Source organism: Pelobates fuscus, chromosome 4, assembly GCF_036172605.1.
Source record: "Pelobates fuscus isolate aPelFus1 chromosome 4, aPelFus1.pri, whole genome shotgun sequence".
In the NCBI taxonomy this organism is placed as follows: domain Eukaryota; kingdom Metazoa; phylum Chordata; class Amphibia; order Anura; family Pelobatidae; genus Pelobates; species Pelobates fuscus.
In genome coordinates this window covers 230,741,640-230,813,728 of record NC_086320.1, presented here as the reverse complement: position 1 = coordinate 230,813,728, position 72,089 = coordinate 230,741,640, and the positions used below count along the sequence as shown (strand labels likewise).

Sequence of the window (72,089 nt, the reverse complement as noted above, 5' to 3'; positions counted from 1 at the left end):
ATAGTGAGCAGCCTGTGGCTGAAGATTTTAGAAGAAAGAAAACATTGAATGGTAATTTTTTTTGTTTTTTTTTTACAGGGACTTAGTTGAAGGTCCCCCCTCATTAGTTTTTAGGGTGAGGGGGGTAGGTAGGGAGATAATTTTTATTGGGGGGGGAGGGGGTGACTAAGGGATTGGGGACCCCTAGTCACCTGGGGGGGACATTTTTTTAGGGCCCCCACCCACCGCTCTGGGGTGGGGGCCAGGGCTGAGGACATTAGGTACCCCCCCTTTATTCTTGTTTAGGGCAAAATTTACTAATACTTAGTAATTTTTAATTAGTATTAGTAAATTTGACTGAAAGACCAATTTAGGGCTTTCAGCCTTTTGGTAGATAACTCCCTAATACCGTGGGAATTAGGGAGTTATCTACCAAGCGGCTGCAAGAGAAGTCCCGAGGTGCCGAAGTCCCGAATTTACAAAATGCCGAAATTCCGAAGTGCTGAAGTTCCGATGTCTTGAAGTGCCGAATTGCCTAAGTCCCGAATTACGAAAATCCCGAATTTCGGAATGCCGAACCGAACCGAAAATTTTCCCCATGGACATGCCTCGTATAGATCGAGAACAGTGGAGGACCAAGGACTGAACCTTGGGGGATGCCAACCGAGAGAGGTTGGGAGAGAGAGGCAGAGCCAGAGAAAGAAACCCTAAAAGAGCTCTGGATGAGGTAGGAGGAGCACCAGGAGAGAGCAATATCTCGTAGACCGAGATTACGGAGGATGAGAAGAAGCTGTTGATGATCAACAGTATCAAAAGCAGCGGAAAGGTCAATGGGAATTAGGATAGAGTAGTGACCATGAGATATTGCAGCGAGTAGATAGTTTGATACTTTGGTCAGAGCCGTTTCCACACAGTGCTGAGCATGGAAACCAGACTGAAGTGGGTTGAGCAGAGAAATGGACTCAAGGAAGTCTGTCAATCTCACATACACAAGTCTTTCAAGTAACTTGTACGCAAAAGTCCATGGCGAGATAGGGCAGTAGTTGGACGGGTAGTTAGGGTCAAGGTTGAGCTTTTTTAGAATTTGGGTTACAGTTGCATGTTTGAAGCGTAAAGGAAATATGCCAGAGGAGAGGGAGAGATTAAGAATTTTAGTGAGAGGCAAAGCAAGAGAGGGAGACAGAGTATGGATGAGATGCGAGGGAATAGGATCAAGGGACCAGGTGGTAGGGCGGGAGGACCTAAGCAGAGCCCTCTTCCGCTGTTGCAAATGAACAAAGAACAGCAGAGGGAGTGAGGTTGTTGGAAGTACAGTAAGGGGAAGGAGAGAGATCAGAGATCTCTTTCCTGATTGTAGAGATCTTGTCAGTGAAGTGAGTTGCAAAGTTTGTGGCGGTTAAGTTGGGAGGAGGAGGAGCAACAGGGCAAAGAAGAGAGTTTAAAGTGTAAAATAGTTGTTTGGGTTCGCGGGAGTGTGTGGTTGAGGGTATTGAAGTAATTTACTTTTGCAGAGGAAAGAGCTCAGCTGTAAGAGCGCAGCTAAAAATTTATAGTGGAGAAAATCAGATGCGGAGTGAGACTTTCTCCAGCAGCGTTCAGCGGTTCGGGAGCATTTTTGGAGGTATCAAGTCAGCTTGGTGTGCCATGGTTGGGGGCGCTTTCTGAGTTTAAGTGTACAAGGTGCCACGATGTCTAGTTATTTATTTATAAAATATTTTACCAGGAAAGATACATTGAGATTTATCTTGTTTTCAAGTATGTCCTGGGTCCACAAAACATTGAATTGATACAATAGGGTACAATAAAATACAGAAACAATATTAACAAACAATATATACAAAATGTAACATAGAACAAGTAGGTAATATATAATCAACCATGACACGTGTATTCTGTTTTGAGGTATGTAGAGAGGGATCTCTTAAAGGACTTTAGGCTTGGGGAAGATTTGAAAGTGTGCGGGAGGTCGTTCCATAATTGCGGTGCTCAGTAGGAAAAAGAGAATCAGACTGCTTTCTTTTTGTATTGAGATAGACTAAATAAAGTGCTGGTACTGGATCGGAGGTTATAGGTGGAACAGCTGGGGAGAGCATTCTGCTCAGGTTGGGTGGGAGCTTACCAGAAAAGCTCTTAAACACAAGGCTTGAAAGATGAAGGGTGCGTCTTGATTCCAGCGACAACCAGTTTAAAGAACAAGGGGATAATAGGCGCTCGCTATAGCAGATAGTGAACAGGCAATAGTGTACAAAACAAGGATTCCCAAAACCTTGTATGTGGATAGAAATAGGAAAAACAGAGTGTATACCGCGCCTAGTGGTATTTATATAAAAAAGTATACATACATATATTTGATGGATATTTCCAACAGTGGATGGTAACCTCAAGATATAAATAAAAAATAATAATAGTGCAGTACAGCAAATCAGTACAAAAAGATATCACATAAAGCTATACACAGTCCACTCACATTTAGATGAGCTATAACAGAGCTCGGCTGTGATGCGCTTGGACGGTACAATCCCCGTCTTGGGATATGTGGTGATGGTGGCTCCAGGGGTTTTCAAAGGTGCAGTGGTATATAGATAATAAAAGGGAAATATAGCAGCAAATGGTGAAGTAAGTACTGTTGATATAATAAAAAATAAATAGTAATGTACTTACAATTGCTAGAGCATAAAACCTGCTCTAGTGTAAACGGCCTAGGTGGTATAATCCCCACCAAGGATATGCAGGATCCAGGGAGTAGATAAAAATAATTGAAATATAAAAAAGTATACCATAAAAAGTACTTTAATATATAACAAACAAGTATAATAACAAATATAAAAATATAAAATATTTGTTATTATACTTGTTTGTTATATATATTAAAGTACTTTTTATAGTATACTTTTTTATATTTCAATTATTTTTATCTACTCCCTGGATCCTGCATATCCTTGGTGGGGATTATACCACCTAGGCCGTTTACACTAGAGCAGGTTTTATGCTCTAGCAATTGTAAGTACTGTCAGGGTATTTATATCGGCAGACATTTGTGCTATGATAGAAATACAAAGTGTATATTCTGAAGTCATTGCTAAACAGACCAGACTCCATTTTGTTATTCTCAAGTTAACAAAGACACAACATTTCTTTCCTTTCTCTATTGCTGACCGCTTAGCCAGAGCTGAATGGAATGTGTATATAAACAAACCAAATAGATAAGACATTGAGAATGGGGGTAGACAGACTGTCTAATTACTAATGGAATATAATAAATTCTATTCCCAGACTTAGGTGACAGAGGATTAAATAATTAAATTTTACTTTCGATATTGTACAACGTCCCATTATAGTTTAAGGTGAAACTTAGTTCACAAACTATCAATTTTAGGAAATATAGCAGAATTTGCAGACGCATAGTCTGAAGAAATTCTCTTGATCTGACAGATAAAATAAGTTATTGGATACATAAAGATAACGTAAATGACGTCAAAAATAGCCACCAGGAAAAGTTAACTCTTTCCTGGATAGGTATGTGTAGTGGAACAAGGCTGCCCTCTTGAGTTCGAATATTAAAATGATTACCTAGAAGGCAACCACACCCCACATTTGTGATTGGCTATCACTTAGAGGAATTTCCCCTTTAAAAAGTTAAGACAAGGGAAGAGAGATTGGGAGATTCAAAGATTGAAGAGAGAGACATTACGACACTCTGGGGATTCAGAGAGATCCAGGCAGAATCGGGCGACCAGAGTAACCAAGAAACTCTCACACTCCATGCAGAGAAAGAGATCTATGACATTTAGCTACCTGAGGATATCTGATGAGAAAATATCTACTTAACTGGTAAATATACAGACATTTAATTAATTAATTAAAATTAATTAAAATTAATAGCATGATATATGACTGGATAAATCATGTTTGATTTCATATTTAGAAATCTTAATTATTAAAGAATATATATATGGTTATAGCATCCCATCTGCAGTTGGGATTAATATAGCCATTAATGTATTTGTGTGATTAATATCACGTTAGCATATCATGACCATTTATCCAGCTGTATTGATTGGCTCTAAAATAAGATAAAATATCTGTTTAGACAAATTAATTAAAATATCAGCTTATAGAACATAGTAGATTTTCTCATTGGATGCAAGGAAACGTTGAAATGGTTGATGACTGGTTAAATGTTATTTATTAATATTACATAGGAGTAGATCTTAAATCCCTAGAAGAGGTCTAGCCAGCATTGAAAGGGTTATTTCTAACTGCTAGCTAAGTTCTATTGCCCTACACTGTAGCTCTGTGTGTGAAACATCACATTCCTTCTGTGAAGCCCATCGTAAATCAATCTTGACACCTAATGCTTTAGACTTAAACTACGTCTTAGTCATTAGGAAATGTTGTTTTAAATTACCATATTGTATTACATATTCATGTTATACTGAAAATTCCATTGATTATTATCATGCATGTTACTTATATTATTATCATTTGAATATAAAAATAAATATCTATTTTTTTTTAACAAATTTGTAATTTTAATTACCGGTATATGGTTATACATTTCACTTATAACGATAAACGTTCTTAGGGATCTGAGAATTGAAATCGTGGGCAATTCTCATCTGTTTACATTATTATCCCATAAATATCCCCACAAATTGGAGGCACTGTCGCTGAGATCGTTTAAGTTGAAATTATATTCCATATACAATAATATTTGTGTAATTCATGCAATTAATCTTAATATAGAAAATAGTTTTGTATTGAGATTAAATCATTGTATAAAATATGGCCAGCGATACATCTGTAACAGATAATACTGAAATAATTGAAGACTTAAGAAAAAATGCTTTAATCAATATTCATAAACATATGAAAAATGATTTAAGCTATGACGTTTGGTTAAAGAGCGTAGAATGGGATGCTAAACGGACGCTTATGACTGATGAACACATACTGAAACAACTTAAAGTAATTGCTGAACAAAAGAACATAGAGAAAAAGATGGGGTACATAATACACTCCTGGCCTTTCTTTATGACAGCACTTCTTAAGGCGTTAGATGAAAACAAGGTATTGAATACCAAACTGGACACGTACAGTGAACAATTTGGCATTCAAGATGGGAAATACCAAGATTTACTTGCTGAGCATAAAACTCGTCAGGCTGATCATGAAAAAGAAATGACAGCTTTGATGGATAAATATGCACAGGAAATAAATCAGCTCAAAATGCAATTGGATAAATATGAAGAGGAGAGTCTGAAATCAGGCAGTGAGGTTCAGTGCCGGTGCAAGGATTTTTGCCGCCCTAGGCAACAATCCATTTTGCCGCCCCCCCATGAATGCAACTACATTCCCTTTAGATGTTTATTCTCTAAACTCTGAATTACAGTGAAGAGACATTTAGGGAAAGAGACGCACTGAGTAGGCATTAAAGGGAAACTATAGTGCCAGGAAAAAAACTTGTTATCCTGGCACTATAGCTTCCCCCTCTGTCAAACACACCCCCCTTGTGGTGCAGAAGGGGTTAAAACCCCTTCTGTCACTTACCTGGGTCCAGCACCAATGTCTTTCGTGCTGGCTTGGGTCCGCCTTCGCTCCTTAATGGCCGCGCTCGCAGTGGTATTTCCAAGACACTAGGTTTTGCGTGACGCTGGACGTCTCAATGCATAGCCACTAGAGGAGTTAACGTTAACCCAGGACAGTAATTATTTAAGTTTCTTAAAAATTGCAATAATTACCTTTGCAGTGTCACACAATCTCACTAATACACACACTCTCTCACTGGCATACACACTTACACATTCTAACTAACTGACACACTCTAACACATACACATTCTCACTGACCTACACATTGTCACTTGCACACTCTCACTGACATACACAGTGTCACTTACACACTCTCACTAACACACACACACACACTCTCTCACTGGCATACACAATGTCACTTACACACTCTCACTGACATACACAGTGTCACTTACACACTCTCACTAACACACACACACACACACACACTCTCACTGACATACACACTCTCACTGACATACAGTGTCGCTTACACACTCTCACTAACACACACACACTCTCACTGACATACACAATGTCACTTACACACTCTCACTAACACACACACTCTCTTACTGACATACAGTGTCACCTACACACTCTCACCAACACACATTGCCAGTTACACACTCTTACTAACACAACACAGTGTCACTTGCACACTCTCACACACACACAGTGTCACTTGCACACTCTCACACACACAGAGTCTCTTGCACACTCTCCCTAACACAGAGTCTCTTGCACACTCTCCCTAACACAGAGTCTCTTGCACATTCTCTCTCACACACACAGTGCCATTTGCACATAGTAACACACAGTTTCTTGCACACTCTCCCTAGCACACAGAGTCTCTTGCACACACACACACAGAGTCTCTTGCACACTCTCACACACACAGTCTCTTGCACACTCTCACACACACACAGTCTCTTGCACACTCTCACACACACAGAGTCTCTTGCACACTCTCACACACACAGTCTCTTGCACACTCTCACACACACAGAGTCTCTTGCACACTCTCACACACACAGTCTCTTGCACACTCTCCCTAACAAAGTCTCTTGCACACTCTCTCACACACACACAGTGTCATTTGCACATACTAACACACAGTTTCTTGCACACTCTCCCTAGCACACAGAGTCTCTTGCACACACACACACACACACACACACACAGTGTCACTTGCACACTCTCATTAACACACACACACTGTAAGTCAAACACAAAATCACACCACTCTACATATAGTCACACTTTAATTACACACACAAACACAGTAATTTAACACACACACACATCAATTTACAAACATTCATACTATAAAGAATCCCCCATGCCATACCTGGGTGCTGTGAAGAGTTCCAGGCAGCAGGATCCAGGATGTTGTTTTTCTTGCTGCTGGGGGAGCAGGGGAGCCGTGCACTGTGAGCACAGGCTGCTTCCTGTTCCCCTCCGAGTGCTTCCTGTGTTCACAGACAGGGGGCAGCCGGGATACCAGTTTACCTCCCGGCTTCCCCCAGCCTGCAGGAAGCACATTGCTCTGCTCGGGGGATGGGGTTACAGTAAACCCCACTCCCTGTGCAGGTAATCGGCTGCAGACAGCCCAGCAGCTGAATGCCTGCGCTGGGGGGTGGCTAAGGAGCCGCTCACCCAGACAGCAGCAGGACAGCCCACCGGGAAACCTCCCAGTGGGCACCCCCCAGAGGCCGGCGCCCCAGGCGAATGCCTTATTCGCCTTAATGGTAGCGCCGGCCCTGGTGAGGTTAGTAGTCATCATTCTGTGCCAAAAAGTTGCACAAAAATGAAAGAAAATACTATCTATAAATCCCCTCCTTGTCATGATTTTCCCACACCAAACCAGGTTTTCATAAAACAGTCTGTAAGGAATGAGGTGAGTAATTCAGGAATATCACCTGTGAAACAGAATTCTCCATCTCCTGGCATTGCCAAACAACCTTGGCAATCTTGGGCAGAACAGTTTGAAAAAGCTGTCTTGGCCAAACTTGAGAGGGAGAGTCCAGTTCAAGGTGATAGGAATGAAAACAGACATGGTTCTGTACACTGGCAGGATTCTGATGCTGATCAGAATTGTGACAGTGAACAAGAAGCTCAGAGTGATGGGAGTGAAAGTGATTGCACTGTCCACTCTGAAGGCCATGTGACTGATATGCCATCTGCACTGTTGTACGGGTCTAATTCCTCTTCGGCAGACAGATCGCATAGACGTTTACCCAAAAACAGAAACAGAAGTCGTAAATCAACGACGCCTGTTTATGAATCGCCAAAGGTTGTTAAGTTCCTTAGAGAGACTGTCCCACAATTTTCTAGAGGTTCAGGAAACATATCTGAACATCTGGAAAATTATGATAGAGCAATGAATTCATTGGGCATGTATGATGACATTCAAAAGAAATGGTTCATTACATGGACCTTTGATTCAATGTGCCGTGTTTATCTTGAAAGTCTTCAAGCTATGCAGTTAATGTCCTGGTCCAAGATGAAATATGAAATAATCATGGAATATGGTAAGTATAAAACTGTTGCTTCTGCAAAGAAGGCGCTTTATAACTTAAAGTGCCACCCAGATCAAAGCCCCAGAGAATTTTTAGTAATTCTTTTTTTTTTTTTTTTTTTGTAAATTTGATTTTTATTAACGTGTTTGCACTGTCATTCCAACAGGAGATAGGCACAAGGTAACAGGACTCGCAGGTCCCTAGTAATATTGACAAGTATCGGTTGCAGCCAGGCTCGCAGGCCCCAATAAAATCATATGGACTCGCAGGTCCCGCTTTTCCTCATTGACAATTTGGTTCTCATATATTCATTATTAGTGTTAGTCATTCAATTGAGACTCGCAGGTCTCCTTGTTTCTTAAGGGTTCGTGGATGCGCAGATCCAATTGTTGTCTATTACGACTCCATATATGTACCATGGTCGTGAGCCGTATGGCTCTCTACTACTGTCGTATGGGTTCACATTTAAATTTCAATTTCAATTGTAGGTCTGAGTATCATGAAATTCTAATATTCTGCCCCCTCTGTCCTCGACAGTAGGATAGTGAGTTAGGTAGGTCACGTCCCCACTGGTCGGATTGGGTGGGTTCCACCCTATGTCCTACTCTTAACTGTCCAGGGGTGTGGTCTCTAATTGTCTATGGCTTTCAAGTGGCCACTAGGGTGTCTTCTTTTGCGGGCAGCTTTGACCTACTTTAGGTTTATACAGTCGAGTGGGGTCTGTCGGTGTGTTCTCCTTGGGAATTGGGGAAGGGTAGGCAGGAGGGGGTGGGGCGGTCAGGTTGGTCGTCTGTCAGTGGTCCTCTGTCGTCTTGGGTGTTCGGTTTCCGAGTTCTATCGAGTGGTCGGGGGGAGGGCGTCAGTGAATGTCCTAAGGTCTAGTTGGAATTGTGGTTTTGCTGTCTCTAGGATCCAGTATGTCCATAGTTCTGTGTATGTCGTCGGGGTAGTGTTTGTCGTCATTGTTAGTTCCTCTATTGTCCTTAGTTCCTCCATCTGGTTGAACCAGGCCAGCATTGATGGTGTTATTGGTTTCTTCCAGAATTGAGGAAGTACTCGTTTGGCTACGTTCAATATTCTGATAGTCATAGATTTTTTATATTTGGAGTGGGGGGCCGGTGTGTGGTGTAAGAGCATCGCTGCCGGTTCCAGGGGGGGTGGGCGTTCTGTAAACTTCCCTAACATTTTGTGTATACCCCTCCAGTACGGGGTGACCAGTGCGCAGTCCCACCAGATATGTTTCAATGTGCCTTCCTCCTGTCCGCATCTCCAGCACAGACTAGATATGCTTGGGTTCATTTGGTGTAGGAGGTGTGGTGTCTTGTACCAGTGCGTCAGGAGTTTGTAGGCCGTTTCCTGCGTTTTACTGTGTGTGGAGCAGTGGTGTGTGAGGTAGCATATTGATTCCCATTCCCCTTCTGTGAGTGTGATACCTAGGGTTGCTTCCCATTTTCCCATGAAACGGGGCGGTTCAGTCGGGAGTATAAGAAGGATATCCCGTGAGGGAGTGGGTCTGGGTGCGCGCTGATCTTTTCCATTGTGGTATATTCCCTTGCGAGCGCTGGACCCTGTGGTAGGGTGTGTATGAAGTTTATAAGTTGGGCATAACGAAAACGGTGCATGAATGTGGGGGGTGTTTCCTCTAGCATATCTGTTAGCTGTCTGCAGGCCCCTCCCTGGAGAATGTGATGTAAACGTGGGGATGCGTTCGGGACGATGTCCCTGAGGGCTCGTGGGTCTAGTCCTGGGGGAAAGTCCTCGTTTTGTGTTAGTGGCATAAGGGGGGAGGGGTAGGGTGACAAGTTTCCCTGTCGTTGGGCCTTCTGCCATACTCCCAGTGTGTTTTTCGTGTATATGGACATGTCATGTCCTTCCGTCGAGCCGCGACTCCATGGGAGTCCTGCGATCGGTCTACCTGCCTCCGTTTCTTCTACTGTTTTCCACAGTTTGTGTACCCCGTTCTTAGACCATTCTACAACCCTCTGTAGGTGTGTGGCCACATAGTATAGCTGAAAGTCCGGGAGGGCTAATCCCCCTTTGTCCTTGGGTCTGGTCAGTGTGGAGAATTTTATTCTAGGTTTCCCCCCTCCCCATATGTATCTGGTCATCTCTTTCCTGAGTGTTACGAAGAAGGGTCTCGGAATTACAATGGGGATGGCCTGTAGAAGGTACAGGAGGCGCGGGAGGAAGTTCATTTTTATGACCTGCACTCTCCCTAGCCACGAGATATGGGGATACGACCATTCCCTCATGTCCCTCTGGAACGTCTGTAGGATGACCGTGAAGTTGTCCCTATACAAGTCTCCCGTGTGTTTGGTCAGCCAGATTCCTAGATATTTAATTTTGTTTTCGGCCCATTGAAAGGGGAAGCTGTGTCTCAGGGATTCCGCTCTTGCTTGGGGTACGCTGACGTTTAGGATGTGTGATTTTCCGTAATTAATTTTCATATTAGATATGTCCCCAAATGTTTGTAGTTCTTTCATTATATTCGGTAGGGTAATTACTGGGTTGGTCACCATAAACAGCAGGTCGTCGGCGTATGCCGCTACCTTATGATGTACTGGGCCTGTCATTAGGCCTGTGACGTCTGCATTGTGTCTGATATGTGTGAGGAACGGCTCCAAGGCCAGAGCGAATAGGAGCGGCGACAGGGGGCACCCCTGCCTGGTGCCATTGTGGATGGTGAAGGCACTCGTCAGCGCCCCATTAACCAGTACCTGGGCAGTAGGTTCTCGATAAAGTGCCTCTATCCATTGTCTTAGGTGGGGGCCCAGACCCATGTGGGCTAGTGTTTCAAAGAGGTACTCCCACCCCACCCTGTCGAAGGCCTTCTCCGCGTCCGTGGACAGCAGGAGAAGGCCTCCGGCAGTCCTCCCGTTGCCGTGCATAAGGGTAAGTGCCCTGATGGTGTTGTCGCGGGCCTCGCGCCCCGTCACAAACCCCACCTGATCAGGGTGGATCAGAGATGGGATGTGCTTCGTGAGGCGCGCGGCCAGGACCTTAGCTAAGAGTTTGACGTCGCAGTTTATCAGCGAGATTGGTCTGTAGTTCCCACAGAATTCTCTGTCTTTGCCATCTTTGGGTATGACAGTTATGTGGGCCGTCAGGGCTTGCTTGGGGATACATTCCCCTTCCCTCACTGCGTTGAACGCTTCCACCATTGGTGGTAGCAGCTCCTCCGCGTACGTCTTGTAATATTTCACCGGCAGGCCGTCCGGCCCTGGGCTTTTACCGGGTTTGGTGCTCTTAACAGCTGCCGATAGCTCTTCTATTGTGATGGGTTCATCGAGCACGTCGGCGGTTTCGGCGTCTAGGGTCGGCATTGGGTACTTTGCCAAATATGTTTGGATCGAGTGGCGAAGGCGGGCCTTCGCTGGTTCTGTCTGTGGCTGCGGGAGTGTGTAAAGATCCGTGTAGTATGCGCGGATCGCTGTCATGATGTCCGATGGGATGCGGTGTATGGTCCCTCCTTTGTCCCTGATCTTGTCAATATATGTGTGTTGCCTTCGTTTCCTTAGCATAGCCGCCAGAAGCTTGCCGCTCTTGTTCCCGTGTAGGGTGAAGAAGGCTTTATGTCTGGCGGCGTCTCTGTGGTGTTTAGAGTGGATTAACGTGGCTAAATCCCTCCTCAATTGTAGGAGGCGGGATTGGAGCGTGTGGTTCGGGTCGAGTTTGTTTTGGTCGTCTGTTTGGTGTATTTCCTCTAGGAGGCTTGCTAGTCTTAGTGCTGTTTGTTTCTTTATGAGCGCCCCTTGTTGAATGTAGTGTCCCCTTATTACTGATTTGTGCGCTTCCCATCGTACTGTCGGGGACGTATGTTCGGCTGTGTTGAGGGATAGGTAGTCTCTGATTTTGTCGCCTATCAGGGTTACGACCTCTGGGTTAGTTAGAAGATATTCGTTTAATCTCCATTTCGGGGTGGTGGGGCGAAAGAGTGGCGATTTTAGTTTGATGGTGACTGGCGCGTGGTCTGACCACGTCGTCGTTCCAATCGTGGCTTCAGTGACCAGTGAGAGGTCGTAGTGTGTAGTGTATATGTGGTCTATGCGAGAGTACGAGTTGTGCGGGTGGGAAAAGAAGGTGTAGTCTCTTGTATCTGGGTGGTGGGCTCTCCAGCAGTCGACCAGACGGTGGCTGCGGAGTAGTGATTTAACGGTTTGCCGTTGTTGCGTGGAAATGTGGGAGGTGCCTGACGATGTGTCCCATATTGGGTCCAATGTCATGTTGAAGTCCCCCCCTAGTATGAGGGTTCCCTCCCTAAACTCCATGAGTCTGCGGAGTGTTTGCTTGAGGAAGCTGTAGTGCCGTGTGTTGGGGGCATATACTGTCGCGAACGTGTATGGGCGCTCTGCTATTTTCCCTTTGAAGAATAGGTATCTGCCTTCGTCATCTGTCGTGCATTCTCCCCCCTGGAACGGCACGCTCTTGTGTAGTAGTATCGCTGTTCCCCTGGCCTTTCCCCCGTGATAGTCACTGTAGTAGCCTTGCGTGTAGCGGTGATCAGTCAGTTTGGGTCTAGCCCCTTTCTTAAAATGCGTTTCTTGTATCATAACTACTGAGGCCCTCCGCTCGTGAAAGTCCCTCAGTGCCCCGGATCTTTTCTCCGGTTTGTTAAGTCCCTTTGCGTTAATAGTGACTACATGTAGGGGAGCGGGTGTCAGGGCCATGTCTTTCTTCTTGTGTCTTGGGTGGGTGTCACTTCCAGTTCCTAGTCCCTGTTATATGGGCGGTTCTAAAGTAGGTCTGGCGTCTCAGTCAGTGGGGCCGTCCGGTGTCCAGTAAGGGTGGTAGTAGGGTATGCAAGGGGGGGGGGGGGGGGTAGGGTAACGTGTAGTCTGTGTCTCGGTCTCTCGACCGTTAGGTGTAGACGTCGGGGAGTCACAGTCCTCGGCACCACCTGTGGTGCACGTGGGTTGCTCACCGTTTGGTCGGCGTCTCTCCTGTTAGGCGTTGGTCGGGTGTCCGGGCGTCTGTGTCGGCGTCTTAGTGACATGTCACCAGGTGTCCCTGTGCGGCTCTTAAGTGGTGGTATAAAGGGGTTTGTTCGTCTTCCCCGTCTCATTGTGTTTCTTTTCATGGGTTTGTGTGTGTTGATGGTCTCGCGTGTGTATCATGTCCGGTCGCTACTGTGAGGTGTAGCATAAACAACAGTATTAACAGTGAATTAATCATCTCAACAAGTATATACAATTAACTGGCAATTCAAACATTTTTTAAAGAAAAACATTAAGCGTATCTCTGTCCCCCTCCCCCCTGGTCCCCCCGGCTAAGCTAGCTGGAGTGTAGTGACTAGGTCCCCTTTCCTTTGGGCTGCGTGGATGTATCTAGTTTTAGTGCTGGCGCCCACGAGGCCGGGGCCAGGTCTGGTTCAATCCTATTCCCCTTGAAGCTGTTAGACCTCACTGCTGGTGTTTTGGGCGTAACCAGGACAGCGGACCCCCCAGGGCCCAGGCTCCCGCCTCCCCTGAGCCCCGTGGCGTCCACCGCGCCGGCGACCCCGGGCCGGGTAGCCTCTACCTGACTACTGCCTCTCAGGCACCCCTGTCGGTTGTGGCCCCCGCCCCAGGTGGGCCCCGCCGGCGCCACCGCCCGCCTGCTCCCCGAAGTTCATCACAGGGCAGGTGGGTGACAGCAGCCGGGCCCAGCCAGCGCGAAGGGCCCCCCTCAGTTCACATTACACAGCACATTCGATATAGTGATAAATAACAGCGGTCACGTTCCCGTCCCGCTACCCCTCTCCCTCCAAGCGAGAACCTCATCAGTGCGGGGGCCCCCCTCAGGTTATAATAAACAGCTTATTTGATATAATAAAAGTGAATAGCATTGAGTACGTTCCCATCCCACTACCCCCCACCCCCCAGGTGGGAACCCCTTCAGTGCCCATTCAGTCTGATAGGTTACCCTACTCCACTGAATTGTGGAGCTCACGTTGTGCACTCGGTCTCCGTTATTCTTTTGTCATCGTAGGGGATCTCGTCTCTCTGTGGCGTGGTGTGTTGCATCATTGCGGAGTCCATTTGGTGTGTCCATAGTCTCTGGTTTCTCGGGGCTGAGATGGGATCGGCTGTTTAGTTCGTCAGTGGGGGACCACGGGTTGGGGGGGTTCTAGGAGCTCGGTTGTTTACATGTTGGCGCCCGAGGGGCGCGTGGTTTGTTGTCTCGGTCTCCGAGGCCTCGATGGTTGCTGCGGTCTGTTCTGTGTCTCAGGTGAAAAGGTGTAAAAGGCCATCGGGTCAGGCCAGGGCAGATGTATCTGAGGCAGTTGGAGTTCCCGTGTAATGTCTCTAAGGTCTTCTTCGCTCCTCACCATAAAGGGGCCTGTACTCGTGGTGATTTGTAATCCATTAGGGAAGCTCCAGTGGTACCTAATTTTGTTGGTCTGTAGCACTCTCGTGAGGGGGCGCATGGCCCTGCGGTATGCCAGGGTCGCCGGGGATAAATCTGGGTAGAGTTGTAGTTCTGCACCCTTGTGTAGGATTTGGCGTCGGTCTCTGGCACTTTTCAAGACGTCTTCCTTAACCTGGAAGTGTGTTAAGCAACAGATGACGTCCCGTGGTGGGGACTCCGGCGGGCCCCTGGGCCTGAGTGCCCTGTGTGCCCTGACAAACTCAACGGGCGAGTCGGGCGGTTTCTGCAGGAGGGCATTAAATATTTCCGTGAGTGTGTCACGGATCGGTGTGGTCTGGTCCAGATCTTCCGGTATACCTCGGATCCTGAGGTTCTGTCGTCGCCCCCTGTTATCCAGGTCTTCCATGTGGAGGGCCATTTGGCGTAGCTGTGTTTCTTGTCGTTTTATAATGCTTACTGTTGCGTTCTGCGCCGTCGTGACATGGTCGCAGTCAGCTTCTAGTTGAGCCAGTTTGTTATGGATCCCCTGCATATCCTCCCTCAGGGCATGTAATTCTCCAGTTATGGACTTGTGGAGGGCATCGTTGGCCTCTTTGAGGTCGGATTTCGTGGGCAGGTTGCTCAGTATAGTCGCCCAGTCCAGCTGGGAAGGGGGCAGATCGGGTGGTGTCAGTACCTGCTCATAGTGTCCACCGCATGGCAAGGCCGCGTGGGTAGTGCCTGAGGCTTCCGTTTCCCCGGAGGCCTGATCGGCCTGGTCTGCTTGGGTTGTGAGGAATTTGCGCATGTTAGTCGCCTGTGACCCCCTCGGGGTGTCGGTGGTCGTGGTAGCGTGTTGGGACCGGTTATTTCTCCCCATTGTCGGCGGGCTAAGGCTAGTGAGACGGGTTTTTTATTTCAGCCTGCAGGGAGCTCCTGGTTCACGTCGCCATTCCGCTCGGCGCTCAAGCCACGCCCTCCTCAATTTTTAGTAATTCTTAAAAATGCATACTCCGTGGCCCAAAGAAAACCCAGGTATGAAAGCACAGACTTCAAAGATCTGTATTTTCATGCCATGCCTGTAAGTATACAAATGAATCTCGCAAGAGATTATGATTGCAAGTTACCAGTAGAATGGCTAGTCAGTCAGTGCATGAAATTGTATACTATACACCATGCACATGACGAAAATCAGCCAAAGGTTAAGAAACCTGGTGATAAAATGGTGTCAGAGACTAAAATTCAGTTAGGTTTAGAAACCCAACAGAAAAAGAGGACCTATTCTGAAGTTTTGAAAACACCAAAGCCCCAGAAACAGGAAAATACCAGAAACAATTCTGCAAACTCCTCTGACAATAACTCTGAAAAATCCAATGCCAATGGGAATAAACGCCCCTGGGTTAATAAAAACCAAGGCAATTCCCAATGGAGAAGGAATTCTCAGGGAAATAGGAGATATGGAAACAGAAACAACCAATCTGCTTCCAATAACTCCCAGCAGTCTCAGCCATCCCAGCCAAACTCTAATGGTCAAAGACAAAACGGCAATGGGGGAAATAATTTGCGTCATCAGGTTGGTCAATTGACAGATCAGATGGGCAAATTAATGGAGCAAATGACAAAAATCAACCAAGTCTTTGCTATCAATCCTTTTTTAGGAACAGCTCAAATTGCAGAGACACCTGTGCAACAACAACAACAAGTGCCGCAGCAAATATAGCTACAGTGACTAAACAGGATAGGTTGTCAGTAGATGTAATGCCTAACCCTGTTTCCTTTCCAGGTACTAACAGTCAAATAAACAATAGTTGTGTTAGGAAACCTATTGCCAATTCCGTCACTTCACTTCCGGGTGAAGGAGGCGCAACGTGTTCCTCTGTTTTTTCATTTCAGCCAAAGGCTAAAATAGCCCCAGCAACCACTAGTTTCCAGGATCCAGCCCTGAAAGGGTTAACTGATGAGATGCCGACCACTAGTTCCCGCTTGACAGTTCAAGATAATCCTAAAAAGGATGGGCCTGTGGGTAAGACTGAGCATTCCTCAGTACAGGTAGAAACTACTGCTGTGACCGGTAATGTATGGAAAACAAGTAATATGTTGACACATTCTAAATTCTTATGTGAATTAGAAGAACATGAAGGAAGGTACTACATGTCTGTAGAAATACAGGATTCGCTACCCCAGCCTTTCAAAGGGTTAATAGATACTGGTTCACAAGCCACTATCTTATCCAATACCTACTTCCAGCAGGTAATGGACTTAGCAACGGATAAGCCGAAGCTAAGAGATTTCCCCAATGCTCTGTTGAGTGTTGGAGGAAATGCACTTCATGTTATTGGAAATACCTGGTTAAAGTTTAAAATAGTTAACAAAACCTTTAGACACCCGGTGATTGTGGTAGATCTCCCCTATAACCGACTGATTCTAGGTATAGATATACTCAGAAGACTTAACACAATTATTGACTGTGTAAATGGAATTGTATGGTCGCAAGCTAAGTTTCCTATAACCTATGAGAAATCACATGTACAATCTGATCGTAACTGCCATGTGATAGAAGAAAGACCTGACTCAATAGAGGTACATTTTAGGAATAGTCAGTCACCTGACGTGACTATCCTGCAGGTGAATGATGCAATCGCACCTGTAGATGAGCATTCCGTAAGAATTGCTCCAGAGAGGATCCAGAATGTCTCTCTGGAAGGTGATGTTTTAACCATTTCTTTCCACAGGGACTATGTTGAATCTGTAGATCTGGCAGGTCATGCTCAATTCCTTGCCCGAATTGAAAGGGTTAATAACAACTTATTCTTTCCTATTCAGATAAATGACTTAGGAAGAAATAGGAATGCAAAGCTGGACTTAAAGAGTGAGAACAGCTATATTAGCAGAAGTCTGTTAAAGCAGATCGCTAATCCTAAAATAATCAGGTACGCTTCCCCACATGACAGGTGGATCCAGAACCTGGATGGCGAATCAGAGAGTCACAATGTGATAGCAAAATGTTTACTATCTATTTCCATTGGAAATAAGACAGTTAAACATTTATTCCTAGTGATAGACGAACCTCGCTATCAGGTTTACATTGGCAATGATATCATACATCGCTTTGCCATACACCTTGACCTGATTAATTCCAACTTGTGGACAAGGTTAAAAGGTAATCCTTGTGGTTACCTACACGAGGAAAACGCCCTGAAATCAGGACAAATACTCCCATATGCGGTAAGTATCCAAGTTCCTGGTGACATAACCATTCTACAAGGGACAAGTAACTTTCTTTTACCCCTACAGGTCAAGGAGGGTCAGAGATTAGAAAACCCTGATGCCCTAATCTGTTTATCCAACAGGATACAACAATTAGGGATGGTGGTAACGCATACACCAATGGTAAGTATTGGTAAGAATCCCACCTGTATAATGGTCAACAATGTTACACCCAATAGTGTTACTTTACCAAAAGGAACATTATTAGGTCTAGCATTGGATGCTGAGTACTATACATTTGGTTTCCAAAACCAAATTATAGGCCTCATCCCTGAAGAATACTTAACTGAGGACGAAATTGTCGATCAAATATTCCATTCCTCCCCAGAAGGATTATTCACTATCCTATCTGCATATCCCTTCAACGTCGAAGACGGCTCGTGTAAAATCGAAGAAGCATCAATCACCTTCGATCATCCGCTCAATGAGCAGGAATCACAAGAGTATCACGACCAAAGAGAAAAGGTAAGTCAACACCGAACTGACCTAACTTCTAGGCTTGAAGAAGCTTATGAGATAGGCCAGCCTGAAATCTTTCCAGGATTTCAGGAAAGGCTAGAAGAGCAAATATCTTTAGCTGACGGTTGCTCCAACGATGTTGAGCGGCAACAGCTAAAGGAAATCCTTTTGGAATTCCAAGATATTTTTGCCAAAGATTCCTACGACTGTGGGTTAACTAACCTCCACGTAGCCAGAATACAAACTGACCCAAATTTACCACCTGTATTTATCAAACAATATAGACTCCCATTAGCGTCATACGATGGTCTACAAGACATCATTCAGAACTTAAAGGAAAGGGGTATTATACGTCCAGTGCACAGTTCGTATAATAATCCGATCTTGGGGATTCTGAAACCTAATGGACAATGGCGTTTATGCGCTGACTTACGACAGCTAAATAAACGCGTCTATATGTCTGGTTGGCCAGTGCCATACATAGACCAATGTTTGGTACAAATGCAGGGATCCAAAATATTCACTGCCATTGACTGTGCGCAGGGATATTGGACTGTACCAGTCCATAATGAAGACCAATACAAATTGGCCTTCACATTTGGAAAGCAGCAGTATACCTGGACCCGCATGCCTTTCGGTTACATAAACTCTGGTCATGAATTCGCTGTGTTCATGCATAAAGCTATGCCTGATGCACTCGAGAGAGGAACGTTATCATATGTCGACGATGTCTTGCTGAAGAGCACTTCCTTTGATAAGCATATCATAGAGATTAGACATGTTCTCACTCAGTTAAGAGAGGCAGGGATTAAACTGTCTTTACAAAAGGCGCAATGGTGTCGCACTCATGTCAATTTCCCCGGACATGAGGTAACCTCTGAAGGATTAAATCCCCAGAGGAAGAAGGTTGAAGCCGTACTGAAGGCTAAAACACCTTCAAACATCAGGGAATTAAGATCATTCCTTGGTATGACTAATTACTCCCGTAAGTTTATAGATAACTATGCAGAAATAACGAAACCACTCTTACACCTGCTTAAAAAGGAAACTACCTGGAACTGGGGGGAGCCTCAGGACCTAGCGGTAAGTGAACTGAGGAGGAAGCTCACTCAGGCACCCTGTTTAGCATACCCAGAGGGGGGTAAACCCTTCTATCTGGAGACAGGTTATACCGATTTAAGCAACAGTGCTGTTATGTATCAGAAGCAGGACAGTTTAAACAAAGTTATTGCATATGCTAGCAAGACTTTGTCACCTGTTGAAGTTAAATTCCACACGTGTGAGATGGCGTTATTGTCGACTGTCTGGGCACTACAAAATTTTCGTAGCTATATCCAAGGTGAGAAAATAATTGTAGAAACAGCTCACCAACCTCTACAGTATCTGCAGAGTGAAAGAATTAGAGACGGTAATCTCTCTAACAGTCGAATTACTGCATGGACTCTATCCTTACAGGGATGGCCGTTAGAAGTCCGTTATAAACATAATAAGAGAAGCCCAGTTGCCCAAGGTTTAGCAGAATTACATGATTGTACTGCTCCATCTCTGGATGATAATGACACCGGAGATGACTTCCTAGAAGAGCAATTGCTTTCCCCTTATAAAGTTTATGATGAGGAATACTGTCGACCACTACCGTGGGTATACATTGATGGTTGTTCATATCACCACGTCGCTGGTGCTGAACGGAAGTTAGTTGCAGGTATCGGAATCGCCTGGATAGGTGATTATCCCAATGTATCTATAGGATACAATATTGGTCCAAAAAGCAGTCAGATAGCCGAACTCTGTGCAGTATATAAGACCATTCAAATGGCAATAGAATATAGTATCACAGAATTTGTTATCATAACTGATTCCAACTATGTTCGTAACAGTTTCGTTAAATATCTGCCTAGCTGGAAACGTAACCAAATGCTGAAAAGCAATAACAAACCTGTTAAACATGGGAAATTGTTTTGCAAAATCGATGAGTTGGTTAAGGAACATGGTTTAACCATATATTGGAAGAAAACCAAAGGCCATTCTAAGATAGAAGGTATTGACAAGGATGGTAATGACTTAGCCGATTCACTGGCAAAACAAGCAGCCATCAATGGTGAAACCCTACACATTGATGATCTTATGGGTTCAATTCACGTTGAAGCCATAACTAGACGACAGGCTAGAGATACTGCCGACTTAAATGTCGTGCAATGGAGTCAAGAAGCTCCTAGTGAGGACCTGATTACCAGTCAGAAGAACGATCCTGTCATAGGTATATTCTATAAACATATAGAAGACCCTATTGTCAATCCCATCACAGATGAGGATTGCAAAAATAATGAAGATTTACGAATCTTGATGAGATATAAAGTCCAATTTAGTATCATGGATGGGTTGCTGGTCAGAACTTCTAAACATGGTATTCAACAATGGGTAGTCCCAACTGTATACCGAGGGTTAATGCTCCAACACGCACATGATGCACCTACATCTGGGCATCGTGGTGATAAGATCACATATGAGATATTGCGTGATTATGCATATTGGCCACACATGTTAAGAGATGTTAAGACATACTGTCAGGGATGCTTGATTTGTCCGCAATATCAACCCCATGGTCCAACCCATCGTGCACCACTTCAGAAGAGGGGGGTGTCATTACCCTGGTCTGATATTCAAATTGACTTCATAGGTCCTGTAACAAGATCTTCAAGAGGTAACAAATACATGTTAACCGTTACATGTATGTACACAAAGTGGATAGAATGTTTGCCTTGTAAAGAGAACACGAGTACCGTGTGCGCCACTTTGTTGATTAACCATGTCTTTTCCAGGTTCGGTCTGCCTCAAAGAATTGAGTCAGACAGAGGTAGTCACTTTACCAGCGAAGTAATGGCTAAGATGTGGAATATTCTAGGTGTTAAACGAAAGCTACATATTGCATACCGCGCTGCGTCTAGCGGGGGGGTAGAGCGATATAACCAGTCTATCGTTAATATTCTGAAGAAGTATGTTAAGGAGTCTGGTAAAGACTGGGACATTAAATTGCCCCTAGTTTTAATGGCGATTAGAGCTACACCTAGCACTGCTACCAAATTGTCACCTTTTGAATTGATGACAGGAAGAAAGATGGTTTTACCACAGCATTTACTATATCGTACTTCGGATCATAATTTGATCAATGCTGCCACTACGCATCAGTATATCGAAGATTTGCGCAAGCATTTACAACATGCGTTTGCTTTTGCCCAAAAGAATCTAGAGAAAGCAGCAACAGGGGTTAAAGCCTATTACGATTTAAAAACCACGAAAAAGGAATATGAAATAACAGATCAAGTCTATCTGTATAATTTTGCGCGAAATCAAGTCAAGGAAAAGAAATTTTTACCTTCTTGGAAAGGGCCATATGTCATCATTGACAAAATTTCCCCAGTAGCGTACAAAATAAAAATTCCTAAGGATGGTGATTTTATTGAAAAGTGGGTTCACATTAACCAGTTGCGTGCTTGTCATCCTAAATCTCAATTAAGGATTATAGGTGTGGATTCAGATGCAGAAGGGTGAACGACTAACCTGGATGAATGCTTGATTCACGTGGTATCGTATGATGTGAAATGTTGTGATGTGTCATGATCTCATGTATGTTCATGTCATTAACCATTTCCTTGCCATCCAATAACTACATTTTCTAAGCAGGTTACTAGCTAGTTTAGTTGCTATAGGCATATTGCTGAAGAGTCAGTAATAAATGTAGTGAGGGATGAAATTATAAAAATAGAATTAGAGAGAATACATATGTTGATGAATCGTAATAATGCGTTGTCCTAGGCCAAGTGATGTCATACTGTTATAAGTTTGTATACTTAACAAACCTTGAATCATTAGTAGATAAGTCTGAAACGAGTTCCTGATCCGTGACTGTCGAAAGATGTCCAAGAAGGATGTGGCGTGTTTCTGGATCGTACTGCTCCTGTGCCAAGAGCTACGGACCGACCCGATCGCAGAGATGGGACCATCCTCCGGCATCCTGATTCAAGAGACACCAGGGTTCATCTTAACAGAGAAGAGGATCCTTACCCGACGTGTGTTCGTCAGCTTGGACCCCAAGATTTCCATCGAGAAGGCGTACAACATTTCATCGATGCAGCTTCCTGAGTTACAGACTTGGTACCAGATGCACCTCCAAAGAGCACAGGACCGTGTGCGAAACATCTTGGAGCAAGCCCGGAAACCATTTGTATCCAGTTCTATTTCGATGAGTAACCGACCTAAAAGGTTCCTCACCGCTATAATTGTTGCATTAGTTTGTGCCACTGTTGGTGCAGTTGTCGCAACTGGAATGTCTGCAGCCAACTCTATTACTGTCCAAAAGCTGGATATGGAAATCTATGCGCTAAAGCAACACATTAACGACATTCATCAGGTGATAAAAGAGCAAAGAACACTTCTCCAAGACGTGTTAACTATTGTGGAAGACACAGTTGTTACAACAAATTTGCATTCTGAGTTAATTGCCAAATCCACTGAGTTGCACCAAAGTCATGACTTATTTAAGCGTGAACTTCTATTTCTGCATGACCCAATATTGTTCCACACACTTGCTTTTCTCGACGAAGTGCAAACTGGAATGATCGAATTGGCAGGGGGACGCATACCTCTTTATTTTGTATCCAAGTATATTGTTCATGCGATGCTTGCCAATGTGGATGGAGAAACAATTGAGCCCATGCAATTAAATCTGGCCTTTGAGATGGGGAGCGCTATACCTCTCTTAATTGATCCGGAACGTATGGAGATTTGCTTTTTATTGGCCATACCGTATGTAACTCCCAAAAACATTTTTCAAATGAAAACAATTTACAATGTTGGTACATGGAAGGACAATATCCATATAAAAGTCCAAACCCCAGATGTTTTGGCTTTTCAACCGTGGATACCAGATTGGTATTCAATACCCGTTTTGAATGACTGTGAAAAATTCAAAGACAATAATTTCCAATGTGATGGAAAACCTTTTGTGTACGATTCTACCAATGCTTTGTGTGGGATCGAGTACCTTAAACATGGCTCTGAAACATGTCAAGTGACTATGTCAAAAACCGACAGTAATGCGTTAGTACATGCTATCTTAGTAAAAGATAAATGGTTGGTAAGCACGTGTCTTAAAAACATGAGTGTTTTTCGCAGGGACCAGGTGACGAATAAAGTAATTGCCTTACCAGCACCTGTATCATTGATCAAGGTACCCCACGACTCTCGTATCACCATCGGTGACGTTACGCTATACCCAGTGTACACTGACGTCCTCGAAAGTGCTATTGAGATGGTGGATCCCTTCCAGAATCTAGATATCCCTCTAGATCCTAATCTAAAGTTCTTGCTGGACCATAAGCCCAACCACACTATCCAAATGTCAATCAAGAAAGATAACATTTCTGTGGACACATTTAAATACTCTGAGTTAGATACTGACCTTATTGATCGTGTTGACTGGTTCATCCATGTTAAGATTGTTATTGGGTGTGTTATGATAATAATGATATTATGGTTGATTGTACTAAGCATAAAGTTCAAAACACTTACAGGTACAAAAATATACAAAGATGTTCATTCCACGCATGAGCCTATGTTAGAAATGATGTGATTGCACAATATGTCTTGTGACTTCCATAGTGCCTACTCATAAGCTAAATTACTTGGCTATGATATCCACTAAAGGGGGGTTATGTCAGGGTATTTATATCGGCAGACATTTGTGCTATGATAGAAATACAAAGTGTATATTCTGAAGTCATTGCTAAACAGACCAGACTCCATTTTGTTATTCTCAAGTTAACAAAGACACAACATTTCTTTCCTTTCTCTATTGCTGACCGCTTAGCCAGAGCTGAATGGAATGTGTATATAAACAAACCAAATAGATAAGACATTGAGAATGGGGGTAGACAGACTGTCTAATTACTAATGGAATATAATAAATTCTATTCCCAGACTTAGGTGACAGAGGATTAAATAATTAAATTTTACTTTCGATATTGTACAACGTCCCATTATAGTTTAAGGTGAAACTTAGTTCACAAACTATCAATTTTAGGAAATATAGCAGAATTTGCAGACGCATAGTCTGAAGAAATTCTCTTGATCTGACAGATAAAATAAGTTATTGGATACATAAAGATAACGTAAATGACGTCAAAAATAGCCACCAGGAAAAGTTAACTCTTTCCTGGATAGGTATGTGTAGTGGAACAAGGCTGCCCTCTTGAGTTCGAATATTAAAATGATTACCTAGAAGGCAACCACACCCCACATTTGTGATTGGCTATCACTTAGAGGAATTTCCCCTTTAAAAAGTTAAGACAAGGGAAGAGAGATTGGGAGATTCAAAGATTGAAGAGAGAGACATTACGACACTCTGGGGATTCAGAGAGATCCAGGCAGAATCGGGCGACCAGAGTAACCAAGAAACTCTCACACTCCATGCAGAGAAAGAGATCTATGACATTTAGCTACCTGAGGATATCTGATGAGAAAATATCTACTTAACTGGTAAATATACAGACATTTAATTAATTAATTAAAATTAATTAAAATTAATAGCATGATATATGACTGGATAAATCATGTTTGATTTCATATTTAGAAATCTTAATTATTAAAGAATATATATATGGTTATAGCATCCCATCTGCAGCTGGGATTAATATAGCCATTAATGTATTTGTGTGATTAATATCACGTTAGCATAAAATATCTGTTTAGACAAATTAATTAAAATATCAGCTTATAGAACATAGTAGATTTTCTCATTGGATGCAAGGAAACGTTGAAATGGTTGATGACTGGTTAAATGTTATTTATTAATATTACATAGGAGTAGATCTTAAATCCCTAGAAGAGGTCTAGCCAGCATTGAAAGGGTTATTTCTAACTGCTAGCTAAGTTCTATTGCCCTACACTGTAGCTCTGTGTGTGAAACATCACATTCCTTCTGTGAAGCCCATCGTAAATCAATCTTGACACCTAATGCTTTAGACTTAAACTACGTCTTAGTCATTAGGAAATGTTGTTTTAAATTACCATATTGTATTACATATTCATGTTATACTGAAAATTCCATTGATTATTATCATGCATGTTACTTATATTATTATCATTTGAATATAAAAATAAATATCTATTTTTTTTTAACAAATTTGTAATTTTAATTACCGGTATATGGTTATACATTTCACGATAAACGTTCTTAGGGATCTGAGAATTGAAATCGTGGGCAATTCTCATCTGTTTACATTATTATCCCATAAATATCCCCACAGTACATTACTATTTATTTTTTATTATATCAACAGTACTTACTTCACCATTTGCTGCTATATTTCCCTTTTATTATCTATATACCACTGCACCTTTGAAAACCCCTGGAGCCACCATCACCACATATCCCAAGACGGGGATTGTACCGTCCAAGCGCATCACAGCCGAGCTCTGTTATAGCTCATCTAAATGTGAGTGGACTGTGTATAGCTTTATGTGATATCTTTTTGTACTGATTTACTGTACTGCACTATTAGTATTTTTTATTTATATCTTGAGGTTACCATCCACTGTTGGAAATATCCATCAAATATATGTATGTATACTTTTTTATATAAATACCTCTAGGCGCGGTATACACTCTGTTTTTCCTATGACAACCAGTTTAGTTCTTTTAGCATGTAACAATGGTGGGTCCTGTAATTGCATTGTATCACAAATCGGCAGATACAATGTACTGAGTTTATTAAGGTGGGTTTGCGGTGCAGATTCATATACTACGTCCCCATAAACAATGATTGGCATTAGCATTTGCTGTACAATCTTTTCCTTTACTGTAGGGCTTAGGCAGGATTCGTTTCTGTTCAGGGCACCTAGTTTTGGATAAAGTTTAGATGCAAGTTTTTCTATGTGGAGGCCAAAAGATAGATTGTGGTCTAACAACATACCCAAGTATTTTAAAGAGTGGACTGCGGTCAGTGTGCTATTGATTTTGTTTTGAGGGATAGGTGGGAATTGTGTAGTTTGTGTAATTTAGGTACTGTTCCAAAGATCATTGTGACAGTTTTGTCAGTGTTTAGGAAGAGTTTGTTTTTTGCGATCCAGTTTTCTACCTCTGTAAATTGGTCTTGGAGCACAGCCTCAAGTTGTGGTAGATTGGATTTGCTTACATAGATTACTGTGTTGTCTGCGTACATGTGTACATTTTGAGGATTTGCAGACATAAGGCAGATCATTTAAATAATTTGAACAGTAGGGGAACGAGAATGGAACCTTGGGGAACACCACACGTGACTGGGAAAGGGAGGGAGTCACTGTCAGAAATGGACACACATTGTGAGCGATCAGAAACTTATGATCGAAACCAGGTTAGCGGACAATCACCAATACCAGAGTTTTTGCGTTGCTGCAGTAGAATGTTGTGGTCTACTGTGTCAAAGGCCTTTGCAAAATCAAGGAAAATAGCTCCAGTTTGGTCTACTTGATCCTTGCCAGTTTGGATGCCATTGCAAACTTTTAAGAGGGCATTGTAGTGGAGTGATTCGGGCGAAAACCCAATTGATCAGGGGTCAGATAGTTAGTTAGATTGTTGGGAATACTCACATAGTTGCGTATAGATGCATTTTTCTAAGATTTTTGATAATACTGGGAGCAATGATGTTGGACGATAGTTAGAAATCAATGTAGTGTCACCACTTTTATGGATAGGCACTACTCTTGCAGTCTTCCAAAGTTTGGGTATGTATCCAGACACCAAGGATTCGTTAATTAGGGTTGTGATTGGTTTAGCAATTGCCGGCGCACTGAGCTTCAACAGCATTGCTGGGATTTTTTATCAGGTCGAGACTGGTTTGTCATTTTTAGATTATTAAGGTGTTTTTTTTTTAATGACACTAATAGGTACAGGTCTAAAAATTAACTTGTCTATATTGGTTATTTCCAAATTTAGTTGGGCCTGATCCACATTTGTATTTTCAGGTGTGTTATTTATTAGCTTGGTAATCAGGGTAGTGGAGCAACCGATTAACCGATTAATTGTTAAAGGCATTTGCTATATCTAAGGGAAGTTGCAGGGTTTGGTTATCCACTTTAACAGTGGAGGGTTGGGAGTGGATTGGGGGAGTTTGTAATTTATTTATGACTTTCCAAAAGTTTCTAGGGTTTGATAGGTTATTCCGATTTTCATAGAAATATTGGGCCTTGACCAATTTTGTTTGTTTTGTGCATATATTTCACCATTGTCTATAAGCACAGTGATCGTTCATAGAGCCAGTATGCTTAAACTTTGACCACAATGAATCCCGAAACTGGTACATTTGGATGAGGTCAACTGTGATCCAGTTCACATGTGATCCTTTTACTCTAACCTTATGCAGCGGGGCATGCAAATTCCAAACTTGTAGGAGTTCAGACTGAAAGAATTCAACTGCACAGTTTAGAGCTGGGATAATGTTTAATCTGTGCCTCTTGAGATGTTAAGGGTGGAATTGTAGAAGGAGATTGCAGAGCTCGGGCAGGTGATGGGTAAAAGAAGATTTTGGAGGTTATTGGAGAAATGCTCTAGGTCAAGTCATTGGCGTTTTCTGTAATATTGATGTGCCGAGGGTGGTGTCAGTTGGGTCCTGGGTGTGCTGATGTCAAAAGTCAGCAGATGGTGGTCAGATAGAGGAAAAGTAATATTGGAGGGATTATAGGCGGTACAGAGGTTGGTGAAGGCGAGATCAAGAGTGTTTCCCGCTGTATGGGTTGCTGAATTAGACCATTGCGTGAGGCCAAAGGAGGAGGTTACAGAGAGCAGACAAGAGGCATCAGTGGAGGGGGGGGGGGGGATTGGGGAGATTGGTTCAAAGGTACATTGAGGGGAGAAAAGGATGCCTACACCACCTCCTTTACAGTTGTTCGGTTTGTGAGTGTGAGAGAATTGTAGCCCACCAAAACATAAAGAGGCAGGAGTAGCACTATCAGAAGGGGAAAGACAGGTCTCTGTGAGTGTTAGTAGTGTGAGTGAGCTTGAGATGAAAAGGTCCTGTATGGCTGTTGATTTCAGATTGCTGCAAACAGTGCAGGTGTTCCAGAGTGCACACTGAATGTTGGCAAATGAGGGTAAAAGTAAGGTTTGTGTGGTTTCTGGTTGTCTTAGTGTGTGCAGAGGAGGTGAAGGGCCCTGGGGTGGGCGAGACATCACCTGCTGCTAGAAGGAGGAGGAGAGATAGTGACACGAGGTGTGAGTGGGTTTTATGTGCATGGGGTCACTGTGCCTGTCCCCTTAAACCTGCAACGTAAAACATTACAGTTTTAGAGAATCTACAATGTTTTTATTGTTTTATTGCAGGGTTAAGACTCCCTCTAGTGGCTGTCTACCAGACAGCCACAAGAGGCTCTTCCTGCTGTTTCACAGAGTGAAACTATGCTGGACATCCTCACACTATGCAATAGGACGTCCAGTGTTTTCCAGATCCCCACAGGAAATCATTGATTCAATGCTTTCCTATAGGGAAGGTCTAATGCGTGTGCGGCACTTGCACTGACGTCAAAGGAGGCAGAGACGGATCCAGCGCCAAGGGACCTTAATCAACTGGACTGAGGTTTTTTTTTTAAAAACACTTAATTTTCCATGGAATGGGGGTAGTGGCAGGGGCAGAAAGACAACTTTGTATTCATAATACTATTTTAGCAGTCTGTCTTAAAACTGTAGTGATTCTTTTAAATTATTGCTACTCTCAGAAATTATGGTGTTCAGGTTACAGTAATGCAAATTGCTTATGATGCTTAGACTGACCTTTTAACTAATGATGTTCTCTAGAATTATTCAATTTGAAAAAATGGTAAATATAATGATACAAGTTCATACCCTATAGACTGTAAGCTTGTTTGAGCAGGGTCCTCTTCAACCTATTGTTCGTGTAAGTTTTCTTGTAATATTTATAGTTAAATCCCCCTCTCATAATATTGTAAAGCGCTACAGAATCTGTTGGCGCTATATAAATGGCAATACTAATAAAAAGCAACATTGATTACTTTTATTATTATGAGTAGATTATGTCAAGGCAAAATGAAGATCGCAATTTCATTGTAGGAACATAAATGAGCAAAAAAATACTATTGATATATGTAGAAATACTTTTGTATAAATGTGAATTTAGCAATTTTGCCTAAATGCTATAAAAGGATTTCCATCATCAACATCTTTTTAGAGTTTTGTAGCCAAGCTTTCTCTAATGTCTATAAAGTTCTGAGGTCAAAATAAAAACAGACAGTAAACTGTACCTGCAGAATAACCTTAAGAACATAAGCAAGGTGATAAGCTGATAAAAAAAAATTAAAAGTATACTCCAAGCACCATTACCAATACAGCCTTTGCCCATGGAATTATATTGTTTGACACTGTACCTGGGTCCTGCTGCGTTCCCTGCATCATCTTCTCCTGCAAAAGAAAACAGATTTCTCTATAGAGCCAAGCAGGGTCATGCAGGGCCACACTAGTTAAAATAGAGCGCTTCAACCTATGAGCCTTGTCATGCATTGGCCGTGCTTACTCTAAAAAAAACATAACATGGTATGTCCTGCAGAAGACCAGATGGCGTCAGGGTACTCCTTGCTCCATAACTACTAAAGCAGGCTATAGTGGTTATGGTACTTGGAATATTCCTTTAAAGTTTTGCATTGCTTAGTGAGATTTCATATGTAATAATTAACTAATTTATATAGCAAGTTTGTCCATATTTATAGGTAGTAAAACAGATTAAGAATTGTTTTTTTTTTACAAATTAAAATAATCCAGGCCCAAGTTATTCAGTTAATGTATTTGTGGAGCCATTCAATCATGTCTTTTCTTGCTTCTTCAATATAAGGTTTGTCCTCTGGGTTGATATCTTCTTTCTTTCTGTGTACAAATCCATGTGTCTGTTTTGGAAACACCTTCACCTCATAATCAACCTTAGCATGTTCTTTTAATTTCTCCTTTAGTACATTTACCTGAAACACAGTCAACACATATACACTCGTTAAACTTCAACAACTGCTTATGCTGTGCAATACTACAGTGATCACATATGTGTCATCTATATTTAAATTACATATGTAAAGACATACATACAAATACTATGGAATACAAATAGGACAGGGATCAAGCTTGTATCACTAAAACATAAACATAAAATACAACATAGCGTAATATTGTTATAGCCTTATTGATTGCCCAACGCTTCGTAAAAAGTAAGCCTTCAGGGTGCCTCCCCTATGGTTAGGAGGGTATATCCCGCTTTTGGTAGTAGCTCTGCTCTGGAAACCAGGAAGTGTACACACTTCAAATGGTTGGATGTAGAAAAAGATTAATTTATTGGCATATTTAAAATAATATTAAAAATAAGTGGTCCTACGCGTTTCATTCCCTTTAGGAAACTTCCTCGGGGACCAATATTAAAATACATGCAAAAAAAAAAAACCACTGAAAATGCTATCAAGTGTACCAATACGCCAACTTCTTCCCTCCCCTTAAATACGGTGGATGCTGGAAGTCTATTGGTGGTGTGGTGGGTGTTCTCTCCTGTTTGAAAGGGAATCTGTTTAGGATACAAATGCTCCCCCTGTTCGGTAGTTCATATCTCCCGAACGTCGTTCGAGTAGGTGGTCGGGAACTGGAACGGGCAGCAGTCTAAGGCTTAACGGTGTTTGCGCGAGTGCCTAGCCGAAAAGAGTTCCAGGCACTCTATGACCAAGTATTGCTGCACACATTCGGGAGACAAGATGGCCGCCATTCTCTCTGTCACGTGTTCGGTTATACGAAATGGCCACCCAGGGGTAGCACTCGTTAATAGTTTTCCCTTGCGGTTTTGCACTTAAGTGGTTGGTGTCAACGTTCTAATTGGGCACAGGGGTGGTTCTCGTGGGGGAGACAAAGGCATTCCAAACGGCCAAACAGGAACTACACGAAACAACAGTGGGAAAACACACGAAAGGTGGAAGTTCTGCTGCAGGGTGTACGGACAGCCGAAAAAGGGGAATAAAAAGTGTCTAGCAAGCGTCCATTCTGCTACAGTTGTGTGTTTTTTCTAAATTTTTCAATAAGTCCTTCTTTTTAAATTACATGGAACGGCTCGCTGTCCAGGCTCAGTAAGAGCATACAACACAAATTTGTTTAATTACTGCAGTGCTATCTGCGCACACAGCACTATGGAAGCAATGCCATGTATGCACGTACTCATACAGAATTTCAGCATGCGCACATATGGAGTATTGTGGATCAATGAGGTCTGAACAATGAAGTATTATTTTCATCCTTTCTTAATATTTGAATACAAAAGTAAGTCTGTTTTTTATTTAGCTGTGCTGCACTCTTTACCTGAGTAAACAATTCAAAAGTGCCGGTAGTGAGGAAACATGGAACTATCACTTTTAAAGAAATGAAAGTTCTGCTTTAATTATATTCCCCCATCAAGACTGTCTGCTTTTCCTGATTAGTAGGTTGAAGCCCAGTGCAGTAGGAAGTCTGTTCATGACATACTGCTGATGCAGGTTCCTGGGTGCTCATTTTAAATTCTGCATTTGCTGCCGGATATAGTGTTGCAAATTATCAGACAGGAACACAGAAACATAATAAAGCATAGAAAGGTCTGTGCCACAGGTACATCATATACAGCTCACAATCCAATATACCATAACAGCTGGCACTGGAGTTGCTTGGGAGCCAAGACTTTCACACAATGCAGATTCTTATCTAGCCTTACACTTGTGAACAGCTGCACAATGAGCTTTGTGATCTGATGCAAATGGTCTTTAGTGGCACAGAGTATTTAAACACTGTGGCAAGCAGCTGCAGGTAAGGGACAATTCACGTATGGCCCACTTTGAGTTGGCTTATGACTCAAGTTGAAAAGCTACATTCATATTTATTTATATTATCAACCATATAACAAAACATTTTCCAGATTTAAAAATCAAATGTTGCCTAGCACAAGACAGGCTAAATAGCAAAATAATAATATAAAAAATCAATTGTACAAAAATGCAATCAACAATTATTAAATACCATGAAAATAAAAACTAATATTTGCTACCTGATCAAGGGGAATGATGGAATCAATTTCACCAAAAATAAATAAGGTTGGGTTTTGCAGATTATAGCGATCTTCTGCATCACGGATTATACCTGTAGTAAAAACAGTTCAACATATATTTCTTTTAATTGATGGAAACACAGGAAATATTTGTTTTTAAACCATATTAAACGATATATGTTAATTCAATGTCACCATTAAGCCAGATTATGATTTCATAGTTATGTATGAGTGAGAGTGTGCAGCTGGACTTACTAATGTGATATGATTGTGATTAGATAGGTAATGGCTAATCAATGGAAAAAAATTAAGTTAAAAGTGTGCATGGTTCCTAACATTTGGCTCTACCTCCTAAATTTAAAGTAAATTGCCAAACCATCCAAAAAAATTGAACCAGCTACCCTTAAAGCTACTCTGCTGATCAAATGGGCAAAAAAGTTAAAGTCACAGTTTAGTAGATATACCTTGTGACGGATCACCCCGTCTCTGGACTGAAAACCCCTTCATTTCATTCCCCTATTAATTCGGGATATTGCTTTCAATTTCGTTTATTCCTAATTTTATTCCCCCTACCGAACGTCCAGATCATTCGTGAGTGGAGTGTGCCCCTCATTAACTTCTATCATCTTTGTAACACCTCGAAAACCACAGGCATTCTAACAGTCGGCTGGGTGGTCAGCGTACAAACACGCGGCCATCTTTAGCTGCGAATACATACGGCGGTGTTTAGTCGTTGAGTGCATGGAACTATAATCGGACACTCGACGGTGCGAACACCGCTGGGACTCCATACCTTCCTACATTCATCTGGATTTGTATAAAAAGAGCGGCATTCGGTAGGAATAAGCTCCCGAACCAAATACATAGACTAAGCATCCCTACGAACTCTTCCGTTCGGTATTTTGACTATTTCATGTATTCCCGAAAGAGACTGACAGCACAGCCTGATTTCATGGAACTCTTTTGGGCAGGAAGACCCTTGTGTGCGGTCGTTCGATATTTGACTTCCATGGAAATCCCGAACCCATGAACCGATCTGGGTGATCTTTGGATATGTTGGTCCCCCAGATCGGGGCTATCAGGGGATATAACTTTAGTGGGGTTTCCATGAGTTTTGTGGGTACTTTCAGGGTACTGTGTAAAAGTATATTTTTCTGTGCTTGGAGATAATTGAATCAGGAATTGTATTCACATAATCCAATTATCTCCGAGCACAGAGGAGGGATTACATTTTTTGTGTATGGGGATTGACATAAAAGGCTGTGTGTGGCTCCAGTAAACTCAGTCATCTCACAGCATAGAGCCTCGTGTCATGTTTGTGGGGAAAGCTATAACAGCTCTCTCTCTCTCTCCTGCTTGGAGTGCTTAATCACTAGCTCTTTTAAGAGCTGTTCCTGCTCTGCGCTATAGCATCCCTCCCACTAGGGGGAAAAGAACAGCTCTGGCGGCGAAACTCATCTTCTCATCGGGGGGGCCACCACACACCTCCAATGAATACATGTTTCTTATGACTTTGCAAGATGCCCCCTTTTTCCCAGAAAAGACTGTCTATTCACAGGCAAATAATAAATCATAATGCACAGGAGCAAGTTTATAAAACTGCACACACCATCTTTTGTGTTCACACAGGTTTGTGCACGCAAATGCACCTGACCTGAGGCCTGGAGGAGCTGGATGAGCTAAAGATGCTGATCTGAAATCTGTGGGGGGGATGCTTGCCTGCCTCTTCTGTTTGCTCAGGATAGCTAACAGAAGGAGGCAGCAAACCTCCCTGGCTATTTGATTGACAGTAAGGAGGATGTGCTATAATTTATTTATAAAAGTGACAATTTCTTATGTCAAATGGCACTTTTATATATTGGGGTTAAAAAAAAGGATACTCCTCAGCCAAAATGCACTTCGGCAAATGCAGTATTTTATGGGTGTGTAGTGGTCCTATAAAGAGGTAAAATATGCAATAGTTAAAAAATATATATATATTTTGTTAACCAAGTAAGGTTAAGTAAAAAGTAGTAAATAAGTAAAAACATGCTTTACTTAATTTGAGAGGGGTTCATTTAAAATAATCAGGCAACACAGCATCTTTAAAAATGCATATTTTATAGGTTATTGATTAATCATAGCACATTTGACGGGGACAGAACTGAAGAATACGCTTACCATAAAATGACACTCCAGCTTTTATATCTGGATATTTTAACATTAAATGATGAGTCACGATTCCACCCCAGCAAAAGCCAATAACTCCAATCTTTTTAACATGACACTGTTCCCTTAAATACTTGAGAACAACATCTACCTCTCTGTAAAAAAAAATAAAAAAAAAATAACACATGCAAACGTTAATGTACACATATATTATTATAAGTCCTCAGTCCTACTTTTGAAAAATACATTGAAAAAAGTTATGCTTATCCAACAAAATATTTAACAATATTGAACTCTTGACATGTTTTTCATTCTATTTCTTAATTTCTCAACCAAAAATATTTAAATTTACATTTTGAAGGGGACGTTTCATCATATGTTAACACTTATTTGTAAATGCCAAGTTGTTGCTTTTTATAAAAAGAAATCCAGTATTGTACTAATTTTATTTTTCACTTTTTTATAATTAGCATTACTTTTTCTTTTACTCGCTATAGCAGCAAAGAAAAGATTACTTTTTTTTAATATGACTATACATTAAATAAAAAAATTGTAAATACATTGTTAAAAGGATACTCTAAGCACCAAAACAACTTAAATTTAAAGGACCACTATAGTGCCAGAAAAACAAACTCGTTTTCCTGGCACTATAGGGTCATTAGGTCCCCCCCCCCTCATCGCCCCCTTCCAGTTGGGCTGAAGGGGTTAAAACCCCTTCAGCCACTTACCTTAACCCAGCGCCAGACTTCCACAGCACTGGTGACCTCTCCTCCTCCTGCCGACGTCAGCGCCGAATGTGCATGCGCGGCAAGAGCCACGCGCGTTCAAACCACCCATAGGAAAGCATTACTCAATGCTTTCCTATGGACATCCAGCATCTTCTCACTGTGATTTTCACAGTGATAATCGCGGAAGCGGCCTCTAGTGGCGGTCAGGGAGACAGCCACTAGAGGCTGGATTAACCCTCAGTGTAAACATAGCAGTTTCTCTGAAACTGCTATGTTTTCAGCGCTCGGGTTAAAACTAGAGGGACCTGGCACTCAGACCACTTCATTGAGCTTGGTCCTTTAAGTTTTTTTTGTGTGTATAGATTAGGCCCATGAAGTTCCCACTGAATTCTCCCATTTAGGTGTTAAATTAATTTGTTTATGCAGCTCTAGCCACACCTCCTGTGGTTGTAACTCACAAAAAAAAAAGTGTTTCATTTCAATCAGATCTTACAGCACAGGGTGTTCACTTTAGAAGTTCTTATCTGCTGTTAATTAAACTTTAAGCACACACACGGAGTTGCTGTAGGCAATTAACAGAGCAGAACATAAGAAATAATTTTTCTGGAAGTGTATAGAGATGATGTGTAAGTCACTGCCTGGGGAGGTGTGGCTAAGGGTGCATGAACTAAATTGACTTAACTCCTACATGACAGAGAATTGAGCTATGAAACTGGCATGATCTATACACCAATACCACTTAATTAGGCCAAATATGTTTTGGTGCTTAGAGTTCCCTTTAAAGTGAACCTGCCATTCCTATTTTAAGTTTATGCAAGTCATCCCTTGATTTGTCCTATATTAAATAAATATAATACATGATGTATTCAATGTAAAATTTTAAGATATAATCACCTTACCTCCGATCCAGTGCCACCCTTTCCTCAACTTCGTGGGTTCTACTTTTCTTGAACACCCATCACTGGTCCATCCTTCACTCCACCCACAGTCTTTTCATTTAATTCTATTGCCGTAACTATGCTCCCTTGCCATTGCAAGCAGCATCAGCTACAAAATTACCATACCAACCACACTGCATGCAATGTGGCTACTATGTGTGGAGAGCAGAAGAATTACCTATGGGAGATCTTTTCGGCTCTTCCTTTTCAGTCAATTCTTCAGCATAGAGTCTAGGCCGAAGAATTGACTGACAGTTGGGCTAAACACCTATTTATTTATTTTTCTACCAATCTATACACCTACTAGCAAATCTGTGTAATCACTATAACAGAGCATTTTGCCAATAAAGGCTTTATCACGTGAGAACAAATCCTTTATTGGTGAAACACCTTGTGATAGAGATATATAATTACATTTGGCTTTATTGTTTTACTTTGTTTATATTTATCAGTTTTTATTTTACAATAAATACATTAGTGTTTTTTTATTATAATTTCTTGTGGATTGTTATTATCCTCTAGTCCTGTATTACTATTTATAAGAGTTCCCTGTGCACACTGAAAGTTACATGGCTTCACATGTTCTGGATCCACCTCCATCACTCCCCAATGGGGATTATACTACCCATGCTGATATCAAAGAGCAAACAATTATGCTCCTAAAAAACATGTTTTTTTATTTTTTTATAAATTGTTATATGCGGAGAGCACTATGTCCCTTTTCTGTGCTTAGATCCCATATTCCACTGATGGTTTTTGGAGGAAGCCTCAAAGACACATCCTTAAAGCAGGGATCACACCGCTTTATGCTGGGTTTTCTGAGCTGATCGTAATGCTCATGTATGTAAGTGTATTTTTGGCTTACTAAACTTTCACGATTTACATTTTCTCTGCGTATTAATCTCACGTACTGTCTATGAGACGCTCTAGCAACCTATGGTCAAGACCACATTCCCCTATGCTCCCTGTTCTGCACGTGTATATATCTACTATTTTCTGAAGTAAAAGAATATATTGTCACACACTGTTGTTCTTGAGCAAGTTTGTCAGCTGCTCACTTGTGAGTGTATTTCTTTTTTTTTACGCTAATACAGCACTTGTTCAAATTACTACACTATTCAAGGCTTTTTCTTTGTTTGTTCTTGTTTCATATCCTATATGCTGACCCATTGAGGAGACCTGGCTACTACAGAAATCATTAATTTCGTAGGACGTTATTTCATATGGAACCTTTTGGACCACTAAAAATATGACACAATTTATTTGAATTGTTTTAATTTATTTATAGGTTTTTTTTTTTTTTTTTATATGTATGCAACATGTTTTTGACCAACTACTAGACGCAATCTGTCTCTCTGTAAAAATATATAGAATTCAAAAGTCTGAATAATATAGTTTTACAAATATATTTAATAGGCGCTACACCAATCACCGCACACATTTTGGACTTTGAGTTTTTAAAGGAATAACAATCACACAAACACACAATAAGTACACATTTTTTAAACTCTGGTAATACGCACCGATCCATTTTCATTTTTAAGGAACCGGTCTCTCCACTTCCACCCAATTCCGTTATACTTATAGCTTGGTTATGTTGCAATACATCATGATTAATTGTAGGGTTTATTCACTAAACAGTAAATTATAGTGAATTGAAAATGAAATTGCAAAAATTCAGGCTAAAGCAGCCAAGCTGTGACTTCACTTACAGATATTTTCATTTTAGCTTCTTTGTCTTACATTTTACAATTTGTTTTTCAACTACGATTTACAGTTATGAATAAATTCTTGTTTAGTGAATAAATCCCATAATTTTATATTATGTGCCTCTTAGTAACATATACATAAAACAGGATTTTGTGTGGTAAAATGCATCCTACATATAAAATAAATAAATTAGCCTTTTGGGATTTTCTTTATTAAATCATCAATTGTTGAGATTTAAAATTGCATGTCATTTTTTGGGTTTACATTTAATTTTTCATGCTTGCACAATTTAAATGACATTTCTTAAAACCGTAAAACTATAAATCCAATACTTATGTCTTACTTATCAACTTTAGTTGCTGGACGAGATTTTAACCATTCAGGGAAGACAGACCAGTCACCGTTTGGATTCCATGGCTCCTGTCCTCTAAATAAATCTGGGCACACTGTTCTGAAGTATAAAACACATATCAGAAATACAAATGTAGAACATTGGCTACTCTTTTAAACCCTTAGTGTGCCATATACCTTTTTATTTATATTTCAATTCATATTTTATCATTTTATTATGTATACCTGGCATCATTTCACCTTTCAAGCAAGGACCGAATTAAAGAATCCTTGGTGGGGATTATACCGCCTACACTTGGTCCATAGAGCGGTGTATCTTCTCTATTAAGTGTGAGTAATATTCCTCCTATTTTATTTATGTAGCCTATTTTATATAGAGAGCACTATTGTTTTGCCTTTTTTGTTTTTTGGTTACCCTGGTCTCACCTTGTTGCGAAGTCCATCTGCCACACCTTCAGATCATCACTACTGGATATTGCTTGATATTGCAAAGACGACGGTACAACCTTAAAATCCTGGGCGTTCCTGAGTCTGTGGGTCTGGCTGACTTTCCTCACTTCACCAGGCGCCTGTTTGTTGTTCTATGGCCGCCTAAACAGGCAAAATCCGTTAGGCTGGATGGCATGTTTCAACAGCCGAGGCCGGAGAATGCACCAGCATTGTCGACGATGGATCTCATTTTCCGCTTTCAAGCTCTCCAAGACAAAACCCTGCTCCTTGCTCTCCGAGCGAAGACGCCGCTACCCTTTGAAGGCTTATCGTTATTGATATTCCCAGACCTCACTAGAAGCACTCTATCATGGCAAAGGGCCATGCAACCACATCTGCAACACTTGTAAACCTGTACTATATCATATAGATGGGGGATCCCCAGAGTCCTGCTCTTCACTCACTACCTACAGAGCACAAAGTTTCCAAGAGCTGGAATCACAGTTACACACCCTAAGGCTCCTGGAACAACTGACAGTGGCTGAAACAAGCCTAGTGCTGCTGAACCCTTCCACCAGAGAGTTCACCCCTTCAGCATTCCAGCAAACCCTATCGGTCAGGGCATCTACCAGAGGGACTGTACCCAGCTATGAGGTATCGCTTTTCCATCTAAAGGGCTCCACTTTCCAACCTTAGTAACCACAAGATTTTATATGGCTTGATATTGTTTTTATTTTCTGTTTATTCTTAAAGTATAGTTATACTGAGTGACAAGGTAATAGAGGCTAAGCCTGGAATACTGCTCTTAAAGGAGCACTATAGGGTCAGGAAAACAAACATGTATTCCTGACCCTATAGGGTTAAAACCACCATTACAGCTTCAAGCCTGAAGCTGTAACTCTGCATACTAGTTTTCCTGGCACTATAGTGCCCTGAGGGTGCCCCTACCCTCAGGGTCCCACTCCGGTGGCGCTGAGGGGGAGGAAGGGGTTAATCGCTTACCTCTTTTCCAGCGTCGTGGACTTTCTTCCCTCTTCTTCAGTCATCGGCTGAATGCGCATGCGCGGCAAGAGGCGCGCGCATTCAGCCAGTCCATAGGAAAGCATTCTCAATGCTTTCCTATGGACGCTGGCGTCTTTTCTCACTGTGAAAATCACATTGAGAAGCGCGGAAGCGCCTCTAGCGGCTGTCAATGAGACAGCCACTATAGGCTAGATTAACCCTATTGCAAACATAGCAGTTTCTCTGAAACTGCAATGTTGTTGCGCCTAATCATTAAATTCATGAAGCACCAATATCCAAAAAGTAATTATCAATGCCTAATAAGGTTTATAGCGATATTGACGGGCACACAACCCAGTTCGGATAGAGTACATTGAATTATAGGAAAGAGAAATCACACAGAGACCAAGTTGAATATAAGAATTCACACTACACTTTATTATCCACAAAGGGATCTAAGCAAAGTAAGTTTTACTCTCATTTAAGTAGTTGCATGCATTTACTTCAAACAGCTTAGTATCTAGATATATCAGCTTAAGTATACATCACCATTAAAGAAGCTTGGTTGTCTCCTTGCCACACTCACTCGGAGAGACCCTCTCTTCTGTGAACAGCAGAAACCAGTAACACGCGTCTGCATTACAGGTGGGTAGTTCTCCAAGGGAGCGCAAGATTCCCTTAGTCTTATATACCTGACTTCAAGTTCCTTATCAGTGCAGCCCAGCAAAAGACCTTGATACAAGCAGCTGGCCAGTCTGTTCAGGACCACCAGAACGTATGCCAAGTCTTGTGCGGTTAACTACAAGCTTTCTTTGTACTCTTCTAGAGATGGCAACATAAGTTTTTTGAAGGCAACATACGTTTCTCAAACTGTTGAAGTGCTGTGTCAGCTTAGTAAACAGCTGTAGTGCTGTGTCTGCTCTTAATAGCAGTGGCATAAAGCCTTCAAGCCTGCATCTAGAAATATGTGCTATGTGTGCTTATATGCTTACCGGTACCATCTTAACTATCTATAAATGTTTGAGTTGCTTAATAGTGATCAATCATACTTAATTAATATGGAATATTATCACATATGTTTACAGAAAAAAAGGGTTAAACCTAGCTGGACCTAGCACTCAGACCACTTCATTAAGGTTAAGTGTCTGGGTGCCTATAGTGGTCCTTTAACCCCTTAAGGACCAAACTTCTGGAATAAAAGGGAATCATGACATGTCATGTGTCCTTAAGGGGTTAAGTACTTGACATACTCACTACTCTGATTTCCCACATCCTGTCCCCAAACCTCCCTCTCCTGCCCCTATAGTTGCTTACTCTAGATTTATACATAGCTTGTAGGCAAGGGGGTGAGTTCCCAGGTTGGAAAGGCATAAATAAGAGCACAAGATAGTTTGATCTTCTAGCACACAGGGTATTCTACTTTAATAATGTTATGGTTCTACTTTTGTTTTCCTTTTCCTTTATTCCATAAAACTCATGCTGTATGGTGTACACTGTAAATCCAATGCAGCCCTTGCAGGACGTACTTCTCTGTGACAGAGATCATGTTACATCGTATTGCCTACTCCACATGCAGTGTGAAAAAAATAATAGGATAATAATGTAAAAGCCAATTTAATTTTTAGTTATAGTACACTACATTTTGACAGCTACTGCTAGGAAACAAAAGATCTAATTCACTACAAAGTTATAATTAATGATAGTGCCCCCTTCCGTTGCGGGCCCCCTCTGTGGTGCAGAAGGGGTTTAAAACAAATGTCCCTCAGCACTGGTTTAGGTTCCGCCTCCGTTCGCATTAGTACTTTGCTCACCTGGCCGCTCTCACATTAGTACTTCTCCCATAGAAAAGCATGTATAATGCTTTCCAATGGGTTTTTATGAGATGCTGTAGGTCCTCATGCAAGTATAGCTATGCGCTTTAACAACATCTTAAAAGGACACTGTAGGCACCCAGACCATCTCAGCTAATTGAAGTAGTCTGGGTGCTGTGACCCTTTTGCATCTAGTGCTGCAATGTAAAACATTACATTTCCAGAGAACTGCAATGTTTACATTGCAGCTCTAAGTCTGCCCTCTGTGGCTGTCTACCAGACAGCCACTAGAGGGCTTCCGGAATCTAAGCGGATATTTGGTCCATTATCTGATGCTGGACGTCTTTACGGACCTCCAGCTTTACATATTCCCCATAGGAAAGCATTGAATAATGCAATCCTATGGGTAGGTCTAAAGCACGCGGCCATTGCCGCGCATGTGCATTAGGTCTCCCCCGCCAGCTGACGTCAGTGGAAGAGGAGCAACGGTGCTGAATTCAGGTAAGTAGTTGAAGGGGCTTTAACCCCTTCAGTGACATGGGATGTGGGCAGGAGCGAGGGGGGCACTCCAGGATTCTCTAGTGCCAGGGAAGCGGGTTTGTTTTCCTGGCACTAGGGTATCCCTTTAAGAAAAAACAGGCTGTTGGGTCTGTGGCGAATTTGCATTAATAATAGTTTTTAATAATAGAGAAATGTTTACATATATAAGAAAAAAAATATACTCCCATGAACATCTAGTGATGGAAAGTTCAACTAAACAAGATAAATTAGAAAACATACTTAAAAACCAGATATAAAGAAAATGCTGGCAGATTACTTAAAACTAGATATGGGAGACCCAGACAAGCTGATTCAGTCAATTATTACAAGATTATTGCCGGTTTTGTATATTTGTTCTGTTGTGAGGGATTCTATTCAGGAAGTGGGTTGAATAATTTTGAGACTAGAGAAGTCATTACAAGTTGCATTTTCAGATGAATTTAAGAAAACCACTTAAAGCATTTGTTTAGTTGAGCTATTTCAATGGCTTTTGATGATCTGCTCATTGCAAACTGCCGAAAGTCTGTAAATTTTGACAATAGACCTAATTTTGAAGTGTCCAAATGAACAAAGGGCAGATCTATCAAGAACTGATGACTTGGAAGATTTGTTATGCTGGCTTAACTAATATGGCTATTATTATTGCATCTGTCATGTGATGTGTTATTTGTATTATTTTTGTGAAGAAAAAAAAATGAAAACAGTGTTAGCAGAAACCACATCTGTGGATTTTATTTACAATCCCCAGTATTTGAAGAAGTGATAATATTAAAGGAACACTATAGTCACCTAAATTACTTTAGCTAAATAAAGCAGTTTTAGTGTATAGATCATTCCCCTGCAATTTCACTGCTCAATTCACTGTCATTTAGGAGTTAAATCACTTTGTTTCTGTTTATGCAGCCCTAGCCACACCTCCCCTGCCTATGATTGACAGAGCCTGCATGAAAAAATTTTTTTTTTCACTTTCAAACAGATGTAATTTACCTTAAATAATTGTATCTCAGCGAGGCTGCAGGGGCATGTCCTATACACCAAAACTGCTTCATTAAACTAAAGTTGTTCAGGTGACTATAGTGTCCCTTTAATTTTAAGTCCGTTTGTCACTTCACCTTTAAATTCAGAGAGTAAGATGAACATATTTGTTACCTAACTAGTATTATTACAATAATACATTAAAAGATCAAAATAGGACGAGTAAATTGCAATGCAGTAAATTAGATATGGGCTAGATACATGCAGTCAAAAACATATAGACACCGTAAAACAAAAGTCCACAAATTTGACTGTATATTTATTACAAATAAATAATTGTTTAATTACCGATATTTACATTTCACGGATGGTGTACTGAATAGGAAATAACTTACATGTATCCATGAGCAGAAAGTAGATCAGCAATGAATCGAGTGTTAGGGAGCTCCCATCCAAAGATATCTTGGACTACAATAACAGCTTTGTCTGTGCTGGAATGCGGTTTGCATACATAAGCTTTAATGTGTTCAATTTGTATCACTTTTCCTTGTTCTTCATGTTCAAATTTATCTCCAATGTCACATGGACAGGGACGAGCTTCATTTGCCATTACAAAGCTGTTGTAAAACAAAACAATGTCACGATGAACTAAAAACATCTTTTAAACAAATCGTTTAAATAACTTTTCCTGCCCCAGAGTCATGATTTCCCGATCAGTGTGATTGTTTCACTCTTGGTTCTGACTTTGGCTTGTTCTCTGACCCTGTGTATCTCTGTAATCATGACCTGCTTACATTTACTCGTCCTCCCGTATCCATGTTATCCTCATCTCGGCTTGTCTAGTCATTTACAAATTTTCTCACTGTCCACTTTAAGCCCAGCCACTCTAAGGTCCAGTAATATGTTTTATTTGACTTTTGTACACTCTGACCAGTAATATGTTCTATCCTACTTTGGTACTGTGACAGGTGTGTATTTGGGTTGAGCATGGAATATGTTGGAGTGTTGTATGTATTGTGTGTTATGTATGTAACAGGTCCCTCCATAGAATGAGGGTGGAGAGATTCCACCACCCATGGGCTTTGGGTAAGTGCTGCATTAAAGGGATTCTCCAGTGCTAGGAAAACAAACCCGTTTCCCTGGCAGAATTTTCCCCTTTCTTTAGATCTTTTCCTTTTTTAAATTAACTTCTGCCGCTACTTAGGAGCTATGCCCCATACACAGACCTGGCAATATGTAACATAAATGCAAACCACAATTTTAATGTTAATCCAGCTGAGCTCATCAAGAGTCTGACCATCAGCAAACCCACACACTCCGGTAGGTTTGCTTTTGCAAAGCAGCACACAGGTCTCAACCTTCAGATCAGTCAGGGGTCAGCCTGGCACTGTATTCAGAAGAGATGCGGCTGCATCAAAGACGCCACACACTCTAAAACAGGCTGAACCAATTTATATCATACAATGCGAAGGCAACAAGCGTTATCGAGGCATACTGGGTAGGCTGACATTAACATTGCAAAATAAAATAGAATACTAGTGTAACACGTTAACCTTAAGTCTATTCTGTTGCTTAATATCTGCTGGGTACTAATGCATGGAAATGGTTACTAGTGACGTTATAGGGCTTGTTCCTTGCACTGGTGGGGGTTGCAGCGGTAGTTAACCTCAGCAGCGTGGGAAACATGAGAGGGTTATCAGGCTATTAGTTCCCCTAGAGGTAATTAGACTACAGCACACATTGTATATGATTCAGTTTGCAGGTTAAAACAATAATATTAGTAGCATAAGTGTCACTGTAGCGGTTGCCTTTAGCCCTCTCAGACGATGCCCTGAGGGGGTAAGGCACAGTCCCTGGGTAATTGGATGCCTGCAAACTTGAGCAGGTCGCTCCACCGAACCCTAGCCGCATTCTGTGTGCCTCCGGGTGCCGTGGTGCAGGTATACGTGCAGGTGCGGGTGTCCCTCCAGCCCCAGGCTGTTGCGTAGGCCGGCATTTCTGTGCCACTAACTCTGTGACTGTTATTGAGGTAGTCCCGTGAGGTCCTGTGCTTTTTGCTCCCCATTTTTCTCTGCTGCTTGATGGTAGTTTGTACCTTGGGCTGCACATGTTGACAGCCATTCTTGCCCTGGGGCAGGATGTGATGATGGTCGGTTGGTGCTGGCTGGTCTCTGCTGCGTTCAACTCGTTTATGCTAGCGGGTCGCGCACATGGCTGACGTGCAGCGGCCATCTTGAGGGGCACTGCCCAGTGAGCGTTTTGCGGCAGGGCGGTTGTTTGGGCTCTGGTTGGAGCTGCGGTAGCTGTCTGTGGAGACCGGGATAACCGCCCGGTCCAGAGGGGGGGGTGAGGTAAGCGAAACGCCAGTAGGAGACCCGGGAGAGCGGCCGTCCCTTCCCGACTCAAGCTCCGGCCTTGTTGGGTTACTTTGGATGCCAGGTAGGGTCTTGGGAGGTATCCCCGTGTACCCCAGCAGCTGGAGGTCGCTGTGGGCACCAGTATGGGTCAGTGGTTGGGTTTGGCTCCTAGTTGGCACCGATCTTCAGGCCCTGAAGCGGGAGCTCAGACAGAGCACGTCTGATCCTGTCGGAGGTCAGGCCCCAGCCCCCCCTTTTATGATAATGAATGTTGTAATTTCACATTGATTGATTATTATGTGTGTATAAAAATGCTTTTTTGTTACTGTGGTGTTAGCTTGATAAAGACCTGGTTTCAGGTCGAAACGTTGCAATAAACAACCTGGAAGAAATCACAGTGAGTGCCTGAGATTTTTTTCAAATTATATATACCCTTGTGAATTTATATGCTCCAAATGATTTCTCCCATATAAGAAGTTTTGGGGGAAAGTGGAGAAAATTTTAAAAAGGGGGTTTTACTCATTGGTGGCGATTGGAATACAATTTTAGATGTTAAGATGAATATAAATTCTAAAGTTTCTAAGCGTATGTTAAATTTATACAAATCTCGCTCCAAATAGCTTCAATAAATTTTTGTTAATTATGATTTATATGACATTTGGAGAACTCAACATACGAAAGTTAGAGATTTTGCTTTCTTTTCTAAAGTTCATTTAAGCTACTCTAGAATTGATTTATTCATTACGGACGCATCAAATCTAAATAGGTTTGTACGCTCTGAAATTGGGTCTATTGTTTGGTCAGATCATGCTGCTATAAATGTTTCTATAGACAATAATTCTAATTTTAAATCTAGACCTCAATGGAAATTAGATGACTATCCTACTGATAGAACAAAATAGAGCTCACTTAGAATATCTAGCTAAGGACTATCTAAAGTTGAATGAAAATGGTCAGGTCTCTAAAGAGACTGTTTGGGCATCATTTAAATGCATCATGAGGGGGTATTTTACCCAACTGGAAGCTAAAGCCACGAAAGCAAGAGGAGCTAATTTAGCAGACCTCTATATCCAACTTGCAAAACATGAACATCTTAATAAAAAGAAACCAACTCACCCGATTCATCTACAAATTAATGGAATTGAGTTCCAAATCAAATATGTTTTCAAAGAAAAAGTAAAACGATCAATTACACATGTCAATCAAAGATGGTATGCTAGTAATAACAGAGCGGGGAAATCTCTTTCCAAAAAACTTAAACCTGACCTAAAGAAATATGGGGAAAAAAAAATTATAGAAGGTGGAAGAATACATCTGTTCCCTCAGAGCATTGGTAAGGCTTTTGCGGAGTATTATGCCTCCCTTTATAACCTTCAGGAAATTAGGGTTTCTACTATTGACTTTGATTTTTTTTTTGCTAAACTTTCTCTTCCCAAAATTGATTTGCTAAAACTAAACACTCTGAATAAACCCATCACAGCGGAAGAAATTAAAAGAGTAATTATGAATCTTAAAAAAATTTAAAAAATCAAAAAAAAAAACAAGGCCCACATGGCTTTGCAGCATATTTTTATAAAACATACGAACCAATTATTATTCCCCTATTATGCAATGTATTTGCAGAAAGAGAGGAATACAAGGGTTTCTCTTGTGATATGTTGAGTGCAACATTTCACCAATTCCAAAACCTGGCAAGGATTCCTGTTATATAAGCAACTATCGTCCAATCTCGCTTATTAATCAAGATATGAAAATATTTTCCAAAATCTTGGCTGATAGACTTAGTTTGGTTATTTCAGACATAACTCATATAGATCAATCAGGATTTATCAAATCGAGAACAGCTTATGATAATGTTCGTAAGATTTTAAATTTAACGTTCGTTGCCACCAAAGATATCCTTCCGTCGGTTTTCATTGCGGTCGACCCCGAAAAAGGCGTTCAACAGAGTTAACTGGAATTTTTTTTATCAGCTACCCATTCCGCTTTTGGAATTGAAGGAAAATGTAAAGATCTTGCACTGTCACTATATTCTAGTCCTTCAGCAAAGGTCTATGGAAATGGCTTAGATTCTGCTTGGTTTCCTATTAGATATGGCACCCGACAAGGGTGTCCATTAGCACCTTTACTTTATATTTTATCTATATAATAACTAGCAGCATTTATTAGACTTACTAGAAACATCTCAGGCGTCTACTTAGCCAATAAAGAACAGAAAATAACACTGTTTGCAGACTATATAATTTTGACCTTGACAAATCCAGATGTTTGTATTCCAGCTGTGATGGGTTGTATAGAGGAATTTAGTCATTTTTCACAATAATCTTTCTCACCTACAGGACATATCTCTTTCCGAAGCGTATAAATTTAATTGGTCTAATAAATTCATATCATATCTTGGCATTAAGATTAATTTTAATATTGGTTCTTGGATCCAGGAAAATTATAGCGAACTCCTACAAGAGCTCAAAAGCTTGACAGATAAATGGAGTAAAGTTCAACTCTCTTGGCTTGGGAGAATAAACACTCTAAGATCATATTTGCTTCCTAAATTGGAGTATATTTTTCAAAACAATTCCTCCCAGAGTCCCCAGAGAAATGTTAAAGTCCTTTCATAAATTGTTTACATCGTATGTTTGGGGAGTTAAGAAGCCGAGAATTGCGTTCAAGACAATGACAACTAGGACTTCAGAAGGAGGGCTATCTTTTCCCAATGTTTTACTTATATACGATTCTGTTGTGTTCTTCAATTTTCTTAAATGGGGAAACAGAAACGCCAGTACAAAATCTTGGTATAAATACGAAAGAAATGTATGTAGTAAACTCAACCCTTTCCATTTTTTGGGGGATTGATTAAAATATTTTGAAAAATCTCAGTATAGATAATCTAGTTATTAATTAAGTATTCCAATCTATAGATCCTATAAAAGAAACTTTTTTTTTTTTTTCAAATAACCAACTCTCTAAACATACTCCACTGACCGTTTTTAATTTTTTTTATTCAAGATCTTAATTTAACGGATTGGCTAGAGTTAGGATTAGTCAAAATAAAGTTTATTTACTTTGCTGAGAGTATAAGTAAGTTTTCCGATATTCAATTAAGATCAGGTCTCTCCAATGGACTTTTTTCATAAAGTTTTAACTTCTATTGGGTGAACAAGGAAACAGTTCCTCCAAGAATAGGAACGTTTTATATTCCTCAAACCAGGATACAAAATATTGATCCATCATAGAATGGGAAAAATATTCTCTCATTCAACCATGGGCAAATTCTTTCAAAATACTTGGAAAATTTACTCATTGTGTAAATATTGTTTTCTTAAACTTACTCACAGATGGTATATGGTCCCTACTAAGCTATCTAAATCCCAACCAAATACTTCTAGCCGGTGTTGGAGATGTAATAGGAATCCTGGTTCAATAAAACATATTTGGTGGGATTGTGATAAACTGAACATCCTTAAATCAGAAGTTACTAAAATTAAATGATGATTTGACCTCAGAGAGGTTTCTATTTCATTTGAACCTTCCTCCTTTGTCGAAACCATCATTATATCTTACCGAACATATATTAATGGCTGTTAAGCTTTGTATGGCCAAATACTGGAGAAAGGAGGAACTCCTCAATATACAAGTAATTAAAGCTCAGATTAATTATCAAGGGGTGATGGAGAAAGCAATATTTTATAGTGAAAATAATATATCTAATATATTAGAGTTAATTATTCCCAAATATCATATATTACCCTGTCTACGTTGATGAACATCTTACTCCTTTTTGTCTGTCTATCTTATTTTTTGTTTCCATCTCCCAGAAGATGATCTCTATTTTTCCTTTGTTTTTTTTGGCCTTCCACATGTGTCTCAGTATTTTATGTTTATGTGTAATTGTTGTGGTGTTTGTTATGTTAATGTTTAGATATAAATGTTTATGAACATGTAATATACGTGCAGCTGTAATACGTTAACATGATAATCATATAAGCTCTTAATACTAGTATTGGTATGTTCTTTATTACATTTTGATGTACTACTATGCACTTTAATGAGAAAATTACTTGAATATGCAAAATAAATAAATAAATGCAAGCCTTTGCCTTAGTTAAGTCTCTCCACATCTGCAGGGGTTAAAAGTAAGAATTTTTTCTTTCCTAACTGACTGTCTGCAAACTGTTGCAGTGGCACACCGACTCCCTTATTTTTCCCACAGGTCAAGATAACCTTGTATAGTTTAGAGAAGACGTGCTATACAGGTGATACTCGCAAAATTTGAATATTGTGCAAAAGTTAATTTATTTCAGTAATGCAACGTAAAAGGGGAAACTAATATATGAGATAGACGCATTACATGCAAAGCAAGATAGTTCAAGCCGTGATTTGTCATAAGTGCGATGATTATGGCTTACAGCTCATGAAAACCCCAAATCCACAATCTAAGTAAATTAGAATATTGTAAAAAGGTGCAATAACACCTGCAAAAGGTTTCTGAGCCTTTAAATGGTCTCTCAGTCTGGTTCAGTAGGAATCACAATCATGGGGAAGACTGCTGACCTGACAGTTGTGCAGAAAACCATTATTGACACTCCATAAGGAGGGAAAGCCTCAAAAGGTAATTGCGAAGGAAGTTGGATGTTCCCAAAGTGCTGTATCAAAGCACATTAATAGAAAGTTATGTGGAAGGGAAAAGTATGGAAGAAAAAGGTGCACACGCAGCAGGGATGACCGCAGCCTGGAGAGGATTGTCAGGAAAAGGTCATTCAAATGTTTTGGGGACTTTCACAAGGAGTGGACTGAGGCTGGAGTCAGTGCATCAAGAGCCACCACATACAGATGGATCCTGTACATGGGCTTCAGATGTAGTATTCCTCTTGTCAAGCCGCTCCTGAACAACAAACAACATCAGAAGCGTCTTACCTGGGCTAAAGAAAAACAGACCTGGTCTGTTGCTCAGTGGTCCAAAGTCCTCTTTCTGATGAGAACAACTTTTGCATCTCATTTGGAAACCAAGAACCCAGATTCTGGAGGAAGAATGGAGAGGCACACACTGCAAGATGCTTGAAGTCCAGTTTGAAGTTTCCACAGTCTGTGTTGATTTGGGGAGCGAAGTCATCTGCTGGTGTCGGTCCACTGTGCTTCATTAAGTCTAGGGTCAACGCAGCCGTCTACCAGGAGATATTGGAGCACTTCATGCTTCCTTCCGCAGACGAGCTTTATGGGGATGCTGACTTCCTTTTCCAGCAGCACCTGCCCACACTGCCAAAAGCACCAAAGCTGCTTCAATGACCGTGGGAATACTGTGCTTGATTGCCAAGCAAACTCGCCTGACCTGAACCCCATAGAGAATCTATGGGGAATTGCCAAGAGAAAGATGAGACATGAGACCGAACAATGCAGAAGAGCTGAAGGCTGCTATTGAAGCATCCTGGTCTTCCATAACATCTCAGCAGTGCCCCAGGCCACATTGGGGCAGTAATTGCTGCAAAAGGGGCCCAAATCAAGTATTGAGTCCATATGCATGCTTATACTTTTCAGAGGTCCGATATTGTTCTATGTACACTCCTTGTTTTATTGATTGCATGTAATATTCTAATTTACTGAGATTGTGGATTTGGGGTTTTCATGAGCTGTAAGCCATAATCATCACACTTATGACAAATCACGGCTTGAACTATCTTGCTTTGCAGGTAATGCGTCTATCTCATATATTAGTTTCCCCTTTTACGTTGCATTACTGAAATAAATGAACTTTTGCACGATATTCTAATTTTTCGAGTATCACCTGTACATGTGCAGTAGACTAACTGACAACAATACGTAATGTTCTATACACTTTTCACACTGAAACTTCTATGATTGGTTGATTTTGCCTTTTGTTGTATACACCCCTAAGAAAACTGTGTTTTATATATACACGACGTACAAGCATTAAAAATGTTGAATACTTTTTGATCTGCATAATGACTGGCGTGCTCATTGAGTGTTCCCTGCAGTTAATTTACTCAGAGACAAGGAAAGCAGAATGTGTTGGTGCATAAGTCCATGGCAGTGTAATGGTTTCCAGACCCAGTGTAAAATTTTGAAGCTTAACCCCTTAAGAACTGAGCCAAATGTACACGTTGTGAACAGAACAAAACGTAAACAAAACCTGGCATTTGCGCTATATGTCTGTCCAACCGTAATTCACCTCTTTCATATTAAATGCACCGCCCCCTTATTATAGATCATTGTATTCAGGGGAAACAGGGCTTTCATTTAATATCAAATATTTAGCTATGAAACATAATTTAATATTTAGTTCTACATGACATTTTAACTGTCAATGTCATAATACTGTTTGCTTTTACTGCAATAAAATACACATATTGGTATTCAGCAAAGTCTCACATGTAAAACAGTACCCCCTATGTACAGGTTTTATGGTGTTTTGGGAAGTTACAGGGTCAAATATAGCGTGTTACATTTTAAATTGAAATTCGCCAGATTGGTTACGTTGCCTTTGAGACTGTATAGTAGCCCAGGAAATAAATTTACACCCAATAATGGCATACCATTTGCAATAGTAGACAACCCAAGGTATTGCAAATGGGGTATGTCCAGTCTTTTTTAGTAGCCATTTGGTCACAAACACTGGCCAAAGTTAGCGTTAGTATTTGATAGTGTGTGAAAAATGCAAAAAACGCCAATTTTGGCCAGTGTTTGTGACTAAGTGGCTACTAAAAAAGACTGGACATACCCCATTTGCAATACCTTGGGTTGTCTACTATTGCAAATGGTATGCCATCATAGGGGTAATTTTCATTCTTGGGCTACCATAGGATCACAAAGGCAACGTAAGCAATCTGGCGAATTTTAATGTGAAAAAAATTAAACACAAGCCTTATATTTGACGCTGTAACTTTTGAAAACACCATAAAACCTGTACATGAGGGGTACTGTTGTACTCGGGAGACTTCACTGAACACAAATACTTGTGTTTCAAAACAGTAAAAAGTATCACAGCAATAATATCGTCCGTGTAAGTGCTGTTTGTGCGTGAAAAATTCAAAAAACGTCACTTTTACTGGCGATATCATCGTTGTAATACATTTTACTGTTTTGAAACACTAATATTTGTGTTCAGCGAAGTCTCCCGAGTAAAACAGTACTCCCCATGTACAGGTTTATGGTGTCTTGGAAAGTTATAGGGTTAAATATAGTGCTAGCAAATTCAATTCCCTATACTTTCGGCATGGGTTGTCAGGCAGGTCCCGCTAATTGTAATTAATTAAGATACCTAATTATTTAAAAATATTACATAAATATATGTGTAGAATTAATATATGTATATATACGTATGTGTGTATATATATATATATATATATATATATATATATATATATATATAATTTTTTTACAAATATTTTTATTTATATATATATATATATATATATATATAGTGATATATATACGTACATATTTATGTATATAAATATATGTATTACTTTGTTCTACGTGTATTTTGATATATACACACACACTAATATCACAATACAGTTAGAACGTAATAACACATCTATATATTTTTTTATTATTTATTTTATTTATATTATTTTTTTAATTTTATTTATATTATAAATATATATAAAAATAATTATATATATTTAATCAGTATCAGTCTACGTGTAATTTGATATTAATATATATATATATATATATATTTATTAATAGTAAAATACACCTAGACAGTGCATGTGTGTGTATATGTGTTTTTTTTAAACTGATTAATTTTATTTTATTTCCAGCCAGCAGGGGGACTAACTGTCATTACAGTTAGTCCCCCTGCTAGCAATGCCTGAGCCAGTTAACCCGGCCATGTGATTGTGAGGTCCTCGCAAGGACCTCGCTCTCACATGGCCGGGGGGGAGGCTTCAGGACGTTAGATGTGCCGCGGAGGGCTCCCTGTGAGTCCCCCCAACCGCGATCGCCGGCGTGGAATCCGGCGACCGGGTAAGTAAGAAAAGAGCGGAGGGCGTACAATTACGGCCGGCGGCGTTTAGAGCCGCTTAGAATAGGGCGTAATTGTACGCCCTCCTGTCTTAAAGAGTTAACATTGTTTTAGTACCAGGAGTGCCCTGATGTCCCTCCCTACTCTGTAAGTAGTCAAACTATTTTATAAAATTTGACTTCTTACCTTGCGTCCACCAGGCACTGGTCTCCGCCTCTCGTTTACTTTGCTGTATCAACGACCTTCTCCTGACATCTATTTGCTCACACACTGCCAACTCTCATCTGTAGGAATTTTCAAGGGCTGCCTCATTGTTATGAAACACCCTACCTGTGCCATCAGACTCTCTCCCATAGCCTGCAGTCTTTTAAAACACCTCTCTTTTGGAAATCCTACCATCTTTTTGGGTGACACTGCTCTCATTAAAATTGCCTTCCTTCCCCAACTTGCTCTCTTTCTTTTCACTGTTCCTTTTTTCCACACAACAACACTTAAAAGGGACACTATAGTCACCTGAACAACTACAGCTTAATGTAGTTGTTCAGGTGAGATCTATAGCTCCCTGCAGGCAATCTAATGTGAACACTGTATTTTCAGAGAAAATACAGTGTTTACAATGATTGATAGAAATACCTCCAGTGGCCATCACTCAGAGGGACTTCCTATCATGTATGGCCCTAAAAAGGCCATGTACACGTCAGACGTATTAATATACGTCTGACGTGTGCAGGAGAGAGAAGGCACTGTGTGCGCGCCTTCTCTCTTCTGCCTTTCAGCAGAGGAGAGGGGGCGGGCAAAGACCGCGAGCTGAGCTGTCAGTCAGCTCAGCTCGCGACCGCGCACAGCGCGCGCATGCGCAGTAGTGCGCTCAGGACTTCATAGGGCGGCATGAATGCTGCCCTATGAAATATGTATGCGCACAAGGGAGCAATGACGCTTCCGAATGGAAGCGTCTGATTGCTCCCTGTTCGCGCCCGCCTATTTCGTCATTTTGACTAAATAGGGGGCGCGGCTTCACGAGGCTCCCGGCGCTGGAACGAAGTGAGTAAAAAGGGCTGCCTGGAGTGTCCCTTTAATAGCTTATTTAAATATAGTCATCTTATCTATCAGTCCCTTTTCCCCTCCGACATTGTTATTTCTCTCGACATACTGTTATTTCTCTTGTCTGTCTTTAACCCTTCCTCATAGATTGCAAGCTTGTTTGGACACGGCTGTCTTCAACACTTGTCTCTGTAAACATTTTGTATGTCAAATATCCCCATTCAATAATTGTAAAGTGCTGCCGAGCATGTTGGCACTATATAAATGCTAACAATAATAATAATAATAATAATGATGTTAGTGAATTACCCTGGAAATCAGGGAAAAGGCATGAGAAATAACAATGCACCATGAAAGACCAGCGTAGTAAAGCTGGGATAGATACACTGCAGCAGTGTCTTAAAAAAAATGAGCAGGGTTTCAGAGCAAGCCAAAGACTATTAATAAAATGGAGGTGTGGCCTGGAATGTAGAATGTTTTCTACTTCGGAATTTATAAATTATTCAAATGAAAACGCGTAGCTGGAGCGGTTATATTTTACTTTATTAGATAAGATGGAATAATGTCCACATTTTATTTTCAGCCTAGAAATAATTACTGTACAAAAGCATAATTTGTCAGAGTTCGCTAATAAAACACAGTACCATCCAAAGTGTAAAAGGCAGCACATGCACACATTGATTAGTACTTGTATAATACACATCAACACCGCTGGATGTTCTGTGCACAACATATATAATGGGGCTATGTATAAACAGGCATTCTGGGGAAATGCTGTGAAAGTGGAGCAAGTTGCAGGAACACCCCATTGGTTTCCACGGTGACTGCTCACTATTTTAGAACTTGGCCCCAGAATGACTCCCACATAGTCTAATAAGCAGGCTTTGGGTGCTGTGTTCACCTGTGCAGAGTCCGGTGTGCCCCTGGGATGGCTGCGAGCTGTGTCTCTCTGGACGGAATTTCTGCCGATTAGGGTGGTACCGGTACACCGACTGATTATGTGGGTGTAGAGGTCAATGTGCAGCCCGGAGGAGGGACTTGGGCTCAGACAAAGCTTGGTCACATTTGGGATGCATGCCGTACACCAGGGAGGGCGGTGTGCCGGGTTAACCCCTGCGGTGCCGGACATGGGAGGAGGCGCGATAGTCGGAAAGTTAACCGAGTGCGATAGTAATCTGATTTCCGGTTTCCCGTGTGTACCGGCTGGCAGAGGAAGGCATGTTAGTCCGTGCTATAAGGCAGCTCGCGGAGTCCCGGGAAGGGGGTCCCGTGTAGAGGGGTGTGGGGGTGACATGTGAGAAGGGAAGGTGCCCATGCAGCTCAGATTTACTGCCGTGTCTGGGGAGCATGGCGAGCGCGAGTTGGCGCCGTGGCTTAGTTGGTTAAAGCGCCTGTCTAGTAAACAGGAGATCCTGGGTTCGAATCCCAGCGGTGCCTCTCAGATGGGGAATGCATTTTTTGAGGTTGGCTCAGAATTATTCACATCACGTCTAATATCAGATCTCCGTAGATTATCTACATTCCATGTAGGGGGAAAGTCAAAACTGTTTGCACTCTTTCACAATGATCGTATTTGTGTAGTTAGTTTATCAAGGTAGATCCAGATATCTCAGTAACAAGTGCTATGTAGCGGTACAGTTTCATGCAACACAGAACTGTGTGAAACCTGATCAGATAATTTAATTCATGAAAGGAAGGCAATATCAAAAAGTATCAGTATCAATATCCGTTTTGCATTTTAATTAACAATAATTCACAGGAACTTATTACATTTCCAGAATAGACCAGCAACATTTAGGTCACAGACATAATTACAAAATAAATTGCTAACCTGACCAAATAGCTTGATTTGGTTAATATTTTCATTTTGGCCTGCATTTTTTAGTCAAAAATCAGCAATTCACGGTTTAATGCAAAACTCACTGCTTAGTAATTAAACCCCAGTATGAATAAGCAGACTTTGTATCCCGTGATAGTTGGGTGAACCTTGTTCAGTTTTTATTATCATGTGACAGAGATGCCTCTGTGTTTCAGGAAACTGGTCTGTTAGTCTGCAAGACGAAGAAAATTCGAAGAAATCTGGTTTTCTGGAAGCCAAATAAGCAAAACAACGGTATTATATTATTTTCTATATGAAAAATACTAACACTATAACATTACATCTTTCTGGGTGACTTCTTACATATAGGGTTAAATGCTGGGAGCAGATGTGAAAAGGATTCCTGCCTTGATTTGCTAATCAATTATTACATTCGAATAATGTTTTTTTGTTTTGTTTTAAACCAAAGAATTACCAAAGTTTTTTTTCTTTTTTTTTTCGTTTTTTTTCTCTAGGTAATTTTACCTTGACAGGTGATGGATCATACATAAAGAACACATTGGTAGCTTGTTTATGATAAAGGACCTCAAAGTCGGCAAGCTTTCAATTGTCAAAAAATCCTAAATCAAAGAGGTCTTAACCATGGCTCTCGATAGAATATGGCAAACAATACTTGGAGAACGCAAATCTAAGACTGGAGAAACTCTCCGAAATCTACAAGGGGGCATTGTTCTGTCACCTTGGTATCTGAGGGTTTTTGGCATTACGGATGGAAAATTAAAAGCCCCTCAGGAGATCTTTGAAACAGCTCCCCTCATGCATGTGGTGCCACCGAATAGGACAACCACTTACGGTGCTCTTGATTGAGGAGGGAAAGATCTACCAAATATAGAGTTTGGCAGATCTCACAACATTGGATTTATAATACGCGACAGAAGTTGTAATAAAAACACAAACTGTTCATCAATGTTTCATTTTTATTTTTAATCTTTATTTTTTATTTTTTATTTTAGTTCTTTTCAATCATTTTAAACAATACAAACAACAATACCGGTTTACAATATGACACAAAACAATATAGCAGCAAAGTAGGAAAATAAAAAAAACAGAACCTAAGTAGAGTGGAAGGAGCATTAGATACATCTAAAAAAAAAAAAAAAAAGTTTCTAAATGTTTCAATGTTCATGGAATTAATCCACTTCAGACTAATCAGCAGTATTTCTTACATCAATTAGCTCAATACATTTTAGCCAAACAGATACCTTATTACTCAATTTTTGTTTGCTAAGCATCAGCTCCATTTTAATCTGAAACTCGAGTTGATTTTTAACTTTCTTCCAGGGGATTTCTGAATCTTTTTTCCACCATCTCGCAATTACTATTTTAACAGCTAAAAAGAGATGTATGAGAGTTACTTTTATTTCCTGCGTCATACATGGCCAATTCAAATGTAATAAGACTACCTCTGGGGAAATTATCAACTCGAGTTTTAGACTATTGGATATGAAGTGCTGTATTTTCGACCACAGATTTTTTAATTTGTGACAGTCCCACCAAATATGTCTAAAATTTCCTGTAGTATTGTTGCACCTCCAGCAGATAGGGTTAGTTAAAGGATATATTTTGTTTAATTTCGCTGGTACTAAGTACCACCTATTTAAAACTTTAAAGTGTGTTTCTAACAGATTTAATGAGTGTATGTTCTTCTTAACCTCCATCATTGAAGAACCCAATTGTTTCATGCTAATATCAATATTTAGGTCTTTTTTCCAGGCCTGTATCGCTATAGGATTTGTATCCTTGACCATTGATTTAGTTAGTATTAGAGCTTTAGAGAGTGGTTTGTTGATTTTTTTTGAGGTGAATAATAGATCAATCAAATTGCTCAAATTAGATTTTGGTATTATGAGGTGTGTGTTCATATAGCTTTTAAGTCTTAAAAAATTAAACACCTCTCTAGATGGAAGATTATAAGTGCATGTTATTTGAGCAAAAGTTTTGATTGATCCTTCTGTCAATAAATGGTCTAGACTTATTATCCCTGATTTTTTCCAATCATTCAGATTCAAATCTTCTACATGATTTTCTACAGTATTTAACTCTAAATAACTTGGAACTTTTCCATGTTCAATGCTTTTTTAATTTTAGACCAATTTTCCAGTAATTGGGTCAGGATAGTATTAGGATACTCTTTTTTTTTTTAAGCGTTTTATTTATATTCCAAATTAAACAATCTAAGCTGGGGACATCTCCCGCCTTCATTTCCATTTTATACCATCCTTCATCTTTGTTTTCTTCAATTTGCATTCTATAAACATGCAGAATAGTAGCTGCTTTAAAATTATTCATTATGAATGGGTAAGAGAGTCCGCCCTTATGTAGTTTTTGTACTAATATTGATTGTTTTAATCTTGGCTTTTTACCTTTCCAAATGTATTGAGTAAAACTTCTTTGTATTAATTGAAGCCAATTAATTGGAATATGGAGGGGTAACATTTGAAACATGTAGTTCCACTTTGGTATGACATACGAATTAATGACATTTATTCGTCCCCAGAAAGTGATTTCTAAATTTCTGCGATCTTTTAACCATTTATTGAGCTCCAATAGTAATGTTAAAGGAACACTATAGTCACCTAAATTACTTTAGCTAAATAAAGCAGTTTTAGTGTATAGATCATTCCCCTGCAATTTCACTGCTCAGTTCACTGTCATTTAGGAGTTAAATCAATCTGTTTCTGTTTATGCAGCCTTAGCCACACCTCCCCTGGCTATGATTGACAGAGCCTGCATGAAAAAAAAAACTGGTTTCACTTTCAAACAGCTGTAATTTACCTTAAATAATTGTATCTCAATCTCTAAATTGAACTTTAATCACATACAGGAGGCTCTTGCAGGGTCTAGAAAGCTATTAACATAGCAGGGGATAAGAAAATTTTAATTAAACAGAACTTGCAATAAAGAAAGCCTAAATAGGGCTCTCTTTATAGGAAGTGTTTATGGAAGGCTGTGCAAGTCACATGCAGGGAGGTGTGACTAGGGTTCATAAACAAAGGGATTTAACTCCTAAATGGCAGAGGATTGAGCAATGAGGCTGCAGGGGCATGTTCTATACACCAAAACGGCTTCATTAAGCTAAAGTTGTTCAGGTGACTTTAGTGTCCCTTTAAAAAAATGTATTTCCATGGTCTTATTTATCTCTCTGACTATTTTAATTCCCAAGTAATTCATGCTTTCTTTGACCCAACTAAAATCATATCTGTTTTTAATCTCTTGGTGCGTTTTTTTTGTTGAGCTTGATATCTAGGATCAGGGATTTATTTGCGTTCAGCTTGTAATTTGATACAAAGCTGTATCGGTCTATTTCCTGCATTATATGTTCTAAAGAGCTTTTAGGATTTGTAACAGTATTTAAAATATCGTCAGCGTATAGACTAATTTTTTGATCTTCATCCATTATTTTGTAGCCATTAATGTTCTTATTGTTTCTGATGTTTTCAGCCAATGGTTCAATAGTCAGCAAATAAAGTAATGGCGAAAGGGGGCATCCCTGCCGTGTACCATTTCTAAGTTGGAACCATGGGGCAACAGTATTAGGTCCAATGGTACGTGCAACTGGATTTACATATAAGGCCATAATAGCTTTCTTAATCCAACCTTCCAGTCCATAATGTGATAAGACGGCTGCTAAATATTTCCAGCTGACTCTGTCGAATGCTTTTTCAGCATCAATCGACAGAGTCAGAACTGGAACTTTGTTTCTATTTGCATCGTCCAAAATGTGAATGATTTTCCTTATGCTTGTATAAGAATTTCTGTCTGGGACATATCCTATTTGATCTTTGTGAATAATTAATGGGAGAAGTTTTTTATTCTAGCAGCGAATATCGAGGCATATAACTTAGTGTCTACATCTATTAAAGATATTGGACGGTAATTTTTAATGTCGGTGAAATTTTTATCATTTTTTAGAATTGGTAAAATATTAGCCTTAAGCATCTCTGCTGGTAGAGATCCTCTATTTGCTGCTATATTAAAAGCCGAGGTCAGATATGGACATAATAGATCTTTAAATGCTTTATAAAATAGGTTGCTAAACCCGTCAGGGCCTGGTGTTTTAGACCTTTCTAAGTCATTTATAGCTTTCATAGTCTCCTCCATGGTTATAGATTTATTTAGAAGTTCACTATCGGTAGGTGTTAATTGAAACTTCTTTATAGTTTTTAAATAATTTTTGATATCCTCGTCTGTGTTAATTTGAGATATATTATATAAATTGCCGTAGTATTCATTAAAACATTTTCCAATTTCTCTAGGGGTAATAGCTACTTTTCCATTCTGTATTATTTTTTCTACTTTATTCTGTCCTTTTTGTTTTCTGAGTTTTTGAGATAGCATCTTATCAGCTCGGTTACCTTTGGAATAATATTTGAGTTTTAATCTATCCATATTTTTAACTGTCGTGTCTATTAATTTTTGCTTCATATTTTCTTTCAGTTCTAATATTTTCTCATAAGTTTAAGGAGTTGGATATTGTTTATTAATACAAGTCATATTTCTTAATTCAGTATATAGATACGACAAAGTGATCTTTTTATCTAGTTGACTTTGTAACTTAATAAAGTGGCCTCTTATAACGGCCTTAAAAGCACACCACAAAATGGATGGATCAATATTTTCTGAAATATTTTCTTTAAAGTAATTTTTTATGTTATTTTCTATATAGGTTTTATTTAACTCACAGCAAAACAAATTATCTCTTAGACGCCAAGTATAGGCTTCTTTTTTAGGTGTGCAAAAGACTATTTCACAGGAGACCCCATTATGATCTGTCCAAACTATTTCATCAATCTTTGTTTTTTTGGTCATATCAATAATGCTTGGATCTACCCAGATCATATCCAATCTTGAATAAGAAAAGTGAACTTTAGAAAAATGCGTATAATCTCTCTCGTTGGGATTATAAATTCTCCAAATATCAAATAAATTGTACTCATTTTTAATTTTTTTTAAACCTTTGGCTTGTTTTATCACCGTTTGGTTTACATTTTTTCCTTTCATTAATTTTTTTGTCAATCTGAGGATCTAGTACAGCATTAAAGTCCCCTGCTAATATTAACTTTCCCACTTTTATTTCATCTACTTTTTCCAATATTTTTTTTAAATAGGAAACTGGTGAATAATTGGGGAGATATATATTGCATAATGTAAAAAGTATGGAATCAATTTTGCATATTATTATCAAATATCTACCCTTAATATCTTGTATCTGGTGAATAATTTCAACTTTAATTTTTTCTCCAAATACTACAGCTACCCCGCATTTTTTTTATCTTTATTGGAGGCTTGAATTATAAGTGGAAATCTTTTACCTCCCCAATTCTGTTTTTCTATTTTGTCTCCAATGGGTTTCTTGTAAAAATATTAGATTCAATTGTTGTTCACTCAGATATTTATACAATATAGCTCTTTTTGCTATAGTGTTCATTCCCTGAACATTGAATGTAAGCATTTTTATAATGTTATTTTCCTTAACTTCTCTGCATCTTTTTCCACTCGGTGATCACCATTATCTTTCTCTACTGCTGCAAAAACATACATACCAACAAACAAAACATAAATTTAAAATCATTGGAGAAAATCCTCCTTTTTTAGCACAAAGACTGTATATTTTCATTTAAAAATTCAGTCCTTACTGTGTCTTTAATTTAGACACTAAGTAGTGTTACCGGAGAAACTGACGGAAGCCAAGCACAGAGAGATGGACACAGGTTTCTTCAGGAAGGAAGAGATTCTTTATTCGGTTCACCGATCGGGACTCAGAGGGACTAATGTCACCAAAATACAACAAGTTCTGAGCCCCGGACAATAGTGCAGGCTCCTTATATAGGCACATAACTCCTCCCATATTAAGCTCCACCCGCACATTCTCTTGACCAATCAATACAAATAAGAATTAACTTCCTGCTTGACCGCATGGCTTGTCCAGCACAATGGAGCAGGGGAATACTACATCCTGTATTCTCGCACATGCTCCGTACACTACTGATCGTATCTTGCCACGTGCAACCAACCGACCGATACGTCAGCATATGCACGTACACATGCCACGTGGTAATCTCGGCCTACTAAATTTATTTCTACCGAGATTCCACCACATTTCCCCCTTTGATGCCTCTTGATATTTCACAATTACTTGAGGCATCACTTAACCTTGGTTTGCATACACCTCAGGTTACCACGAACCAGACCAGACTTTTCTTATGATGTGAATCCCTCAACACTCCTCTTCCTGCATTGGTTCTCCCTGATTTAGAGCCTCATATTTATATATAGCCATTATCTGTGCTGCAGCCTTCCTTTCTGCTATATTTTCTATCAGGCTTTGCACAGACCTAACTACTAAGGGAATAAGACAAGGCAGGAGCAGACACAACATTAAAATCAGTATGACTCCGCCTACCAATGCCTTAAGCCCTCCAAACTGCTCATACCAGTTACCAAACCAACTACTTGGATTGTACCCTTTCCATACCTGAGTAGGCACATGCGCTAGTTTAACCATATGGCTAGTAAGCTCAGCTATTGCTTGCCCTTCATCATCTATTTGAAGACAGCAATTGCTCAGGTTAAACTTCCCACATACACCTCCCTCTACTGCCAATAGGTAATCCAAGGCTAATCTATTTTGGTACACTGCTGTCCTCATCCTGGTATTATGCTTCGCTAGAAGATTGAGCGCTTGTGAGGTCTCATTAGTAATTATCTCAACCACCGCCTGTAACCTTATAATGCGGTTGAGCATATAAATTGGGGTTCTATATCCAAAAGTACCATCCTCTGCCCATGTGGCTGGCCCATAATAATCTATAATACGCTGGGGAGGCCATTCATCATCTTCCAAGGCGCCTATCTCTATGGATCCCCTTTTCTTCCTATGATTCACATCATACACTTTAACACCCAAAGTCTCACCTGTTTCAATAGGTAACAAGAAGAAGGATGGTTTGAGCATACCCAACACACATGCCCCTTCCCAGTCCTGTGGCAACTCCGAATAGGCCTTCTTACCACAGATCCAGTACAAATTTGCTGGGGCTTTCCAACTAGATGTGATAGATAAATCAAACCATACGTCCTTTAAATTGGCATATCTTGCAAACGGGTTAGATGGTTCTGAGACATTTGAAGCCGACCACCAAGTTGTATTCTTTGTATCATCATCATAAGCTTTTTGCCCTAGACAAGTTAACTCTCCTACGGAAGTATTAAACATCATTCCTTTCCTTGCTATGCAAACATAACCTATGATGGAGGTCTTTAATCTCCACTCAGATTTACCTCTAACACTCATCTGATAATCGGCTTGTGAGGATATTAATTGTTCAACTGCCTCAGAACCGGACATTACCTCCTTTGCTTCCCAAGGCCATTGGTCTCCCATGTTAGTACCTCCACACACATAGCAGTTGGTTACATTAAGACTACCGGCAATACTTTCAGCTAAATCTATGAACAGGTTTTTAGCGTTATGGGGGATCTTATTATCTATACTCATCTTTTCATAAAACGAATGGAATACCTGATGAGTTTGGGAGGTTACCGTATCGGTCTCTATCCCTATAAACAATACTGTCCCAGGGTCTAAACCCGTCCCGTATATTTGAAACCCAAATAAGTTACCATATCTATCTAAGAGTTGGTCAGGATTATTTATAAGAATATGGACTGGATTGCATTCCATAGACTTACAGTATGGATTGGTAGGCAACTTAGTCACAATCATGTCCTTGTCTGCTGTCTGTCCCCAAGTTGCCCACCCTACACAAGACCAATATGGGCAAAAATTATAATCCCTATTTGGGCATCTAGGACTCACATACTTATTTTTACTACTGGGACATATATATTTATCATTAGACCCATACGTTCTCTCCCATCTAAGATCCCCACATACATTCCACGGCTTTCTACCACTTGATATTGCTTTACATGCATCAAATAGCAGAACACCCGAAGAATGTACGGATTCTAACACTGTTTTATTTATTAGGGTCCCCTGAGGATCTCCATTCCTGAGAGTCAACCAAATTGTACGGGGTTGATACTCTGGATTGAAGCACTTAGGTTCTCCTATCCCTAAATGGCATACACTATACTCTACATTTAAGTATCTACACCTAGACACATCACCTTTACACTCATATTGCGAATGCCAAATTAGGGTCTGGGAAATATGGTTACCTGTTCTTGTAGTCTTAATGCATACCTCACAGCTAGGAGTGTCGGTACCTCTACCTTCCTGAATATAAAAATACATATAAATAAACATTATCACAAATACATCTTTCGTCGGCTGCATCCTCAGTCTTCGTACGTGCGATGGCACCTCAGCTTCCAGGATGTAAGGGCTGCAGGGAATGGAGTTCTGCTCGTCTTCACAGGGGTCCCTTCGAGACTTTCCTGGCTTTTTAATTACACGTTGGTGAGCGGACAGGCTTTATTATGGCCGTCTAAACACTCACTTACCAATCTCTGAAACAATAAAATGTTGTAATCCACAAGTTTCCTCGTCACTCCGACTGAGTCGTGCGTTTTAACCGGATCTTGCAGGGATTCTCTGGATCTGATGTAGCTTGCCAAGAATCTACCGCTGCTGATTTAACCCTGGAGTGATGAATCCACGGAGTCACTTCAGCCACTTTTATCGCTGTAGGGGTAGACAAAAGAACAACATAAGGACCTCTCCACTTGGGCCCTAACGGTACATTATTCCACTCTTTAATCCACACTTGGTCTCCTGGGTGGTAACTATGAACAGGGGGATAAATATTCACAGGTAATCTATCTTGTACCCATTTCTGTACCTCCTCCATAGTCTTACCCAACTCTACAACCTGCTGCCGGGTAATTCCTTCTCCCAACTGACTCAAATCCCCCCTTAAGTTACCAAGTACGGGAGGTGGACGCCCATACATGATTTCAAAAGGAGAGAGACCCATCCTTCTGGTAGGTGTACTGCGAATTCGCAACAGAGCTGTAGGCAAAAGAACGTTCCACTTAAGTTGGGTTTCCTGACACATTTTTGCCAACTGGTTCTTAATAGTTCTATTCATTCTCTCTACTTTACCAGAACTCTGAGGTCTATATGCCGTATGAAGTCTCCACTTTATACCAAGCATATGAGTCAGTTGTTGTAGGCACTGATGAACAAAAGCTGGACCATTGTCCGACCCTATAGAGCAGGGTAGTCCATATCGGGGTATTATTTCTCGGAGCAGGAATCTCACGACTTCTCCTGCTTTCTCAGTACGAGTAGGAAATGCTTCTACCCAGCCTGAATAGGTGCACACAACTACTAGTAGGTAGCGATGTCCACCAGATTTAGGCATTACTGTATAGTCAATTTGTAGATCGGACATAGGGAGTCCCCCCATATACTGAACTCCTGGTGGCTTTACTGGTCCTTGCCTTGCATTATTTTTAGCACACGTTACACATCTTCGTACAATGGCTTGAGTTAAGTTGGACAATCTTGGTATGTAGAAATGTTTTCTGAGAGATTCTTCTGTACTATCTCTTCCAGAATGCGTCCCGTTATGATAGTTTTGGACGATTTCTACCGCTAGTGATGCTGGAATAACTATTCTCCCATCTTCTAACTGATACCATTTGTTCTCCAAATACTTTCCAGGTTCAGTCTTTAACCACTCCTCTTCTTGAGCTGTATAAACCGGGGTCCATTGAGACAGTGGAGTTGGAATAAGAGCTGCTATATGTTTCACATATTCCTGTCTTCCTGATTCAGCGGCACGCTTAGCTGCACTATCTGCCATCCGATTTCCTTTGGTTACATCACCATCTCCTCTCAGATGCGCTCGACAATTTATAATACCGACTTCTTTCAGTTCCCATACTGCTTCCAATAGTTGTAGTATTTCAGCTGCGTACTTGATTTCTTTGCCCTCTGAATTCAATAGTCCTCTTTCTTTATACAAAGCTCCATGGGCATGAGTGGTTAAAAACGCATACTTGGAGTCCGTGTAGATGTTCACTCTTAAACCTTCAGCCAATTGTAACGCTCGTGTCAGTGCTATCAATTCTGCCTTTTGTGCTGATGTTCCTTTTGACAGTGGCCGAGCTTCTATCACCTTATCTATCGTCGTTACTGCATATCCTGCGTAGCGAATCCCTTCTTTCACATAACTACTGCCGTCTGTATAATATTGGACATCGGGGTTCTGGATAGGAAAATCACGAAGATCTGGTCTACTTGAAAATACTTCATCCATCACTTCCAAACAATCGTGTTGACTTTCAGTAGGTTGCGGCAGAAGGGTAGCTGGATTTAAGGTATTTACAGTCTCTAAATGCACTCTTGGGTTTTCACACAACATTGCTTGATACTTGGTCATACGGCTGTTACTAAACCAATGATTTCCTTTGTAATCCAACAACGTCTGTACTGCATGTGGAACTCGTACATAAAGTTCTTGACCCAGAGTGAGTTTATTGGCTTCAGCTACCAGCAGGGCGGCTGCAGCTACGGCTCTTAGACAAGGTGGAAGACCGCTGGCCACTGCGTCCAGTTGCTTAGACATGTAGGCAACAGGTCTTTGCCATGATCCCAAGTACTGTGTCAATACTCCCACAGCCATTCTTCTTTGCTCGTGTACATACAGGTAGAATGGTCGTGTGTGATCAGGTAGACCTAATGCTGGGGCACTCATCAAAGCCCTCTTCACATCTTCAAATGCCGTTTGCTGTTCTTGAGTCCATAGGAAGGGGTCGTGTTCTGTACCCTTGATAGCTGCATACAGAGGTTTCGCCAATATCGCATAACTGGGAATCCATATCCTACAGAAGCCTGCTGCCCCCAAGAACTCTCGCACTTGTCTTCTATTCTTGGGTGTTGGTATTTGGCACACAGCTTCTTTTCTCTCTGGCCCCATTATTCTTTGACCTTCAGAGATATGGAATCCCAGATATTTGATAGTTGGCAGACACAACTGAGCCTTCTTCCTAGACACCTTGTATCCTGCCTTCCAGAGAATGTGTAGTAGATCGTGTGTTGCTTGCTGACATACTTCTCTTGTAACTGCTGTCAACAAGTCATCTACATATTGTAATAATACACACTCTCCTGGGATGGACTTGAAATCCAGTAGATCTTGACTCAGAGCTGAACCAAATAGGGTCGGTGAGTTTTTAAACCCTTGGGGCAGTCTTGTCCAAGTCATCTGGCGTTTCGAGCCCGTTACAGCATTTTCCCATTGGAAAGCGAAGATACATTGGCTTTCTGCGGCAATTCGAAGGCAAAAGAAGGCATCTTTGAGGTCTAAGACTGTAAAATAGGTAGCCCCGCTCCGGAATTAAAGCAAGCAGGTTATACGGATTGGGCACAACTGGGTGTACACTAACAACCACATCATTGACTGCTCTCAAGTCCTGCACAGGACGATACTCATCTGTACCGGGCTTTTGAACAGGCAGCAATGGGGTGTTCCAGGGGGAAGTACAGAATTTTAGGATACCATACCGTATGAACTTATCCAGATAAGATTGAATATTTTTCTTAGCCTTCTGCGGGATGTGATATTGCCGTAGGCTCACTGGATAAACCCCAAGCTTTAGTTCGATTCGAATGGGTGGAATATTGCGGGCCAGTCCTGGTGGGTTGTTCTCTGCCCAAACTCCTGGTATGTTGAATAAGGATTCATCACTCTTAGGGTTTTGGCTAGTCAACGCTGTATAAAGTCGCCACTCTTCTTCCTTTGGTACGGATAATGTCATAATACCTGAAGGTCCATTAAACTTTAAGGATGTTGTTCCGTTTGGTAGGAACGTAATCTGCGCTTGTAATTTGGATAGCAAATCACGTCCCAACAATTGGACTGGACATTCAGGCATGTAAAGGAATTGATGTTTTACTACGTGGCCTCCCAATGTACAGAGTCGACTTTTAAGAACCGGTTTTGCAGCACTCCTTCCAGTTGCTCCTATTACGGTAATAGTTCTTCCGGATGGAGGAGCAACTAGGTCAGTCACCACCGAATGTTCAGCACCAGTGTCGATCATGAATGCACTCCTTTTTCCCCCTATTGATACATCGACCATAGGCTCCGCTCGACCAAGGGGGATGGAGCCCGGTCGGTATCAATAGCTCTCCATGACCGTGTCAGCCAATCCTACAAAGTCCCTATCTTCTCTATCGTGGGACCTTTGCGCTGCGGGATAGTATCTATCTTCTCTTACACTTCCTCTGTTACCACTATTACTCCCTCCGGGACCTCCTCTACCTCTCGCTCTGCCTCTAAAGTTTCCATAACCTGCCCTGGGTGTGTCTCTCTCGTATTGCTCTCTTTTTGGACACTCGCTTCTCCAATTCCCTTCTTCTCTACAATACGCGCACTGATTCCTACTCAGGGGTTCCCTATTCCACCTACTATCGCCTCTATCTGGGCCCCGTCTATCTACACCTGCGATCGCTACCGCTAGCATATCCGCCTTTTTACGCATCTTGCGCTCTTCCTCTTTCTTACTTTCTGATTCCCTATTCATATACACCTTATTTGCTACCTCCATTAGTTGGGTGATGGACATTCCTGCGAACCCTTCTAACTTCTGTAGCTTGCGCTTAATATCTCCGTAAGCTTGGCTGACAAAGGCAGAGTTTACCATTCGGGAATTCTCAGTGTCTTCCGGATTAAAGGGGGTATGCAAACGGTATGCCTCCAATAATCGGTCATAAAAGACACTAGGCGCTTCATCACTTTTCTGAATCACCTCAACCGTCTTCGACATATTTATGGCTTTCTTCCCTCCGGCTTTCATGCCAGCAATTATAGCGTCTCTATAGGCTTTTAGTTGAACCATATCTGCGCCATTAACATCCCATTCAGGATCAGCATTAGGATAAGGAGTTGTGGCCCATGCTCCTTGATTTGCTTGGTTTAAAGTACGGGCTTCTTCCTCCAGTGCTTTAATAGCCGCTTGATTTATCCTAGTCCTCTCCTCGTTGTTAAACAATGTCATTAATAATTGCTGGCAATCAGCCCAAGTTGGATTATGCGTCTGGACTATCGAGTTGAACAAGTCAGTCATGGCTTGTGGCTTTTCAGTATACGAGGAATTGTGGGTCTTCCAATTCAAGAGATCGGTAGTCGTGAACGGGACATATACGAAGACTGGGTCAGCATACACCATTTGACCTAATTCATTAAGGTAGGCTGACCCAGGATTCAAACGAAGAGGCATCTGATAATGTTTAGGTTTTTGGGTTCCAGTCAGTGGTCGGGTTAGTATAGGGCTTCGTGGAGGGGCGTCGGTTAGAGGTTCCAGTCGGGGGGTAATAAGTCGTGCGGATAGAGAAGCTTTATCATGGGGAAGGCCGGTAAATAAAATATTCCGAGCCGGGCTAGAGGAAGCCTGACCGGAAGCTTGAAATGGCGCCAAATCGGAATAGATGGACTTAACGGGGGCTGGTGTCGGAAGGGGAGGTTTATTATGGCGTGGGGTGGATTCTGAGCTGGAGGAGGAAGTAGATGGGGACAACGGGGAGGGGGTGTAGAACTTCCTGTACTTGTATCACTTCCCCTTGCAGAGAAATAAGGGGGCGGCATAGGGATCTCGGACTCAGGGGGCGTGTCCAAAATGGGCTTAACCGTGGTCCTAGTGGACAAGCAAGTCCTGGCCACCATGAGGCGACATTGCTCCTCGTGGCATATTCGGACCCATCTTGGCAAGTCGTTTACGGCCTGCCTCCAACAATCAATGTATGGAAACTGTCCGTAAAGTTCAGGCCTACCTGATACAGCCACGTGTACACGCTGTACCAGATTTGGATCTAAACTGCCACGTGGCGGCCATGCCGCAACCAAAGTAGGCCATTCCCTAGTGCACAAAGTGATCAAACGTGCAGGAGACATTTTAACCCCAAAATCACATACTGTGAATCCCTTTTTAAAATTCTTTACCATACATCCTAAGGGATCCAAAATCGTCGACTCCGACGCGCCCATACTTATCAATGGAGCGTCGTTGACAAAGAATGCTATACACACACTCTATTCAACAGTCACACCCGTTCCTTCGGCAACAGCACCACGTGGTACAGTTACCAAGTGAAACGTACACAGTAACACAATAAAAACACTCAGGGAAACAGGGAATTCCCGTACACACACAGCTGTTACACCAGTCACTAAGTAATCGATATTATGCCCTTAGGCGAAACTATACCGTCACCCACGCTATAATTCTCTATATATGAATTACCCGTCTATAACACACCCCAGTAACATCGTCTTTTACAAACAGCAGTTACAGTACGGTTAGCATAGGTCAAAGTACAATTTAAGGTCACAATACAATTATTAGTGGTTATGGTGTTAGACATGCAATAGACGACAATTATTAGTACTTATATACAGTATCAGTAAATATACAGGGTTATGGTACCGTGCACTATAATACAGCAACACACTATTAACACTCTTGCTAGACGGCAGAGCTCACGCTATCTAACAAGATATACACGTTACTAAACAATCTTTATCACATATACAATCCCAACTAATCTATTGGCCAGTACCTTGATGGACTACCTAAAACTATCTACATCCGTTTTGGTTAGCCACACTGCCCAAGCACCACATATAGCGAACTAGAGGGCGGAATTTACAACAGAACCCTTTTAGTCTTTCTACTCTATCAATAGTCTAGTGGGTTCCAAATTTACACGCCTTCCCACTTAGCCAAGATAGGTTGAGAGCTAGCGGACCGAATTTACACAGACGCCGCTTAGTCTCCCGGTCCCTCCGACCTAGCGAACAAATTGTACACCCTAGAACGCTAGTCTAGACAAGACACCGGTGTCCGGCTAGGGCTATTTACACAGAACCCCGCCTGACTCCAAACCAAATCAAACGGTCTTACTAAAGAGCGTTCGATTGAGCGGTGCGCCTTCGCTCCTTCCCTCCGACAGAGGGGGCAGATTCCATACACAGATTAACCCCTTATGGGCCTACCGCACAATCGGTATACCCCTAGTGGGTCCGCCGTCTAAAACAGCGGTCGTCTTACCTCCTCGTTCCTGAACCTGAGTTTATACTCATCGACAGGGACACCCCAGCACTTACTACGTAGGACAACAGACCAGTGGCGCCGAGACGAAGGGAGGTCCACGCAGAAGTTCAGGGGTGCAGCCGTAGAGAACGTGGGCAAAGATAGACCGTCTCACGCCTCTGCTTCTCAGCTACCGTTGAACGATGAGCTTCCCGGCCAATGCACCAAATGATACCGGAGAAACTGACGGAAGCCAAGCACAGAGAGATGGACACAGGTTTCTTCAGGAAGGAAGAGATTCTTTATTTGGTTCACCAATCGGGACTCAGAGGGACTAATGTCACCAAAATACAACAAGTTCTGAGCCACGGACAATAGTGCAGGCTCCTTATATAGGCACATAACTCCTCCCATATTAAGCTCCACCCGCACATTCTCTTGACCAATCAATACAAATAAGAATTAACTTCCTGCTTGACCGCATGGCTTGTCCAGCACAATGGAGGAGGGGAATACTACATCCTGTATTCTCGCACATGCTCCGTACACTACTGATTGTATCTTGCCACGTGCAACCAACCGACCGATACGTCAGCATATGCACGTACACATGCCACGTGGTAATCTCGGCCGACTAAATTTATTTCTACCGAGATTCCACCACAGTAGGATTCCACCACAGTAGGTCGGGGTTTTGCCCCGAAATAATAATAAAAAAAAAAGTGAATCTATTTCTTCTTAACGTAGTTACTAGTGATCAATGTATAAACAATAACTATTATTATTTCCTATAGTGTTTAATTACAAGTGTAATTTATCTTTTTATCTATTGCTAATGAATAGATTGCAGATCTTACTAATATGTGTGGATAATATACATTCAACCGCCTTACTAAATTTGAATCTAATTTATTTTGATGCTTAAACGTGTTTCCTATAACTCCTTACTTCATGTAGCTATGTACCTTTAATTTCTAAGTGAATT

At 41.0% G+C, this 72,089-nt stretch overlaps 1 protein-coding gene and 1 non-coding gene across 2 annotated transcripts; one reads left to right on the top strand and one right to left on the bottom strand.

Moving 5' to 3' along the window:
* Positions 1-29,175: 29,175 nt before the first annotated feature.
* On the bottom strand, positions 29,176-55,349 carry LOC134607984 (carboxymethylenebutenolidase homolog). The gene is made up of 6 exons (XM_063450603.1): positions 55,121-55,349; positions 43,233-43,454; positions 38,073-38,180; positions 34,366-34,508; positions 32,206-32,297; positions 29,176-30,124 (listed from the first exon to the last, which is right to left on the bottom strand). The coding sequence occupies exons 2-6, from the start codon at positions 43,445-43,447 to the stop codon at positions 29,942-29,944; spliced, it is 741 nt and encodes a 246-aa protein (XP_063306673.1). The 5' UTR covers positions 43,448-43,454; positions 55,121-55,349; the 3' UTR covers positions 29,176-29,941.
* Positions 55,350-55,582: 233 nt separating this feature from the next.
* On the top strand, positions 55,583-55,656 carry TRNAT-AGU (transfer RNA threonine (anticodon AGU)). The gene has a single exon. It is a non-coding gene; the product is annotated as a tRNA-Thr (tRNA).
* Positions 55,657-72,089: the final 16,433 nt, after the last annotated feature.

Excerpts from the sequence above, each read along its gene's own strand:
- LOC134607984 (XM_063450603.1), bottom strand. The coding sequence starts at position 43,447 with ATGGCAAATGAAGCTCGTCCCTGTCCATGTGACATTGGAGATAAATTT. Across the intron at positions 38,181-43,232 it reads CTTTCTGCTCATGGATACAT|AACAGTGTGCCCAGATTTAT; the intron begins GTAAGTTATTTC and ends TTTATACTTCAG. Across the intron at positions 32,298-34,365 it reads AGCTGGAGTGTCATTTTATG|GTATAATCCGTGATGCAGAA; the intron begins GTAAGCGTATTC and ends TTTTTACTACAG.